Source organism: Perca fluviatilis, chromosome 1 (assembly GCF_010015445.1).
Source record: "Perca fluviatilis chromosome 1, GENO_Pfluv_1.0, whole genome shotgun sequence".
NCBI classification, from domain to species: domain Eukaryota; kingdom Metazoa; phylum Chordata; class Actinopteri; order Perciformes; family Percidae; genus Perca; species Perca fluviatilis.
In genome coordinates this window covers 45,331,758-45,391,076 of record NC_053112.1, presented here as the reverse complement: position 1 = coordinate 45,391,076, position 59,319 = coordinate 45,331,758, and the positions used below count along the sequence as shown (strand labels likewise).

At 41.8% G+C, this 59,319-nt stretch overlaps 1 protein-coding gene across 1 annotated transcript; it reads right to left on the bottom strand.

Moving 5' to 3' along the window:
• Nucleotides 1-446: 446 nt before the first annotated feature.
• Nucleotides 447-32,205, bottom strand: LOC120557260 (zinc finger protein 638-like). The gene is made up of 23 exons (XM_039797407.1): nt 30,856-32,205; nt 27,013-27,074; nt 26,596-26,625; nt 24,932-25,131; nt 18,322-18,521; nt 15,466-15,681; nt 14,812-14,910; nt 14,515-14,546; nt 14,350-14,396; nt 13,593-13,624; nt 13,236-13,355; nt 9,670-9,801; nt 9,456-9,497; nt 8,248-8,385; nt 7,886-8,047; nt 7,276-7,719; nt 6,685-7,158; nt 6,355-6,564; nt 5,730-6,255; nt 4,023-4,274; nt 1,983-2,105; nt 1,708-1,829; nt 447-734 (listed from the first exon to the last, which is right to left on the bottom strand). Exons 1-23 carry the CDS (start codon nt 32,203-32,205, stop codon nt 678-680), a joined length of 5,070 nt encoding a protein of 1,689 aa, XP_039653341.1. The 3' UTR covers nt 447-677.
• Between the last annotated feature and the right edge of the window lie 27,114 nt (nt 32,206-59,319).

Below are 59,319 nucleotides of genomic sequence, written 5' to 3'. Positions count from 1 at the left end.
TTGACAATGACTGCAGATAGTTGTGAACAAAAAATGGAGTTAGCCTAAGTTACTCTTAAATTGAGAAAGATACATGAGAAAAACAACACAAAACAAGCTGTGTCGAGGTAAACTCGAGTAAAATGTCAGCATGAAGAAAAAGAAAATCTAAAGCCACTGGTTACATTACAAGTTCACAACATTTAACTTTACTACAGGTAGTTTCCTAAATCTGTTCAGGTAAAGTAGGCGGTGAATGAAGTCGGTCAAAACAGCTGCTGATGCCCCAACTGACTAAAAATGCGGCATTGTGTGTAGTCAAAACTGCTATAAAAGTGGTGCAGTTCCTGAGCTGAGAAGAACAGACATGTTGAGCAGTGATGCTCAAAGCCTTTTCTTTATGTTCTTTTCCCATCAAAGCTCTAATCATGCACCAAACTAAATTGGGAATAAGTGATAATACACAATTTAGTACAACGTTTTATTGATTTTGCACACTTCTTACTACCAGCCATCTTCCACTGTACACAGTTTCTACACATATATCTTAATTGTACATGAAAAGTCTAGAGCAGATATCCAATTTAGACAGGACATGAGACTAATCTACATCAATGATAATCTGGACCCTTAGTGAGAAATGAAGAGACAAAAACAGGAGGGGAATGGTGAATACAGTCAATACTTGATATCTCTATTCAGATGGGTACAGGTTTGACAGTCACATTTACTGTCTTCGTGGTCTGCAGGTATTTCTAGAAGAAAATAAACAAGAAAACTGGATTAGACCTGAATACTGGCCTTTTTGTGGCCAAATGCATGTCAGGAGGTATTGACACCTGTATTACAATAAAGAAAATAAAAAAAATAAGTAAAAAATGGGGAATGCCCAATGAGGCATTTGACAGGAAAATATATGAATGAATTATCCTACTTTACAGGCCACCTGAGTTCTGGATAGGGTGGAAAAACTCCAAAAAGCCAGCTCAGGAGCAATGTGAATGGTATAATTAAAAAGCCCACCAGTAGGGATGGGTATCGTTAGAATTGTAATAAAAATAAAAAGTACAAGATACAAAAAATAAAGAAATAAAACAGTTCAACAGTTTTTGACTTTTTTGCAGAAATAAGTTGAATTCTTTCCTGAGTTTTCTGTATACAATAAGGGAGGAAATTGCTACTTAATACTTGGTCTGACAGCTATAAACAATACAACATTGGTTTTACGTGGATGTCAAAACGGCTCACACCAAGTTCAGCTGCGCAGCTCGTCACTAAAATGTTAATAGCTGGCCCACCTTAAGTTAGAGAGCCTGGACCGCTTTAGCTTGTTGCTAACGTCAGGGCTAACCCCCTTAAGTCAGCTGGGGGAATATCTCTCTCTCTCTCTCTCTCTCTCTCTCTCTCTTCCCCCCCCCCCCCCCTCAGGAGGTTATCAATACTTGGGTACTGACCAGTCTGGAACCGGTACCAGTTAAGTGCCGGTTCTCGATACCCATCCCTTAACTCCAGTAACTACACTTTAAAACCATAAAACCTAATTACTACTACTACAGATATTTGGGAAGAATTTTTAGTGAAATAGTTACTAAAAGTCTTCTAAAATATGTTTTGTTTTTTTCCCCCCCCGACACTATCAGAACCTGTTAAGAGGAAAGTGGTGGTGTGTGTGTGTGTGTGTGTGTGTGTGTGTGTGTGTGTGTGTGTGTGTGTGTGTGTGTGGCCTACCTGTAGGTTCTCGTAGTGTTTGAGCGTTTTGCAGTGAGTTATCTCTGCCTCTTTGGTTCCACTGAAGAACCTATTGCAGACCTTACAGAAGAAACCCGTCTTTGGGACCAAGAAATCCATACCTGTGGAGACACACAAGACCTCAAGTCAACTTTAGCAGCTGTTGACAACTATTTAATTAGTTAAACATTGTGAACATGCATGTAAAAAGGCAGACGAACACAATAGTGAAAATACAGTGGCAGACATGGTGAGTAAAAAGAGCCTTGTCTTACCAACTGGGCTGCTGGGATCAAAAGGAGGGAGGGAGTCTGTACTCATGGGAGTGGCCGTCTTTAATTTCGTCTTCACACTCTCCTCTTCAGCGTTTGTTTGATCTTCAGACCTCTTGCGCTTCACTGTGAAAAACAGAGACCTGTATAAACGTTGTGTACGGTGGCTTTCACGCACACAGCGTAACAAATTATTTTGCTGTGTGAATGTGCGGCCCGTCCACAAAGTCTCTGGCTCTGTAACATGGCGAATTAAAACTGAAAAGTTCAAAAACAATACTTTACACTCCCGTTACTGTCATACCTCTTAAAAAATAAAAAATAGTAAAATGATATCCACTGATACACCACGGGCCCTATTTTAACGATATAAGCGCACGGCGTGAAGTGCCTGGCGCGTTCAAGGACTGCCCAAATCCACTTTTGCTAGTTTGACGGCGGAACAAAGGGTCCGTGCGCCGGGTTCAAAAGGGTTGTACTTCGTGTCTTCATTAATTCATAGGTGTGTTTTGGGTATAACATGCAATAAACCAATCAGTGTCATCTCCCATTCCCTTTAAAAGCCAGGCACGTTTGGACCTTGGAGCATTGCTATTTTGATGGCGGATTTGCACCGTAATATTTTTATTTGTAATCTTTTGCATGTGTGTGTGCTGCTGTGTGCCCCTGTGTGTGTAACAAGCATAGTGTGCATGCGCATTTTACTAATTTGCTGTTAAAATAATGAAATGCTGCATTATTGACTTTAGACCAAGTTTTTGTTGGTCAATGGCGCAATCACTTGGCTGCTGCCTCAAGATAGCAATACGCCCAGAATGCACATGAACACACCTCCCTGTAAGACCATGGGCGCACAGATGGGCACAGGTGCATTTGCCATTTAAACGACGTGGACGCTGGACGGGAAATTGACAACTGCGTCGGTCTTAAACTAGCAAAGACACTTGCGTTGGTCTTTGTGCTGCCCTGCGCCGGCTGCAAGATAGGGGCCCCATAAAAGTTTCATTTGTCCCAACCGGCAGCATCAGATGCCGCCCACCAATAGTCAGGATCAGAGGTTTCTGCCTGCTAAAAGGAGCAACTACTACCACATAGACAAGACGCAATCGTCCCAAATACGATGAGGTAAACTAGGACATAGGGCATTTAATTAAACTAGTACAGTGGCCGTTGAAAATGTTTGAACGGGTTGTACCCCAAAATTACTTACAGAAGGACCCCAAACCACTTAGTATGCAACTCCACTGTACAGCCTACTACTGATTTACCTGACAGAGAACGTTGCAGATTCAGAATGTAATCACAAAATATCACAATGACAATGTGGAGTAATCAGACATTAGGGTCATGGACTCATGGCAGTGCACTACCCGTTATGAGAGCTAAACAGTATTTATCTGCGTTCATCAACCACCTGAACTGGACTGTGTGTGCAGGCACAACAGAGAGAGAGAGAGAGAGAGAGAGAGAGAGAGAGAGAGAGAGAGAGAGAGAGAGAGAGAGAGAGAGAGAGAGAGAGAGAGAGAGAGAGATCGCGTTGTATGATCGTAAACCAGCAGAGTTGTTCATTTCCATACAGGTTTAGTGGCTTGACGGTTAACGGTGAAGTAGGGGATTTGATTTGCGGGGGTAATTTGGCGACGGTAATGCTATTAGTGTCGTAAGTTAGCAGTAGACTTAATTAGCCCGACCCAGGGTGAGTCTGATGAAAACTGCTGTGTCTGGCCAGTTCAGCTCTGAGATTTTCTCGCATTGCACAGTGCTGTGAAGGAATGATCTCCGATTAGGTTATGTTCTGCCCGTCTCTTTAGAAGTGGTGAATGCAGGATACAGCTCACAGCAACGTAATACTAGATAGTGTTGGCAAATGGCTTTTTATTGAGTTTCCTCTTAGCGAAATAATAGACACTGAAAAGCGTAGGGCCTTTTTTCGCCAACCTTATTCCACACAACAGTCACCAACCACGCCCCCAAACACGGACACGTGCATATATACATACATACAGATAAGCTTTATTTCAAACTAAATCAAACAAACCATACCTGTCTCCCCAGCAGGAGCTCCGGTCTCTTTGTCCTCTTCAACCTGCATCTTCTCCTTTTCCTCCGTTTTGTCCAACACCATCTCCTCCTTCTTAACCTGACTGCAATTAAGAGCATCGTTCTCCCGCTCATTCTCTGAAGTCACTACTCCTGTTGCTGGGCTGTTTGAGGAGGAGTCAGCCGGCGCAGCTGAAGCTGCGGGGGCAGGTTCGAGAAGGGGTTCAACCTCAGTGGTGGAGTCCAGTGTGGCTTCTAAAACAGACAGATTTCAGGCCAAAATTATTTACACAGTCTTAAACTTAAAATTAAAGAATACATATCTAATCCCCTTTCCTGCCAAAATAGGAATACAACAAGGTAAGTAAACAGTAGAAAGGGGTAATGAGGCCAGTGACAATATTACAGTGGTTACTTATTTAATTTTTTTCCAACGCAGTGCTGACTAATTTAGAAAGATATTCAAGCGCTGCTTGATGGACAGAATTTGTGGCTGAGATAGCATTGCATTAGGCCAGAAAAGGGACAAAAATTAATAGGGAAGTACCCAACTCGAATTTGATATGGCTGTTCAATAACAATATTAGTACCCGTTTTTGTTTTCTTCATTTACAGTATCAAGCAATGCTTTAATTAAAAAAATGTTGTTCTGCAGTACTCAGAGTGACAAAGCTGTTTACCAAGTTAACCCTCCCAGCTAATGCGTGCTAACTACTGTAGCCAAATAAAAACCTGTGTCTGAACAAGTGTGAACCAAGACGGCCAACGCACTTTTAATAACTACCATATTGATTTTTATTATCGGTTATCTCAGAGCCTGACCGGGCATAGCCTCTTTTCCTCCATCTCACTCAGAATAATCTTCCGTCTGGTCCAAGCTGCCTTTACCCGTCGCTGACATCTTCCCTGAGCGGACGGGGTGACGTAGTGGAATAATTTTACCCAGCAGGTTAGCGTGAAAGTGAGGAGCGCTCAGTCTGCAGCTACTTCTGGAAAGTTAGCTGCACACAGACTGACAAAAACCAAACAAAACGACGTAAAGAATCTCAGTCGACTGAGGGGTCAACCACTGCTGATTTGAATATTCGACTTCCAGAGGGCAGCCCAAAAAATGTTGTTTCCATCACTGCCAATCGGGGCGAGAGCCGATAAATATCCGTGACTATTGCATCAGTCATTTGTCTCAGGAATGAATGCTGATTGTAACCTTTCCCGCTAAAGAAAAACGCCAGTATTTTTTGAATTTTTTTGTTGAGTGGAAAAATGGCTTAAGACTGAAAAAGGTGCAGTAGGTAAGCCTTATAAAACTAACTTTCTGTCATATTTGTTGAAATTGACCATATGTTCCAGTAGAACTAAATGATCAGGTCATAAAAAAATATATATAATCCGGCTCCTCTGGCACCACCTACAGCCTGTAGTGTGATTTGCAAAAATCCACAGCTCCCTGTTCAGATGCACCAATCAGGGCTGGGGAGGGGTGTCAAACTGCGTGTCAATCACTGCTCATGCACACACATTCATTCTCCCTTGTGGGGAGGGAAGGGCTTAGGAGAACCTTTTGGGCTTTAGCAGAAAGAGGGGAGGGACTGAGAAGTTGTTGATGTTCAAATTTTTGGGCTAAGTTCTGGATCTTCGCTAATTTCTACCTACAGCACCTTTAAATTTCCTTCATTTCTTCATAAAGATGAAATCAGTGTGAGGTCATACCTGTGTCCGTTTCGATGTCAGTCTGAGGTGGGATCTGAGTCTCAGTTTTGATTTGAGTCTCAGTTTTGATCTCAGTCTGAGGTGGAATCGGAGTTTCAGTTTTGATGGCAGTCTGAGGTGGGATCTCAGTCTGAGGTGGGATCTGAGTCTCAGTTTTGATGTCAGTCTGAGGTGGGATCTCAGTCTGAGGTGGGATCTGAGTCTCAGTTTTGATTTGAGTCTCAGTTTTGATGTCAGTCTGAGGTGGGCTCTCAGCCTGAGATGGGATTTCAGTCTCAGTTTTGATCTGAGGTGCTTCCGTTTGACAAATTGGCACATGCGTTTGGCTGGGTGATGAGTCAGCTTGTGACGCCGGAGAGGGGGATGCTGCAGCGATAAGAACCAGTCTGGGTTTTGAATCTAAACCATCTAAAGTCTCAGCGATAGGCACAGCCACAGGTTCAGACTCTGATACGTGCTCAGACTTCACCAGTGTTGCTGGGGCATCTGACATCGTTGATTCTGGGGTAACCTCCACGGGCGTGTCCTATAAACAAGAGAACAGGAAGAGGACCATGATGTCTCAGACACCCCAATAACCATGCGGAGAAGATGTTTTATGAGATATATAGATGCTAAATTGTACCCCTGGAGTATCCTGTTGGAATGATGTGGAAGCATCCTCCCCTCCATCTGTGGCTTCCATGGGAACAGGGGGAGAAGGAGAAGAGCAAGGAAGGTCGGCCACATCTCCAACTTCATCTACAGTCACAAAGTCACTCATGTTGAACGGGAAGTCACCAAACTCTTCTTCCTCCTCATCCTCCTCCTCTTCCTCCTTCTTCTTCTTCTCTACCTGGTTCCATGACAGGACAAAAAACAAACAAGAAATCAACTGAGGATAAGAAGAAGAAAAAAAGAGGAGAGATTGATCTCGCCAGTTTCAACACTTTCTGACCAGACAGCGCCTTCTCACCATTTCGGTCTCCGCTTCAGAGTTGTTATACAGTTCGTCCCTCCAGGAGCTTTGCTTATACCCTTCCGACCTGCAAGACGACCTCGACCCTGACACACTTTCCCTGTGTGTTCTCTTCCTCTCCCTCCTCTCCTCCTCCCTCTTCTCCCTCTCCCTCCTGGCCCTTTCATCCCGCTCCCTCTCCCGCCTGGTCCTCTCCTCCTTTTCCCAAACCCTCCTCTCCCTCTCCCTCTCCCTCGCCTCCCTCAACTTTCTTGCTTCCCTTTCTTTTCGCTCCCTCTCCTGCTTCTTCACCTCCTCCTCTGTGTGGTTCTTTGCTGGCTCTTTTGTCCCCTCTGCGGCTTTTTCGCCCTGCTCTGTCTCAATTTGTGTCCCCCCCTGTTCTCCATTGGTGGAAGGGGCTGTGTTGTTGGGATTGCTGGCGGTTCTAGTTCGGCATTCCACAAGCAGTGCTTTAACCATCTCTGGAGTAACCTGTTAAAACAGAGATGTCAAAACTCATAGATATGAATTAATATATGAGGTTTCTGACTTGGCGACAAAGTCTGGATCACATGAAAATCACAGAAGCAGATTTGGGGGATATTTTACCTTAGGGAGCTCTTGAATGGCCATCTCCTGTGAAGCTGCTTGGCCATCAGAGCTAGATGGCTTTGTCTCTTCACCAGCAGGAGTGTTGTCATTTCCTATTGTGGGATCATTGACACCTATGTCGTCTTCTGCCGTTTCCACGACAGTTTTAACCGCTGATTTGTCCCTCATGTCGGTCTCCAAGTCTGCTCCTGGTTCGGCTGGCGGTGCAGCCAATGAGTCCGAAAGATCAACAGCAAGCTTGTCTTTTTTTATCTCGTCGTCTTCGCTCCAGTTTTCTTCCAAAGATTTGCCTTCACCAACAGTCTCCTCAGTGTTCTTCGTCTTCTCATCCTTCCCATCAACGGCTTTTTCAATCACCTCCAATGGAGATTCAGAAGTCTCTTTGTCTGCAGATGCTGCTGCTGTTGCTGCTTGGCTGCCTTTGCCATTCGCAGGTGTATCCTACGATCAGAGACATGGAGGAATTGATTGGCGTCACCTTAAACTGATACATTCAGGTGTTTAATATGAGTTAAAGCTGCAGGAATATATGTCAATAGTAGATAAAACGTGTCTAAATGGATGTCCCATTGACAACTATTGCAGAGCAATTATTAAAGATACCCACCTCAGATGAATCAGGGTATGCAGTGACTTTGGTCTGTGTGTTGGCTTTGGGGTCAGGCTTGCGGGAGAAAAACAGAGGGTTGTTCTGGATGATGCACGGAAACGTCTGGAAACGTTTGTAAACAGACAAGGCCATAGCTGCAGTTGCCATCTCACAAATGACCTGAGCAGGATGAGACATATCATCATGTCAACAGCGTATGAGATTTATTTGCCTGATAAATAAAGGAGGTGAAAGATTTGGAGAAAATTCCTTCTCAATCCAGGCCATATGGCAACAGAGGGCACATATTCTCAGGACACAGCAGATTCAGGAGATAATGGATAAGCATGTTTGCAGCTGCACAGACGAACAGCCCTCACCATATTGTTGAGCACTACGGTCTTAATGACGGTACCAAAGCGTCGCACCAATTTCTGGACCTCAGAAGAGCCGGTTGGCGTGTTGGGAACATTACTGATGACCAACAGGCAGTTCCAGCCTACTGGACCAGGACTCTCCTGCAGGAGGCAAAGGAAAATTCTGTTACTTATTAGTCAACTGACAATTACTCACCAGTTCAGTGATGTCAATCAGTTCAAAGTATAGAATATTCAAGTTAGACACATTAACTATGTCAATAAATGGTTTCACAGCCCCTTGAAAGTCTGCAACATTATATGCTTACCATGCAAAATCTTGTTTTGTTTGTTAATTCACCATGTGTTATTAAATCAGAACCTCAAACTCACGTCAAAGACAGTAATGCAAGTTTTTTTTAAAAAGGTAGTGCAAATATTACTACACTTTGAAATTAAGACTGATTCAGCAACTGCATGGCCTATTTCTCACTTAAAATGTTTTCAGAAACATGTTTCGTGAACTATTTTCGTAAAATATGAGATTGTATTCTGACCGAGCTGCCATTATGTTCTGGCATTGAAATTCGGGAGAACCCAGACCCACGTGACGCATTTGTCTAAATCAGCTGCCGGTTTTAATTTTTTGGGCGACAATAGAGATTAGCGGTGCCTGCTGTTATGGAGACTTATTACATCTCGCGCATGCACAGAACATGCGCTCAAGTCAGCGTCGCTTCGGTGTGTTCCGAGGCACTTTTTTGACCAACTCGGGGAGACTGATCAGTCCGACTGCCTTTTCTGCCGACGGTCGGTCGTCGGGTTGGTGTGTCAGAGCCTTTAAGCCAAACAGTAAATAAAGCACACTGCATCCCAGGGACAAATGACCGCTGAATAATTTATCGTTAAGCAGCTGCAGGATGTGTTGTCGAGCAGTCATTGAGCAGTAGCTTTATTAAGGTTGGTTAGTGTGGTAAGAATTTCATGTAAATTTACCTTTGGATCTACAAGACATACACACAATTTTGTATGATTAATTAGCTGAACATTGTCAAGGGACTACAGATGAAAACTCCCTTTTGGCTTACTCTGGCGCATTTACAGCAAAGTTTATGAATGTGCACTGTCCCTGTTAAGTCAACAAACCAAAAATGAAAGGGGCTGTACTCTACAGTATATTCACCTCTTTTAAAATAAATTGGAAAAAGAACTGTACTGGTAGAAATACTCACTAATGGGTCCACTGATCCCATCAGAAGATTGTAGAGAGCCACCTGTGTAAAGAGTTTTTTAGTATTAATCTCAACGATCATTGTTCAACACAGTACAATGTCAAAGAACCAACTTCTGAAAGAGGAGATCATGGGCAAAGAACATTAGACAGCAACAGAGAACAAACGATCAATATACTGTAGAGGAAGATTGGGTAAGTTATGAGAGCCCTACCGGTGTGCCGAGACTGATACGCTGTTTGAGATGGATCATCTTCAGCTCGCAGTTGTTGATCTTCGCAGGCGTGAAGGTGTAGATTTTCACCATCTCTTGAGCAATCTCTGTGTCTGGCACTGACACCAGTACCTAACATACAAAAAGAATAGCATTGTTGTAGGAATATCAGCCTCCTGTCTTCGTGTTTTTCAACTAATACAGGTATATCCTTTCATAGGAAATGGTCATCCAAAGACATTAGCCACCCTGAAAGACATCCTAGGCATTTTTTTCACCGTTAATCATTAAGGCTTTCAAAATTAACGCACTAATAATGAGTCAACGCAAATTCCTTTTTACGCCAATAAACGCGCAATTAACGCATGCACGTTCTATGATTTTGCTCCGTAGTTAAGCAAATCAGGAAGCTGCAGCACTAATGTTTTGGACAGTGTTGCCAACTTGGCTATTTTCTCGCAAGATGTAGCAACTTTTCAGACCCTCTTGGTGACTTATAAATATATTATTTTCTATTGTAATTCATTTCCATGCATGCAGTCCACAGCTCCTTGGTTAAACACTAAACAGCGCTGCCCCGCCCCCATGTCCTCCTGCGCAGCACCATTGCACCGGCAGTCAGTAGGGTGGGGGGACGGGGTGTCCTGCAGCCTGCAGCGGAGACTAGCAACGGATTGGGAGCGTGTCTTACATCCATGAATGGGAGTGGAGGGCTAGCAGAAACAAAGCTCCTTAAGCAGAAATGGATAAAGAAAATGGTCTTTTGAATGGCAAGTTCAGTTTCAAAAACCTTCCAGATGGTTCCTCCACAAGACTGACATCCCTTTTAAAGTACATTTAGAACAGATACTAAAAGTGTGAATAATTTATAATTAATCGCTAGTTAACTATAACACTCATGCGATTAACAAATGTAATCGCTTGACAGCCCCATTTTATATATATATATATATATATATATATATATATAAAAAAAAAAATATATATATATATATATAATAAAAATAATAAAAATAATAAATAGCCAAACAGTGAAAATAACAACTTAACAATACATGGAAAATCTGCATGGACAGATTTATTCTGTACACAGTATTTTGTTTTGTGTTTTTGGTGTTAAGATCATTTATTGCAATCAGTCTTGTATAAAGTACTTAAAAGAACAAGTGTCTTACCAGAAAACAACGTCGGTAGAAGTTAAAGTCCCCTGTTAGAATATTACTTGAGTGAAAGTCATAAAGTATCTGATATTTACTGTACTTAAGTATTGAAAACTGATTCTCATGTTAAATGTACTTAATATAATTAAAAACTAAATTTCATTATGAACTTTATTGTGCCTCCTTATTGTAAAGCATAATAGTTTCCACACCTTAAACATCTGATTCAAAGTCTGACATCAAGAAAGAAAAGTTTTTTTTGTGAGCAAGAATCTTGCACTCCGATGTACAAACACATTTCTTCCAATTACGGCCAGAGTTGTGTAACGTTATCTTCATGACTACCCCATTCACCACGGTCATCTAGAGTGCGGATCGGGCCACATTTTTCTGTCCGAGCCCGGCCCGAGCCCGACAGAGCAGTAACCGAGCTTGGCCAGAGCCCGACAGGCATTAAGATATTTATGTCCGAACCCGAGCCAGACACAGTTAAAATCTCATTTTTTTCCTCATACAGACACATCTACGTCTGTAGGAAGGCATTTGGAAATGTCAACACATGAGCGCATCAGCGCACACAGGGCATGTTAAGGGGCAAGTGCATGTTAACACTGGCGCGCACCTACATAATAAGCAGTTTTAAATTTAAAATGTTCAATGCCTTATCACGCTGATGTGACCGAGCCAGACCCGAACCCAAACATCATTTCTAAATATCTGCCCGAACCCGGTCCGTCGGGTCCTGCCGGGTCCCGATGGGCTCGGTTCGGGTATCCATCCTCCGTCATCTGGGTGGCCATCGTCTATGCTTCCTTTTCTTCTTCTTTAGTTTTTGTCTATGTTTTGGCCTGTCGACCGGTGTGACAGTTGCTGAGGCGTCGCGTCGCTCACTGGTGGAGCCAACCCCCTTTGTGCCTTCCCTCAGCAAATGTTTATCAACAGGAATGCATTTCCCGTCCTCATTCGAGAAATCTGAATTTATGGTCTTCAGATGAGTGGAATTCTTGACGAAGTAATCCAGATTCTCTGTGGAAGGTTCTACCATCCATTTGTGTCGGAACTGTCCCAGTTTCACGTGTGTGAAATACTTCCACATAGCCGGGTCACCAGTTGCACGCGGGTGAACCTTAGTTTTTCTTGTGTCTGTCCCCCACTCGACCATACTGGTAGATCTTGAAGGCTGATTCCTCTGGTGTCTGAGGGTCTGGGGTCGGCACAGGGACAGGGGTATCTCTTGGTTCCACCGATATCTGGGAGTTTGGGACCGGTTAGATCGTTCATCGTTTTACCCACATACTGAACGAGGTCATCCACTTCTGCGTTCCCTACATGGACCTTGTCTGTGTGTCATATATGGCCCTATAGCCTATCCCCAGTGGTCAGACAATCAAGCGCCTGAAAGTTTCCTTTCTTACGCCGGTTTAGCCTGCATCTCTGTGAGGTACTCCCTCCCTATCCAGACTACTACCTCTTGTTCATAGTCCGGTAGAGGCTCTCTCCTCATATGTGATTTGAGGCATTCTGAGGCAAGCACGTATGTGCCGCTATTCTGAGGGCATCCCTCTGGCCCCCTCAGCATGTGCACTACGGTCCTGTGCCCAGCTTCCCCGTCTCCGGTTCCGCTGGATATCTCCCTTCCTTGGCTTCCTGAAGCCGAGGAACCCCCAGAGAGCCTTACGGCCCCTCTGAGGTCACTTGGGCTGTTCTGACTCAATCTGAACCACCCTGCTGTCTTCCTGGGGTCCCAGTCCGCTGGCTTGGGCTGTACCCGCCTGCGTCTCTGGAATTCCCTGGAAGGTACATGGTTACTGACCCTGCCGGACTGTACAACCGGGGCTCATGTCTGACGAAAGGGTCTGGGTAGATAGGGCCCAGGTCCACCAGGGCTCGCTTTATCATTCCCTTCTCGCTTTCAGAACAGCACACCACCCATTCGTACCTCCGGTACTCCTTCAGCATTCTGGCTAGAGCACTTACCCCAGCCTGTATCGGGTACTTGAATAACCCTGTGCCAAACAGAGTAATCACCCTGTAAGGGTGTCTAGTGAATGCTACACCATTAGAGTATTCTGTAAAGGTAGATCTCATCCTCTGGGTCATAGAATTCTGACGCTAGCCTAGTCTGACTTTGCGCTAAAGCAGCAGTGTACTACTTCCCCATATGTTCCTGTAGCGCTGTGCGCCTGACGTACCACGGTGTAAATAACTAAGTACAGAAAATTCTACTTAAGTGCAACACTAGTTGTTACTACCCTACTGGTTTGTAGCCTTAACTTAAGAGAAAGCCAACAATCTCGCAAAAAATGTCCAGGTACTCAGGACTTGCATTAGCTTACTGCTGTCCAGTTGTTGGTCTTCTCCGCAAAACAGTACAAGCTTCAGATGAAACAGTGTTTAAATACCAACCTTTCCAATTTGTGGTGCCTGGATGATGTCAGAGGGAGTTCCAAAGGGCTTGACTAGGTTGATGATATCATTTTCTGACCAGTTGCTCTCAGGACAACCTGTGATCAACACCAAGCCCTTCTGTAGGAGACATTATATTGGGATGTAAAATGGAGTTTAAAATGCCCGATTACTGATTTTATTACCAGTGACAAAGCTCAACATTTACACAAACTGCAAATTTGATACAATAAATTAGCAAATCGGATGTCCAATTAATCACACATAAGCCCCAGGATTTGGTTGACAACACTCACCAGCCCTTTATGCTGTACAATGTTATTTATATTTTACAGAGTGCATGTATGCATCATTTACCTCATTATATGTCTTCTGGTCAGCATCCCCTCCTGCAGAGTTGGGGGTAAAAGCGCAAAGAGAGCTACAATTAGTATGTTTTTAAAACCACAAGCACAAGCCATGACGACACAAACCTGTCTACATGTGCCTTAGCTACAGAAGTGGCACATGGAGCCACTAGCCTGTGGGCCCACCACTTGCAGGGATAGGCACTGGGATCTGGTGCATTGTGAGTTGGGCGGCATGCAAAGGTGGGGGCCTAGGTGTTTTCACTTTGGCATCACAGACGTGGTAAACCCAACTTGTCGTCGACAAGGGTGAACTGGCAACGTTTGGCTCAAGATCCTGTCCGCAAGGTCTTCAATTGCCAGCTCCGGAATAATTTATTGTGCATCCCGGGGAAGATTGGGTACATGGAATCTGAATGGGCTGTGCTCAAAACCTCCATTGTGGAGGCAGCTGCTTGAATTTGTAGTCAGAAGGTAGTCATAGCTGCAAGCTTTTTTTTGTTTTTACATGCATTTTGCAATCATAATTTAATTCTGTTTACCAGGTGACACCTCAGGGTTTGACTAATAGCTGCAACAATCATGCCCACCCCATAAGGTTCTCATGCAATGCAAACGTTCACTGCTAGGATGATAGATACAATCCAGCAAGAGGGAGGGGGTCTCTCCCTCTCTCTCCTTATGGAAACCCCACAGCCAATCAGAATCAAGTGTTCATTTCAGTGTGCATTTCATTGGTGGGTAATGCAGACTCCCAGGTTACTTACCAGGGTCTTCCCCAGTAGCACCTTTGTCCTGTCCTGAAGTACGGGTTCTGTGAAGACAAATATTAATAGTTGAGTGCAAAGCAGTTTTGAAATTGGCAGGGTGACAGCGCAGCATGTGGGGTTAAAAAAGGAAGGATGCTTGAGTGGATGAAAACTGCGACAAACCTGTTGTCAGAGGATGGTCCGGCTTCAGCTTTCTAAAACCGATAAATAAATAAGGTGTTAAAGTGTACATGAGACTACAGAAATGTGGTAAAAAATTTTTTAAAAAAAAAGGCATTTTGTAATTTTAAATTGTTTCTGAATTAGCATCTGCCCCTTCTTACACCTATCAACTGCTTTATATATACATATATAAAGATCTGCTTTTTAGAAGGAAGGTTCATGTTTATTTTTTTTATGTATCAAAGACTTTAAACAGTATATGCCATCCATGCCACATGCATATTTTTCACATGGTACCTTGGCTTTTAAAGCAGTGATTTGTTGGTCTCTGATGGAGAGATTTGGAGAGTTAGCCAGAGCCTGGGCATCTTCAGCCTTCACCAAGCATACAGATGCCTGCAACAGAGAATGACAAAGTTATAATGTGGGACCATGATGGCGTTCTGCAACACAGAACTAAGACATTTTCATAGCCAACATAGCCACAGCTAGTGTTTTTAGGAATCATGAGTGATGGACTGCTATTCTAATGATTTGAAGGTCTTTCTTGTAAATTTCTACTGAAAAATGTAGATTTGAATAATGCTCCTGCTTGCAAGTTATTTATTTTTGCTATAAAATATAAAATAAGCAAGCAAACTGCAACAGTGACATAAAATGCATTAAAACGGATTCTAAACTTTAATTATTGTTATTTGTACTATTGCCACATAACATCAGCATATTGGCTTTACGAATGAATGAGCAAAACAACTTTTGAATTGTGTCAATTCAAAAATATGTATACGTTTATGCGTTGTTAAACCCGTTCTTTCCTTATGTCCAGCTTACCTTTAATGCAATGCATTATTTTTCTTCCGCTTTAATTTTCTAATTTAAATTGAAATCTATCAAACCAAATAATTCCCTACAAAACTCATCCGTAATCAGTATATTACACTTAAATAGCACCTTTTGTCCTTCACTGTTCTCGCTCTCTTCCTCGGAGCATGGCATGAGGACCACGTTGTTGATCTTGCCAAAGGACCCCACCAAGTCAGTAACTTCCTGCTCAGACGCATCTTTTGGAATGCCTGTCAGATAAACCAGACGATCTGCAACAGACAAATCCTGGAAGGCTGGAGTCACCATTTTTTTCTTCTTCTTGGCTGGTGGAAGCTTGGCAGACTAGGAACCAACAGCATAGATTTTAGGTTAGTTTTAGGAGAAATCCAGTATGAGACCAAGCAAACCAAGATTTTACTACTTTCATCAAGTACTTAAACAATATGTACAATACAATTTGTAATGTTTCTGCTGGAAAACAATAACAAAAGAGACTTTTTGATGACGTCGTGAGGTAGCGTGGGATAATGGGAGTGGTTTTCTTCTTTGTTAAACCACCATTTCCAATGTAGATCTATCAGAAGTGACTCCGACAGAAATAATGTTTAAGGACTAGTTAATGTATTAAAGTTGTATTCACTTTACGCTTTGTAGCGTTTATTCATGTCATTCTAATGAAATAACTGCATATTCCCCCCACAGAATCAGATTCTATTTGGGGTGGTAGCTGACCAGTTAGCGAGCAAGCTAAGGTTACTAGGGAGCTGCAACTTAACTACGCTGCATGGATCTGGTGTTAGTTGCTTCGTAATATTAGATTATAAAGTCATTTACAAATGGAAGGCTAACCTATTTACCAGCCAGATCAGTCCCGGAGTCTGGATGTATTAGCTGACGTTATCCACATGAGACAGTATTTTGCTTCCTAACTAGCTAGCAATTTGTCTGTGTTGGGAAGCAAGCTAAGAGTCAGCTAAAACCACAATATTATGATATATTTCACCTGCCAGTGTCTCCTGTAGGGGTTTATGCAGGCTTAGTCTTGAATTGCCAGACCTTCCTCCACAGTGCTGCGGAGGAAGGTCTGGCTAGTCCCCACAGCATTCCGGAATGGTAGAAAAACGTGCTCTGGTTTATTGGCATTTCTTTAAAACAATCTGTTAAAATTTCTGGCGGCACCTAAATAATCCCGGAAATTAAACCTCATCGATATAGACTAATGCAGGCTGAATGCAAGTTTCTACAGTCGCTAACTGAAGGCTAATTGTAGCTCTGTTTACTTAGATGCTGTGTGGCAGAAAAAATGCTGTAGTACTGTTACGGAGTATAATTTACATTGTATGATTTACTATTGCTCTCTGAAGTATCATCTAGGGTTTCCCGTTTTTCCCCAAAAGTTAGAACAACTAGACTAAAAGGTCAAACGGTTATATGACACCATTGACAGGCGACCAAATGACACGTACCGTGTCCTTGATTATAATTACATATTACTCTGGGTTTGAACATTGTTGGAAACATTTGGGATGATGTAAGTACACAAATCAACAAAACTTCTAAGAAAAGTATAGTTGTTTTTGGACATTTCACAGAATTTTTATCCACAATGCTAGCCTGACGTGGTCATACTCCGATTGTAGTCAGAATATGAGTCTGATACTGCTCCATTTGGCTGTGATTATGGGGCATGTTTCAATCGAACCAGGAAAGAAAATGCCTCTGCACTCAATTGGATAGACCTACAACCAATCAGAGCAACGGAGTATGTGATTTATGTCTTCTTAGCGACCACCGGGGCCAGCTGAGGAATTAAACTTTTGCCGAATCCTGTAGGAAGGAAGCTTCTCTAACAAAGAAGTACTTCCGTTCATATTGGCAACAATTAAAATTGTGTAAAAGCTAATATCTACTGTACTCATTTCAGCAGGTTTGGAGAACCATTATGATAAATTTCAAATTATAACTGGCTATACCCCCACCAGAGCTGTTTTCCCAGCATGCCGTTCTCCATTGATTTCTATTGAATGAAGGTGCCTCCTCAGCAATTCCATCTGCCAGCAAACAGAAAAAATGCCTAAAAGCTGCTGTGTGGGGATATTCACTACCAACAATGTAAAGAACCCATAACTTAAGTTTTCATAAGCTGCCGACCCGAAAAACTGAGCTTTTATGAAGATTACAGTGGATAAAGACATGAGAAGTCAGCCAGATTAACCCAACGATATGCCAGACGTTACATGTATTAGCTTAACTTTGAGAAATAGTTAGCCTAAAACATTTGGATATTTAACTTGGTAACAAAATGCTTGCTGCAGATGTTACGTTGGGCATATCGTAGGTTTGTGTCAGGATCCCACAGTTTTTCCTCACGTCTGTACCTACCTTTGTCTAAATAGACGCGCTTTTCGGTTCAACAGTTTATAAAAACTTAAGTTATGGGTTCTTTACAATGCTGGTAGTGCATCCCACCACACAGCAGCTTTTAGGCACTTTTCTGTTTGACAGAATTGACGATGAGGCACCTACATGCGATACAGGAGAGCGGAGAGTTGTTTTCCCAACGGTGGGTGCGGCATTCCGAATAGGACACAATGCTCTCTGCCTCTACAGTCAGAGCAGAGAACTCAGCATGTTCATATTAGGAATGGTCCAATGATAGTTTAATAGGAGTCAATCAATATTTGACTTTCACCAACATATTTCAATTAGTTATTTAACTGCCACTAAATCAACATAGTGGATTAGAGACACTAGCAGGTGGTTTTGTGGTTGTGTAAATTTTTGCGATGCTCACTCAACACATTTAGGTGCAAAAGTGCTTATCTAGATAGAACATGAAACATTTACTATTGTTGCCACACACACCAAGGTTCTGAATTTTCACACTTCAAAAGATTATCAAAATCTGTACGATTTACCCTTCATTCTCTTTGTAACTGTAAAAAACAACTGTAAAATTGCATTTTGGTCCAAAACACCCACTCTGTCAGCAGCCTTGGCAATTCCAATCTTAGTCGTCTTTGTTCCAGGCTTCTTCCCGCTCTTGACCATTTTGGCAGAGGACTGTAATGGTCCATGTTTGAAAGTATGACCCGCCTTAGAGGAGGATGGATGTCTTCTGATGTCAGGGGAGAACTTGGTTGAATCATATGGACGCTTAACACCACTGCGAGAAGACCCCCCTGTAGACACGTCATGAATCAGAGGGAGGAGGACAGGGGAGCAAAATGAAATGGTGAAGACATTTTCAAAAATAGAATTTAAATTTAGTCAATTTACAAATATACAAAAAACAGAAAAATCAATTAAATCCTTGCTTTTTTGGTTATTTATAGCCCTTGTGTGTCATTAGGAAAAGTTTCACTAATTGAACCTGGGTTCTTCAAATTTGGGCTTATACAATATTTATGAAACCACGATAGGTTGTTTACTTCTGCAATCTCATAAAATGGGATTGTCCATGTCACACATACCTGCAACATCCATGGTTTAATTCCGACTGGGGACCTTTGTCGCATGTCAAGCCACTTTTTTTTTTTCCTACTTTTCCGTTCTTTCTACACTATAAGCTCTCAAACTAAAAATGCCAACAAATAATCTTGAAATAAAAATCAAACGCACTGACTAACCTGATGATTCCCTGTCCCTCCCTTCAGGCCAATGCTCTCTGAGGGCCACGGAGGTTAGATGTGAGCGAGGGGGACTGTGGTCCAGCCGATGGCTGTGTTCTTAGGAAAGCAAATGAAGAGGAGTTATACTAGAGTAGACATATTTTTCTGATCAAAGTCATCTAATACCAAGTGCAAGGCAATATTTCCTACATAATAAAGCACAGTAGTCACTTACCCTACTGTAAGCTTGTATCAAAATAAGTAATAGCATTCAAATTTAGCTATGGACAACAGGGAACTTAATGTAGTTGAAGAAAAAAAACATTTTACAGCATAATCTTGTTCAAAACAACCTGATTTAATGCAACTTCAGTTGAATGTCCTCCCTATATTTGCAGACCTGCCAACCTTGAAGAAATTTTATGAGTACAACATTCACCCCGCCGCACTCCCCCGCGCACCAATCACCCACAGCCCACCGCCAATATACGCTCCACTGTTGCACTCACCAATGAGAAACCTATGAGATACGTAACACCATACTACTAGGGGTGGTACGGTTCACAAAACCCACGGTTCGGTTCGTATCACGGTTTTAGGGTCACGGTTTTCGGTTCAGTACAGTTCTTATTTTTTCTTTATCACTCCAGAATATACTTCAGCATATAGCTAAAATTAGCATATTGAATGCATGTTGCACAAAACTTGCACACAGTGGCAGTTCTATATTGTTTTATTTCATCATAGGTAACGTGAAATCCAAAATGTTCCCACACACCAGACTATAAACGACGTAACGTGACCTGCAGCGGCACCCCACTCCACTTGAGGAGCGGTCGGCTCGGTGTCTCTCAAAATCTGATGAAAATCTTTTAAACTGACCTTTGTCGATCTGAAATGAAGACAGATTCAGCAACTGCATGGCCTATTTCTCGCTTAAAATGTTTTCAGAAAAACGTTTCGGTAAACTATTTTAGTACAATATGAGATCGTATTCTGATTCTGAACGAGCCGCCATGACAGTCTGGCTTTGAAATTTGGGACCAGCCAGACCCATGTGACGCAATCGTCCAATCAGCTGCCATGGGTTGCGTTTGTCACGCCCATCCTGCTCGTCATTTCCAGTAACTGTTTTAACATAGGTGTCGAAAGTGGGCACTACGGCAGTAAGAGGTTAGTGCACATTAACAGTGTACTGACGAACCGTGCGGTACACACATGCTCTGAACCGAGACTAGCGAACCGAGCGGTTTGGGTGTTTTTTCATGAACCGTACCACCCCTACATACTACATAATATAATTTCACCAATCAAGATTTTTTAGTTACTCCATAACCATATACAAGTAGACCATAAATGTTATACAATTACTGCTATCACTCCTAACATTGAATTGAAAACAAACTGTTGTACAGGAGGCATAGCCCATGGAAACTTCTTCCACCTGAAAATACATTGTTTGGCTCATCAATACCTTCTAGATTACAATGCATTATTATTACTGTGTAGAGGAGTGGATGAATGGCTGTACACGTAGTGAAACTACTATACAAATGTTTTCTTATATCCTGTCCAATATTTTGTGCCCGTATATTTGTTAGTCTAACCAACAGGAGGCAGAGAGAGCTAATAAATATGCCTAAGTTCTGTGTTAAAGATGAGAGTTAGACCAGGTTAACACGTAGCCTTCTTCTGATTACTGAAGGGAAATTAAGTAGTTTAAGTAATGATTTACTCATAAAGCAACTTCAAATAGGCCTAAAGCAACTACTTAAAAAAAAGCACAAGATTGAAGCCTGACAGAGACACAATTATAGGCTAATAAATAACATGGGTCAGATATTTTCAGATACGCTTTTAAAAATTTGGGTGACATTGCATTATGTCAGTTGCCATCACATCAAATAAATAGCCTGTTACCTTTATCTTACATTAATCAGCACCTGGCCTTTCTAAAACCTTTTAGTTTTCTAGCCATTCCACCACTTTTCTAACTGCCCCCAAATAATGGGAATGATGGCAGGTGTGATAGGCTAGCCTATTGACACCAGGTATGGGCAAGTTAATTCCAAAATGTAATACATTATTGATTACTAGTAATTAGTTATATTACAATATTACTGTCTCTGAATTATAATGCTTACACTACTTTTGCGTTACTTTCACCAAAATAGAAGCGGTATTGTTGGCAGGTAGCTTGTGAATTTCACCACGGGGTCAACAAAGTCTCATCTTTATCCACTTTAATACATCATAATTTATTCATATTATTTTGTATTATTAATCTGACGCTGCAAAGTAACTAAAGCTATATAATAAATAGTTAAGTAAAACGTTCAATTGCCTACTTGACTCTGAATTGTGGTGGACTATAAGTAGCCTAATAAGTAGGAGAAAATGAAAAATACCCAATTAAAATTGAATCAAAAGTAGCCGATGGAAGGCTATATTTACTTTCCACCACTGATTAAATGTAATATTACGTGTAGCAAGACTAAACATTAATTCTCGACATGTTATCTGTCAGTTGCTCGGTCACATTGCTGTCGCCGCTGACAGGACACCGATGTTGTCAGTTACCGTCTCTGGTTCTGGCCCTGACCATGGAACAGTGACAGGACAGCTCGCTTCAACGCAGCGTAAACAACTCAGGAAAATAATGTCCGTGTCGCAAATATATCCGTCTCTGCAGTCATTTCAACCACTGAATTGTAACACGTTACTCCCATCACTGGACACTATGAACGCTTTTTTCTTATCATCCATTTATTTTTAATATCATTATGTTTCGGGGGGTGTGGAGTATTTGTTGATGGGACTGTGTTCATTACCTGTTGCCCCTTGGTGACTGATGTCGATGTCTGTCTTGCACACAGTGCAGAACGCGCGAGGAGGTTCTATATATTGTCTATGTGAGTTAGCCTGGACGTGTGGAGGAAAGGCCATCTCTCTGGTTAAGAAATCATTCAGAATCTTTTTTTTGAGGCGGTTCAGCCATGACATGCAAGCCTACAGTCATCCCGGTGCAGCGCTCCGATTGGCCGAAAGCTTTTCAGTAGTAGGCCTTAAATGGCCAAAGCCAAAAGTATTGAAAAAGGTAAAATGTGAAAATGGAGCCAGAACAAACTGGACTGAACAGACACTGGCTTTTACAGTCTTCTGAACTGTAAGTACAGTAACTGCCAAGTACTTTAGGGTTAGGCCTAACCCTCAAAATTATAGAAATCGGTGCCTTCTAGGCTGAGATAAGCCAGAAAATGTGTTTTTGGCTCATATGGATGAAAGACACCAAATCCCAGAATGCACTTGCCGTCGCTGCTTAGACTCCACTCCCAAGCCATGCCTACCGTTTACAGACCGACAGTAAGGCAGCATTCAACTCAACCCAAATGTGTTTTGTCATTTCAACCACATACACGAAACAACATTTCAACGTGGCTCTAATGGTTACACATTTAAAATATATAAAAACGACATACGAAACAGGTGTTTACAGTCCACCAAGCGCGAATGCTAGTATGCGTTAGCTGAACTTTACGTGTGTGTGCAATAGCTAAATGTAGCCGATTATAAACACTGTTGTAAATTTGCGTGAAATGTATAATGGTCGGCATTTACTAGTCACAAACTCCCCCAGCAGTTAGCATTTCGCTGGATACAAGCAGCTAATTAAAGCCCGTGTTGACACAGCCCATCTCCACTCTTACCCGGCGACATGTTTCCACAACAAGAAAAACAGCAGTCTCTGAACTCGCGATGGGAGTTTCATTGAAGTTGGATGTAGTCCAGTTTGTCTAATGAGCAGACACTTGCAAGCAGCATTGATGGAACAGGTGGCTGGCTAGAGTTAGCTTTCCACCTAGCTAGGTTAGCTATACTCCAGCCCCCGTTTGCGTTTCACCGCTCAGAATGTTCCCCCATGATTGCTCCAATCCAGCCGCTGCCCTCTCCGGCCGCCGCTGCTGCCCGCCGGTCAAACTAACCTGTACGGCAGGCTGCAGCAACCTCTTATTTCCGAACATTCTTCTCTCCCCCGCACACCGAGGGCCGGTGGTCTACTAAATTTTCCAGTGTCCCACTTCGCCGGCAGATTCCGTCTGGCAAAAACCAACATCCCCGCCCCCAGACTCGTTGTTGCTGCTGCTTCTTCTTCTGATTTCGGCAGTAGGCCTATAGACGCTGTTAAGCGTATTACTGCCCACCACAGGTCAGATTTAGATCGAAATTCTCACACACACGTCAAATACACAGGAATGATTCACATCGGCCCTATTCATCGGCCCTATTTTGACATCGGAACGATACCGATGTGTAAAAAAAATGACCATATCGGCAGATATTATATCGGCGGCCGATATATCGTGCACCACTAACCTTTTAATACCATTTTTAATACCTTCTCAATATTTTTTAAAACCAGCACGCCATTGAGTTGCAGGTTTATACGGCAACACGTTTTCTAACCATTAAACAGAGTTTGAGATTTATAAAACTACACCCTCTAGGCCAATAGAACAACGCAGATAGGGAAAGTCAACAGAATAGATTAGACTCACTGACTTTGGAAACATCTTGCAACCCTTACCCATCTTGCATTTATTCCACCTTTAGAATAAAATTAATAGATAAAATAAAATGATAAATTAAAGCAGTTTAAAGAAACAAGCATTCACTGATGCCATTATAACCACTAAAAAATAAGTGAACCTTCTTCTGTATGTACAGACACCCAAATGAGAACACATAGAAAATATTCCATGAGGCAAGTGAAATACAAGAAAACAGACATACATACAGACAAGCAAACAAGCATTCACTGTTTGCACTCGTGATGCCATTCTAACCATTTGAAACTAAGTGAACCTGTGATCTCATGGTAAGTGCTTCAATTGAATTGCTTTTTCTTCCCCACTAGGGGTGCATACCGCTCAAAACCAACATGACAAACGTAGCTAGTAATGTTCACTCAGTGTTTTGTTTTGTTGTTAAACTGTGTAAAATGAGCGGTGACGTTAAATCACCGGTTTCAGGTAACGGCACCGTCTATTTGCTGGATGGTTTTAAGCTAACGGTCGGTAGCTAACATTAGCAGATAAACCCTTTGACAGCGATGTTATTGTTCATATTTTGGCACAATCAATGTTTCTGACTGTGATGAGAGATGCTAAAAAGAATCGACATTCATTCAGGTAACATTACTTTTTGACGTTCATCACCCCCACCCCCGCTGCTGAAAACTATTCTAGAGGAAACACTGTCAACCATCACAGCATCTACATCGAGAGCTAGGAGTACATAGTATATTTTTACAGAACTAGTTCAAATAAATTACTTACGTAAAAGCAATGACACTTCCACACTGTTAAGAGAATGCACAAAGTTTTGCCAACCGGATACGGCAAAAGTTTAATCTATTAACTAGCTCCGCTATCTTCTCCGTTGCTCTGCCTGGTTGTAGCCATTGGGTTGTAGCGTGCAGAGGGAATTTGAAAGAAAACCGTTTATCCCGCCCCTCGGATTGAGCCCTGTCAATGGTGAGTTCCCAGACCCAACATCTGGATCTAGATAATATCCCGATGTGGGAGAGGATATAATATCACACAAACTTTACAAGATCAACTTAAATAGACCTAATAAAACAAATGGACAACTCATAGTTTGCAAAAAAAAAAAACTCATTAAAAAAGATGAATATCTTGTAAAATGGCAATTAATACCTTTTAATGGCCTTAATTTTTACTAATTTGATTTACTACCTTTTAATACTTTTGAAAACCCCACGGACTCCCTGCTTTCAATAAATGATAGATTGGTAATTTAATGGCTTGTTGATTGATTAGAAATAATAAAGCCAAAATCAAAGTTGGCCAACAGGATCCTAAATAAGGCCTGTCTAAGACCGGCCCCCCCATGTCATGTTATTAAGCTTCACATTTTCATACTTTGTACATACTGTGCATACTCTCTAGCATGTGTCCTACCTGTGTAGTGTTGGTGGCGAGGTTGATGGTGAGAAGAGTAAGGCCCCGTGGAAAGCCTATGGGGGTGGGGGCGACCCACCCTGCGTTTGCCGTGAGGAGGACTTGGGGTAGGAGAACAAGAGAGGGATCGAGAAGCAGAATGGGATGGAGAGTGATCCTTGGGATCCCACAGAGCACGGCTGCCGTATCGTCCACTCCGACTAGATAAAAGATAAATCATTAACAAGTAGTAGTTCAAAGGCCCTGCATTTGCATAGATCAGTGGCCCTGTTCACACCTGTCATTAACGTGTCTTTGGGGATACGATCACAAATGGACAGCTCTAAAGACGTCAGTATACACAGAATGAGACTCCGCATGCATCTTGAGTGACCACTTGGGATCGGATAATAATTACGCGATCCATCTGCAAAAAAAATGCACATCATTTCCGTTTGCATAGATATCCTACATATTTTAATGAAAAATAGTTTGTTGTGCGTGTATACATTTTAGTTGTTACTGTCCCATATATCAGGTATTACAGAAACGTCTGCACTTCTGCAATTCAATTTTATTTATATTATCAAATCATAAAAAGTGTTATCTCAAGACACTTTACAGATAGAGTAGGTCTAGACGTACGCTCTATAATTTACAAAGACCCAACCATTCCAATAATTCCCCCCAAGAGCAAGCATTTAGTGCAACAGTGGCGAGGAAAAACTCCCTTTTAGGGAGAAAACTTGAGTGGTGTGGAAAAACCTGTCGGGCATCTGCCGGTGCCGGTTGGGTGTATGATGAACAGTGGCGATTATAGTACACGTGGTAACCTCTGTCACTGCCACCTTTGCGGCACAAAGAACTTCAGGGATGACAGATCTGTGCAGCGCAACGGAAGAAAAACACCGACCCATCACAGACAGCGATTTCTGTGACATGAGAAATACTTTTTAAAATAAATAAAAAACACGGCTAAAATACAGAGCTGCAAATGGCTCAGACGTCACGGACAAACCAATGAGTACATGGTTACGCTTACGCAGGAGAACGTCAGTTAAGTAGGCGGTCCATCAATGTGGTCGTGTGCGGCCCAAACCGCCCCTAATTGAATGCGAGTGGTCAGATCTCAATGCGTCCTTAATGCATCTTGGGTGCATTCACACATTTACTTAGAGCTGTCCACTTGTGATCGGATCACCGCTTGTTGATACCAGTGTTTTGTTTTTCGTTTTGTGCTGCCTGAGCAACATGGCTGGTTAAGATTTCAGGATTCTAAAATTCACAAACAACTGTTTAAAACTGTTGTAAATACAACATGTTATGTATTTACTTGCCCATATTCAGAACTAAGAAGCAGACCTTGAAACAAAGCTGTCATTGACTATTAGGTACAGACTATTAGGTAGCAAGCAAATTGTGTTGGAACAGGAGAAATAAAAAAGAATTATTCACATCAGTTTGTTATTGATATTGCAGGTTCTAAAACATTGACATTAACTATACTTTCACACTCTATGAAGCCTAATGTTTTACACATTTTATTCAAATGGATAACCAACAAAACAATAAGATCGGTGTGACATTGGCTGTATATGCACAGTCAAGTTATTTGAAATTTGTGAGACCTGCCAACTGACAGAACTGACTCCCACTGGCTGCTAGTCACTGCGAGTCCAACTGACCTTGGTAGGTTTGGTTTCCAGTCAGGGTACCTTCAGAGACGTGCATAAAAACATTGGTTAGAATGTCAATTAACATTTAATACTCCTAAATTTAAAAAAATAATTATTAAATGCAATTGTATGCATCAATACAAAGCTGTACTGTTTAAAATCTGCAATTTGTAGTGCCACTGTTGAGATGTCCAGCTGTGATCAGATCACTCAGGACAGATTTTAAAACCAGGTCTCAAAGGGCATACGTTTTATCGTTAAAAACAAATTGCTTAATGCACATTATTTTTCCTCCTATTTGACACTTGTTGACTATTAATAACTAAATGCAGAATGGTTACCTAAGTAACTATGACAAAATACTAAAGATATACTGGAGATGCAAGGCTTTAGCAGGACAAACAAAAACAAAAAAAAAGTCCTCACTTGTTGCGCAGGTCTCTACAGGCAGCAGTGTGGTTGACGGTGTTAATATGGTCAACCCAGTCCTGTAGAAAAACGACAAATGGGAGAGGAAGATATCACAATCAGACATGAATGGAATCAATCCTCAGGAGGTAGATTCACATGTAGGATGATAAACAAAACTAGCAAAATCTAAACTACAGAACTTTTATCTACAGTGAAAGGCTTAAGTACCGAGACAAAAACTCAAGTGGATCTTTGTTTCCTGGTGTCATTTTTTTAACACTGTGTGAAAACCCTGAACTAAAAGTTGAGGCCCAGTTATGCCATATTCATGTCCACATTATGTTAAAACTGCTAGAAAAAAAAAAAATACAATGCTTAGACTTGCTTTGAATATCAGATTAATCAGGTCCTGGCTAAAAATAGAAAACCATTAACAGACTATATATCAAGGGCAGAAACAAAATAAAAACTATATTTTCTAGTCTTCTTGTTGCTAGTGCTGTTCAATCAACTTACTAAGTTATGTTCCAAGACCTAAAGAGGACAAACCATTTATTAAACCACTATCTGCTCATCGACCAATCTGTTGCCTGTGCTTCATGGAATTCCTGTCAAAGCCTGTGGCGTACTTCCCTATGTTCAACAAGTCTACAAACTAGGGCTGGGCGATAAATCGAATTTATCGATTAACTCGAATGTGTATTTAACATTGAGTTGTTTTAAATGAAAATCGGTTTTCTCCGCCTACTCTCACCTCTGGGCTCCCGTAGTTCTGAATGGGCAGCCCTCCCCCATTTGGTGTTTGCCATAGAGATACACAAACAACATGGCAACGGCAGGGTCTAAGGTTTGTTCTTTTCTTAACTAGTCGTTTCATTACTTACTTAACCTTAAAGGTCCCATGACATGGTGCTCTTTGGATGCTTTTATATAGACCTTAGTGGTCCCCTAATACTGTATCTGAAGTCTCTTTCCCAAAATTCAGCCTTGGTGCAGAACTACAGCCACTAGAGCCAGTCCTACAATGAGCTTTCCTTAGTATGTGCCATTTCTGTGTCTGAAGCTATTGAGGAGGAGAATGGGAGGGGCAAGGTGGATGGTGGGGGTGTGGCCTTGACCAACTGCCACTTTTCTCGTTTGAAAGCCATGATGTCTCTCTCTCATGGGTTGGCCAAATTCTCTGGGCGGGCAAAGCAGAGAAAGGGGAGGTAACCTTCCAAAACGGCTCATCTGAGCTTTCATTTTCTCAAAGGCAGAGCAGGATACCCAGGGCTCGGTTTACACCTATCACCATTTCTAGCCACTGGGGGACCATAGACAGGCTGGGGGAACTCATATTAATGTTAAAAAACCTCACAAAGTGAAATTTTCATGCCATGGGACCTTTAATCTCCGCCGAAATGACCGGCAGCTCGCGGTGAGCTGTACCCGGCTCACAGTCACCTATACTCAGATAACTGAACTACCGCTGACCTGACGGAGCGCCATGCAGAGCACCATGCAGAGCACCGGAGCGGTTGTTGAGGAGCTCTGTTGTGGCTCAACACATCTACTAAATGCTGCTGATACTGAGCTGTGGCAGAGGTCTGTAGAGGGCCACCCCCCCCCAAAAAACAATGGTAGGGGAAACACTCAAACCAATACATATATTTCTACAAAATTGGCATCAATAATCATAATGGTATACATGCCCCGTGTGTGTGTGTGTGTGTGTGTGTGTGTCAAAACAAAATAAAGTTAAAACTTGTTTTGAACAATTACTTTGTCAACCTGCAGATTGATTTTAAGTAGGCGGGAAATAAATGACGATTTTAAAATCGTAAATCTAATTTTTTGTGAAACAAAATCATGGATCTTTTTTTTTTTTTCGCCCAGCCCTACTACAAACATCAAAATAAACCAATAGGTTTAGAGTTGGACACCTAACAACCATATAGAACCTTACAGTCATTGTTGAAAAAGACCACTTCACTTTCTGCTAGATCATACATGCAGTTGATTGATGATTAAGGGACTATTTATTCATCAGGCTACAGGCCGCTTTTGTCCAAATATACCCTTGGCATATTTGAGAAATTTAGACCGTCAAACTTCAACTACAAAAAATACTGTTAGAACACTGAAGCATAGTACAAGTCATTTTAAAACATAGTTATTCCTCCTTATAGTCAAATACAACACCATTTGAGAACATGAGAAACTCCATTCCAAAGCACTAGATTCTCATAGAACAAAGAAATAGGAAGAAATATTCTATTATGATTTGATCAGCTCATACCAACCTCTTAGTATTAACCATTTTTTTTAAAAACAAAATGAAAAATTATGTATATATACACACATAACCGTATCTTGTAGACATTTTCCCTGACCATTTATAGAATTGAAAACATGTAGCTAAATAAAAGTTCATATTTACAGTAACTTTTGAATTGAACTTTCCCTTATACCATAACCTGAATTCCTAAACGGTACACCCCTAAAATGCCATGTGAAACATGTCTCAATGACAATTTGATTTATTTAATGATTTTCCAGGAATAAAAATGGATGGTATGTTTCTTTATTGTACATTTCCTGTGCACTGTAAAGAGGCCTGGTACTTCACAAATGTCATAATGCTGGATTTAATTATTTATTTAATAAGCAAAACAGCCAAAGTACTTTTCTTCTCTGCATATACCCCTCTCATGGTTATGTGAAAAAGTTCAATAGACTTGCAAATGAAACTTCTAGTTGAGAAACTGTAGCATTTGAAAAAGTAGTTCCAAAGTTGTAGCTTTTAATACTTGGGGCTATACCTGTCAAAGTAGTGTAGTGCTTCGAAACAGGTTTTGTGGCTCAAAAAAAAGGAGGGGCACTTCCGACCTTTTTGGGACACCTAAAGTCTTATTTTACTTCACCAGACAGTTGTCCTTTGACAAATATCTTCTATGGGGAATTAAGAAGCCTGGTTTATCTGCTCACTGCCATTTCAGTCAATAACTGAAGTCAAAACATCCTAATTTGGGCAAAGAGAAGAAAGCCTGGGTGGAGATGTGGTAGGATGAGCACATAACTCTCACCTCTGGTGTCAGTCACTGTCAATCAAATAAACCACACACCACATCTCACTTGTTTTTAATGAACAAGATGCATATGTGAATGGAAATTAATTGCTACTAAAATGGAAGCTATAAAAACACTTAATTCAACTTGTGTTTTTATAGCTGCCATCAGCTGAGCACCTTCCAGTCTTTTTTTTTTTTTTTTTTTTTTAAATGCAGATATTGTATAGTCTTTTTTATTATGCAAAAACTGTTTAAGTGATAGTATTAGTCAGTCTTATTGTCAGTTAACAATTAGCATACCTAATAACTAACAACAGATAGCAGCTGCTATGACAAAACAAAAAACTATAATTTGACATGATTGGCTCATTGACGATGGCTGGAAGAAAAAAAGCAAAATAAAATAAAAAAGTGATCGCGGCATCTCTAGCTTTTAGCCATGATGTTTTTTTGTTTTTTTTGGTGTCTAGTACCGAAAAGCATTTTTCTGTTCTGGGCCACATGAGTTATTACAATGTGTCATACAAATATCTGGCTTGAAGCTTTCAAAAGGAAACTACACTATGCTCGTATAGTTAGTATTCATTTTTTTTTTTTTTTTATAAAATTGGTTTTGCTGGCTAGAAGCTAGCCGGATCATATAGGTCTACTCATTTCACAGGAAATTGCAAACCATTCAAAACACTACTTGAAGGACATCAGAATCACTCATCTCAACAACTGCCTGGTGAAGAAAGGCTGCAGATTAAAACTAAACATGTGAATGTACTCCTTTCAGACATTGGTACGAGGGCATGTTGGCACTCACCTTTTCCTGATCACACTGTGTGTGGCACAGGGAGCAGGTATGGGGATACACCTTTGGAGACACAGCTGAGAAATCACTTATCATGGTGGGGGTAGGTAACTTCTTGCTGCTGCGTGGTTTTGAGCCAGACGAAGAGGAGAGAGACCGCCGCAAGGAAGCTTCGTTCTTGGTTTCAGATGAGGGCCTAGGTATGGGTCCTTCACGCCTGTAGTCTCTGTCTAGATTACGAGATTTGGATGATGGAAATTCTCTCCCAGGTGACCGACTGCTCTTGCGATGGTCGCTACTGGTCCTGCGATAGTCCCGGTCTCCGTGCTTGCTTGATTCACTATGTTCCAAACGAATCTGCCGCCTTTCAACTTTATCCAATTTTGGAGCTGATGAGGAGGACGAGGATGGGTACATTTTAACTGTCCTTTCACTGGACAGCGGCTCTCTTTTGAAAGTCTCTCTGGTACCACTCTCGTCCTTTGCCCTACTGGCATGACCATAGTCAATGACTTTACCTGCCGTCTGTGTAACAGTGAGAAGGCTGGGCACTTCTGGTGAGCGTGAACGGGCCAATGGTGAAGAGCGGGAAGGAGGCAGTGACATATCATGGCTACGTGAAAACGAGGAGGAGGGAGCAACAGTTTTCTGGTTGCCTGACTTGTTGATCTGGATGTCACGGAGTATGAATGGTAAAGTATCTGGTGTTAGCTGATCATCAGGGTAGTGACTCAGCACTTCTAAGTCCTCATTTGAAAGTCCAAAGCTAGCCAAGATGCTCCCTGCACTCTCTGGTGTGTACAAAGCCTGACCATCCCCCCCACCACCATGGGGGTGCCGGGATTGGGATGTTGCTGAGTCACTTCCGGGGGAAGTCCAGTTTTGGATGCTTGTTCCAGCATGGCTGCTCTGTGGCTGCTGTTGAGGCCCCTGGTGTCGTTGGGACTGGTGGCTAGCACTGGGTAGAGGATTGGCAAACAGTTTAGCTGGAGGTTGGTAGTTTGACCAGTCTACTCCTTGCTGGTGGCCAGGCTGATTATCAGAGGTGGGTGTTATTGAGTTAGAGCCGTAGCTTCCATGTTGACTGATCCCAGAACCTGAGCCTTGGTTCTGGTGTTGGTTCGGTCGGTTCGTATGGTCGATGAGACGGTGATCCATGTCCCTAGCACCCCGGATAGCCAGGGCGGACTCTAGCTCATCAGGGAGCTGGGTGGGACGAGGAAACTGGAAACCCATCGCCTGCGACAGCACATTAGAGGGAGATGGATTCTGATGTTGATTTGGAGGTGGCTGATGATGAGGAGGCCTGGGCCCATTAGAGAAGGGCTGTGGCCCTTGTTGCTGGGAGTGGTGGTGGTACATGGTCACGTTTGTTGTGTGTTCTGTAGTTTTCCTTTGTATCCATCTTTAAACCCGGCTCCATGCTGTCTATCCATCATACTTAGGCCACCAATGGTCGTTTCTCCCACTTTCAAATTGTTGTTCTTGTTGTACATTGTTCCCCTTATGTCCTAGTTCCTAAGCTCCGCATCAGTTTCATTCTGTGACTTTCACCCCTCTATTGGTCCCTCTGTGCTGTTGGGCGGCGGTTGCCTCTCATGTGCTTACTTACTGTCGTTTTGTGGGCTGTGGGTGGTTACTGGCTAGATAGCCTTCATTTCTCATTTCATTCTTTCATCCTTTTTTCTCCATCCCTTTATTTTTATCTTTTTACAATAAGTTCATCCTCATTTGTTTGTTCCTTTCCTTTCTCCTTCTAAATCTGTCCTTTCCACTGGCCATCTCTCTTCCTTCCTTTATTCCCTCTCCTTCTTTCGGTGCCTCCTGTGCTTTTTCTGTGCCTGTACTCATTTTTCTATTCCATTTTTCCCCTTTCTTCCCCTTATTTTTTCTCTTGTCTTCTGTTTTTCCCCTTGTTGTTCCCCTTCCCTCGTTGTCCCCCCTCTCTCTTTTTTTTTTTTTTCCTCTCTCTCTTCCTCCTCTCTCTCTTCCTCTTCTCCTCCCCTTCCCTCCCTTTTTCCTCCTTCTTTTTTTCCTCTCCTTTCCCCCTTCCCCTTCCTCCCTTCCCCTTCCCCTTTTTCCCCCTTTGTCCCTTTCCCCCTTTTCCTCCTTTTCCCCTTTTGTCCTCCTTTTCCTTTTTCCTCCATTCACTATTCCATCCATTCATGTCCATTTCTTTATCTCCTTCCTTTTTTCTCCTTCCTCTTTTCTCCCTCTTTTTCTCCTTCCTTTTTTTCCTCCTCCTTTTTTCTCTCCTCTCTTTTTTTTTTCCTCTTTTTTTTCTGTTCTCCTTCCTTTTTTTCCTCTTTTTTTTGTTCCTGTTTTTTTCCCTTTTTTCTCTTTTTGTTTCTCTTTTTTTTTCTCTTCCTGCACTCCTTCCTTCCTCCTCTCTACTCTCTCCTCCTCTCTCCTCCTCCATACTACATATTCCCCATACTCTTTCCCATATATACTTTTTCTCTACCCTACTCTCTATACATATCCTATACTCTTCTCTTTCTCTCTTTCTTATCTCCTATATATCTGTCCTACTCTCTCTATACATCTCTCTCTACTCTCTCTCTTCTTATATCTCTCTTGTATCTTATCTCTACTATCTCTATATCTGTGTCTCTGTCTCTCTCTATCTTATGTCTCTCTCTCTCGTTTGTGTCTCTATTTTTACTGTGTCTTGTCTGTCTCTCATGTCTCTCTCTCTGTCCTCTCTTGTCTGTCTGTCTCTCTCTTTCTCTGTCTCTCTGTCTCTGTCTTCTTTCTCTTCTTCTTTCTTCTCTCTTTTCTCTGTCTGTCTCTCTCTTCTTCTTGTCTGTGTCTTCTGTCTGTTTGTCTTGTTTTCTGTCTGTTGTTTCTCTGTCTGTCTCTGTGTGTTTTCTGTGTGTGTGTCTGTTTGTTGTGTGTTTGGTGGTGTTGTGTGTTTTCATCGTTTCTGTCTTTGTATCCCCCCCTCTGGGTTTTGCCAATCACTCTTGTTGGTCAGATATTTCGTTAGTTGCTGTGGTGTTGCCAGTGGGATTAACTGTGTACTAATAAGACAGGTTAGAACACAGGCCCGCACGGGTGTAGCTCCCAAAACCAGATCATTTTATCAGTCTGATTGTTACCCCTCTCAGTGGCAGCTCCTCCACCCATATCTTTATATCTTTATAACGGGCGAGGCTAACCCCCGAGATTAACCGGCTAATCAGAGCTAGCTTCTGCCAACCGAGCCTTCAGTTCTACGTGCCTGTATCCATTAACTGCATGTATGGACTCGAGCCCAAACAAAACCCTTCATTTTATTAAAATGGCTGTAAAAGTTTTAAACTTCAACTCAGAATTGTTTGAATGACAGAGATCAGCTCAAGGTACAGTGTAGCGTTAGCGTGCTAAGTTGATGCTTTCTCTGCGTAGTGCAGACTGATTTGCTCTTGCGAGTCATCAAATCGAGACCAAATCGCAGCCTTTGCGATTAGGAAATCGCGTTTTAACATATCGCGATATTATCGCAAATGCAATTAATCGTTCAGCCCTACTACAAAGAACCCTAAAGCTCTTGGCCTCAAAGAAAAGAAAAAAAAATATAATCCTGCTTCCGAAAAAACACTTGCTAGCCTGCAATGCATGTTCAGCATTACAATACAGTATACTTTGTCCACACATGGCAGCCTCTTTGCCAAAATGTTCACAGCAGAACAAAACATTTCTACAAAACGTAGTGCAGTTTTTCCCTGAATATTTCCTGTAGGTAACATTACAGCATTGCAATGCTACCAATTCTAAAATCACACTCACCATGTCCTGGAAAATGTAAACCATTCTTTGCATAACGCTAGTAAGAGTGGTGAGCACTTACAAAAACATCTTTAACAACATGTAGGCCTGTTTGACATTTTATATATGTCTTGCAAGACCAAATGAAGAAAGCAAGCCCACTGAAGCTAGGGTCACAATGTACACTATTTGCACGAATCTTTGGTCACAGACTATCATTAGACATGACGATCCATCTGATCTAAACATTTAGCTTGTTTTTGGTATAATTATCCATAAATATACCAAAACATAATTCGGTGTGCACTGTGCACAATCAATTTGGTTCAGTCCTTGAGGACAGGTTTCCTTTTAACAGACCAAGCCGAGCAACCTTTGACCAAATATTAGCTTTTCAGAAGAAAAAACGAGTTTGCATGCTGAGCAAACTATACCAGTGACAAATAGATCATTTTATTTCTAATCAGCTTACCAGATGCGGTTTAAGGTTAAGCTAAACGGTCAAAGTAAAGCAAAGCAAAGCAGCATTTAAGTGAAGAAGATATCATATTCATTTTATTTCTAATCAGCTCACCAGATGTTGTTTAAGGTTAAGCTAAAAGGTCAAAAGCAAAGCAGCATTTAGCCTAAGTGAAGAGGATATCACATGCAGGTTGTCATAATTCCCAATACAAAAAAAAGGAGGGCAAAAGTGTACAAGTTGATAACATGATGCAAAAATATCTTCTGTGTTTTGACAGTATTTATAAAAAAAGCCTGGATACATAAAACATATGTCCGGAATATCGTTATGTCTGACAATTCCTCCAAAAGGGTCATAGCAGTTTGGTTAGAATACCTTTACAGCTACTTCACATACATTTCACTAATGTTCAGTAACATTAGCTGCACGGAAAATTCCCCAAATAGAAAGGTCCCACATAATTGTGTATTTCAACAGAAAAAAAAAGCAGTTGAAGCAACAACATCCAAGCCTCAGCATCTCTTCTTGTTATTAAAAACTGAAATGCTGACTTCTCACACTGCTTAAATTCATCTGTTGAATAAATGCAACTATTTCATCCATCTGCACGTTTTCAACAGACAGATATGTACATTAGTGGTCTGGATAAGCAGACAGGTATATATTCAGAGCATTGTAAACATTCTCATACAACTCAGACCGTTATACTGACGAACCTTGCTAATATTTAGATACACTCCGTTAAAAATCAATCAGACAGCTGAAGCTGCTGCGGAGTCCTCACTAAGACCAAGAAAAGCACTCACTCCAGTTCTGAGGTCTTTACACTGGCTCCCTGTCCCTCAAATAATTGATTTCAAAATACTTCTGTTGGTTTATAAAGCACTAACGTTTTGGGGCAAAAATACTCTTGGACAGGTCTGCTTGCTGTCCCCAGAGTCAGAACTAAACAGGGAGAAGCAGCGTTCAGTTTTTATGCTCCACATATCTGGAACAAATTCCCAGAAAACTGCAGGTCCGCCGCAACTCTCAGTTCTTTTAAATCAAGGCTGAAGACCTTTCTTTATAATGTTGCCTTTCTTTAAATAATTGTTTATTACTTGTACTGCAATGTACATTTTATTCTCGTATTTTATCTGTTTTTATATTTTTAATTGTTTCGAACTGCTCTTTAATGTTTTATGAAAAGCACTTTGAAGTGCCCTGTTGCTGAAATGTGCTACACAAATAAAGCTGCCTCGCCTTGCTTTTAGTACTGCGTGCATGCCGCGTAGAATTGCCTGCACAGCTGAGACACCAGTGTTTCTGAACTACAAACACCCGTGTAACATTTGGATTAAAACTCACGCAGGCCGGGTAAATGCACACTTCATACATATATATATATACGCAACTGTTAATAGTATGACAAAATAAACGCAATATTTCTTCGGACAAGTCATAATGAGAACCGGAGAATAATCGACCACCCTACGTAGAACCACATAGCAGCCATTTTGGGTGTTTTTACTAACGTTAGCTAGTAGCTAGCTAGCTAGCTAGCTAGTTAACGTTAGCTACCAAGAGGAAAGCATATCAACACTTCCGTTACATTTAATGACCACTTGTGCCATTTTCGAGTGCATAACACATTCATAAATACCTTTCACAATGAATGGAAGTGTGCCTTTGCTGTTAGCGGGAAGTCTTGATTCCTTTTCAGGCCGTAGTCATTACTGTCTATGGTTCCGCCATCAGGAAACAACATATTCTTCTTCTTTCGGTTTTATGTCGGTTGGCAACTAACTTTAATGGCGCATTAGCGCCACTAGCTGGACTGGGGTGTGGTACTGGAGACTATCTTTTCCAAGTATGATTCAAAAATTAAATAAAACAAAATAAAACAAACAAACAAAACCAAAAAAAAACTAACTTCTTTTAATTAGTCTGTATTCTGTATTCCTCAGGAAGCTTAATACATATTTAAAACATATTTCACCTGAGCTTCTTTTTAGAATGTCCTCTAAGTTTAACCTTAACTGTTTTCCTTGCAATTGTGAGAATAATCTTTGTCTTTCTTCCTGATATTTAGGAGGATTTTAGTGTAGAATAACATGCTCTATAGACTATGGACTACCACAGAATACACAGTTGCCATCTGCATGCTTCTTCATTATTAACAAAGTATTATTTAATATTGTGTGTCCATACCTCATTCTTGAAAATACATCCTCCTCCTCCTCCTTGCTTCTGTTCATATTTCTGCTCTTTCCCACTTTATTCTGGATATTTTAGAACTGTCTTCCAGTCTGCCCATTGTCCCATAATGTTTGCCATTTACCCTTAACTATGTTTTTAACATAGACAGGACCAACAGATCCCATTGCTCTGGACGGAGACCAGTGAAGGATTAGAAGCACATTTCCGGTGATGGCTGAGCGTTACTGCGCAGCTGCAAACTGAGTTTGAAGACGTAAATGTGATGTGAGCAACCTGTCTGAAAGTTGTAAGTCTTCTGTTAACTGTGCCAAGAGAAATTTCAGTCATTCCCAATCTTACAGAGACGGAGAGCGTAGGTATAAGGAGATAACATGGGCACAGGCTAATTATTGCTAACTAAAATGCTAGTTAACATTAGTAATTAAACTTAAACAGCTAATGTAAGTCGAAACTGCCTGCGAGCTTCTCCTGTACTATACGGTAATTCCTCTACTATGCGACAGTAAGTCGCGTGGTTATGACACAATCGTTAGCCTATTTTTACAAAAACGTCTGCTACAGAGCCATAACGTGAGATACAAGGTAATGGAGCCTTTTAAACATTGTTGTGTTGCTTTAGAAATAAACAATGGACAAATAAAGTCTTTAAACGCTTCAGATGTAAAGTTATTTGCTGTCAAAGTGACGTCAAAATGAATGGCAGTCAATGGAATGCTAACGGCGGGTGAGTGCTTGTTAGCATCAAAATGGCACCATAGGAGCTACGCTTGCCAGACGCTCGCTTACCCCCTTGGTTTTTAACCATCAACATTATTCTTAACATTCTTCTTTTGGTTTTATGACGGGTTGCAACCGGTTGCAACAGTTACTTGTAAGGTGCATACCGCCACCTATTGTACCGGAATATAGTAAGAGATATTGACCCTGAATTGTCCCTTTACATGATTAGATAAAATAATAATGATCATAATTAAATGTGTTTATTTATGTATTGTTTATTTAGCAGGGACATTGCACAGTGCATGTGTTGTAGACTACTATATAGGCCTAGCTAAAAGTTAATTTGTATCTGTATTATAGCTGTGGTAGGCCTTTTTTTTTGTTTGTTTAGGAAAATTCCATAATGATCTTGCAGCATATTGTCATTAAATTGAGAAAACTAGACTTCTGCACAGACAGGCTTAGGTAATCTAGCCGTGACACTCTAAAAAAACGATAATATTCGGGTCAAGGCAATACCCCGATTTCGCTAACGCCATGGAAACTCTTTACCCCGGTTAAAATCGGAGTATCCTCATAATCTTTAATACCTTTTTAACCTTTTAATACCCCTTTCACACCGATGGCTCAACCAGGGTTATACCCAGGTCAACTATGTGTTTGAATGGGTTAACCCTCCTCGATCTACTCGGCTTCACAAACCAGGTAGCGAGGTGGGTTTGATCAGGGTAGACTAGGGTCGATTTCAATGTGAATTGCGCACAACCTGGGTGGCTAACAGCTGGGGCGGGACACATTATGTGATTGGTTGCAAATGACAGTGGGGCAGTCATCACAGGTCCCTGCACACTTTAAAAACAACAACATAAATATGTCTTACTGTGCTTTGCGCTGGGTTTTCACCATAGACTGTATAAAACTAAGATTTTATCTGGCAGCTTCAACATCAGCATAGCGGGGCGGTTCAATTCATTTCCGAACAGTCCGTTGGCAGTGGAGTGGTAACAGAGTTTTACAGGCAAAACTGCATGTAAAAACCCAGTGTTATAACATAAATGTCTGAAAATAAGTTAAAATAAGTCTCGGCACTGCTGCTCTTACTCCCTCTCTCTGACACCCATCTCCAGCCTGCAGTTCAGTGCGGCTGCTGGGTAGCGCAAAACTCTCTCTTTTTTTCTCTCTGTCTTTTTAAAAAATGAACCGTGGAGCCAACAGCAAAGCCCAACCTTACTTTTACAGAAATCAAACAAAGAGAAATGTTCTACCCTTGTCTTAAAATGGTCAAAAATCGATACTAGAGTAATATACTTCCTTTTCCAGCCTCTGCAATAAATATGCAGAGGAGAATCACTCCGCACAAAATCATCTGAGAAGTGTTTGATGGTTATTTATTTGTGCTTTAGAAAGTAATCACTTTGAAACAATCATAAAATAAAACATCAACAAAATATTAGTTCTGCTGGTATACAGATGGACTGGAGTATGTGAATATGACGGTAACACAGTCTCGTACCGCTGCTGATGTGTTAACGGTGATTCATGCATTTCAGATTTGACAACCAAAAACGAAAAATGTAGGATTTTCACACAAAGATGACCTAAATCACAACATTAGCCACTTTCCGACCGGAGGTATTTTTGTAGTTCCTAGCACATAACATTCCTAGAACCCTTTTTTTTCTCGTGTTCCGACTGGACCAATTTGGGGATTTTTAAGTTCTTCTGAGCGCAGTTCCTGTAACTCTTTCAGCTCCTACTTCAGAGCAGGGTCTTTTCGCTGTTCCCTTTTCAGCATAGAGATCTAGGTCAACGAGGGTCAGGTTTCCGGTACAGACAACAACAACGGGACAATTTTAACAATTTTTGCCATCTTATTCATCACTAAATTCACTTCTGACAACGTTTTAGGCGAGAAATGAACTGTTTAGATTTCAAATATAGGCAGTCTTGCGAAAATCTATGCCAAATTGACAATTTGCTTCAAAGTTTTCAGAGTTGAGAAGCTCCATGAAGTGAGGTGACAGCCAGCAGGCGACAGCCAGCAGGCGCCTGCCCCGGGCGCGAGCTCATAACTCAGAGACCCGCTGTAAGCTGGAGGTCTCTCAGACCGCTCTCGTTAATAAGAGGCTTTTATTTCGCCGTTGACAGATCGTTTGTTTAAATATTACAACACATGTCCATCATAAGATCAACGGGAACCTGTGGTTAACCTGTGGTCTTTTCGCTGGTCGGCCGTCACACACACACACACACACACACACACACACACACACACACACACACACACACACACACACACACACACGGCCACAGCGCAGCAGGCAGAGGCGGGGGAGACTTGTTTAAATTATGACAAATAGGCTATATACATTAGATTTAGTATTTAGTTCATACTTGTTTTGGTATATTTGTTTTCTGATTTTAACGCTATAAAGACCGTTGCCGTGCTTGCATCACTCCCTTACCCCTCCTATAGTCCCTATGGCCACTTGGCCAGTGTGAATGCAAATGGAAAAACGGTTTTGGGGGAGAGTAGTTAGTAGATCTGCTTAGAAGTGGACTTTTCCTATAACTACGTTCCTGTAACTACTTGGTCAGAAAGCGGCTATTGAATTCAAGGCAGAGGGGGTGAAGGGATTTCTGTTTTGGAAACTCAAGTGTCCACCCTACAGATAAAAGTTGACGACCATAAAGAGTGGTCAAGAGAACAGGACCGGTATAAACGGCGATGGAATTTAAGGATTAAAGGTATGAAGGAGAAGTTGAATGAGAACATCAGGCAGGATGTGATACGACTCAGGAAAGTGTTTTTCCCACTATGGCCACGCCAAGACCCGCCCTTCAATAGCTACTATTGGCTAGGCGTCCATGCTTACGCAAGGTAACGTAACCTGATTTGTACCAATCGACCACTATGGCGACGCCAAGTGGGTCTTAGCCTATTATAAGTCTCTCTGACTGGCTTTGGTTTCGGACGTTAATAATTATAACTGCCCACAGTGAGAGATGCGCTCACGTTGGATACATGGATATATTGGACTAAGCGCTGCATGTGGGGGCCTGGTTGGATATACACTATAGCCTACAGTCCATCAACAAATACGGTCTTAGCAGTGCTACAAAGAAAGAACGTTAGTTCCGGGACGGAGACGTGAAACTATAGCCTGCACTTGTGGTTACAATCAGTGACAGTCTATGGCTACAACCCTTTCAGTCACCTATGTTCATTTTCTACCTGTAATAGCCTATATTCCTGTACTGTGTGAAACAAATCAGTTCACATCCGATTTACATCAAAAATGTATTTATTGCATGGAATTATGGAATCAATTATCAATTATGCATCATGAATATAGAGCATTTATGCAACAGAACTTACACATAGCCGGATACAGGATTACAATTCAATTCAATTTCAATTCAATTTATTTATAGTATCAAATCATAACAACAGTTATCTCGAGACACTTTACAGATAGAGTAGGTCTAGACCACACTCTATAATTTCCAAAGCCCCAACAATTACAGTAATTCCCTCAAGAGCAAGCATTAGCAGTGGCTGTTGCGACAGTGGCGAGGAAAAACTCCCTTTTAGGAAGAAACCTTGGCAGACCCAGACTCTTGGTAGGCGGTGTCTGACGGGGCTGGTTGGGGGTGTGATGAACAGTGGCGATAATAGTCACATTAAAGATAATGGAACAGTGACTTTGAAGGTAGTCGTTGTAGTTCATGTCATAGCAGGGCACATCGTGTCATATTGAGTAGTGCAGTCTCCTATACCGGATCCTGACTACTCTGTGTGTATGAACATCGCAGCAGGGCGTTGCGGGATGTAACGTGGCGCTGCAGAGCACGGGTGGATGCAGCGGACGCAGAAGGACGCGGCTGGGCATTGCAGGGAATCGCAGAACATAGCTCTGGGAAGAAGACACATAAGGACTCCGGGGAGTAAACTCTCCAGAGCTAGGTTAGTAACAAGCAGTTCTGGGACAGGATGCATACAAAAGGAAACAAGTGAAAACAGAGATGAGAGAGCAGCTCAGTGTGTCATAGGAAGGAAGGAACTTCCCCGGTAGTCTAGAATTATAATAGCATAACTAAGAGAGGCAGGTTAGCTTAGAGAGAGGTGCCAGTTCGGGCTTGAACTCTCCCCTGTCAGATTGGGCTGTACTGGCCTGCCTCCCTCTACTCTCACTATATTATTGATTATATGATAAATAAATCTGATGACTACGAAGAGAAGCAGGTGGGCCGGGTTAGGAGGACGCTGCAACTCCTCACTCCCTAACTATAAGCTTTATCAAAGAGGAGCGTTTTCAGTTTACTCTTAAATGTGGTGACGGTGTCTGCCCCCCGAACCCAGACTGGGAGCTGGTTCCATAGGAAAGGAGCCTGGTAGCTGAAGGCTCTGGCCCCCAGTCTACTTTTAGAGACTCTAGGAACCACAAGTAACTCTGCATTCTGGGAGCGCAGTGCTCTAGTGGGACAATAAGGTACTAGGAGCTGTTCTAGATAGGATGGTGCTTGACCATTTAGGGCTTTGTAGGTCAGGTGAAGGACTTTAAAGTAAATCCTGAATTTTACAGGAAGCCAATGCAGAGAAGCTAATACGGGAGAAATATGATCTCTTTTCTTAGTTCTTGTCAGAACACGCGCTGCAGCATTCTGGATCAGCTGAAGAGTCTTAAGGGACTTATTTGAGCAACCTGACAGTAGGGAATTACAATAGTCCAGCCTGGAAGTAACGAATGCATGGACTAGTTTTTCAGCATCGTTTTGAGACAAGATATTCCTAATTTTGGCAAAGTTAGGAAGATGAAAAAAGGATGTTCTTGAGCTTTGTTTTAGATGGGCGTTAAACGATATATCCTGATCAAAAATAACTCCTAGATTTCTGACAGTAGTGCTGGAGGCCAGGACAATACAATCCAGAGTAGCTTTATCTTTAGATTAAGAGAAATAGTACTTAAACCAGCTTAGTGCGATTCCTTTAATGCCGACTAAATGTTCCAATCTCTGTAACAGGATTGTATGGTCAATAGTGTCAAATGCAGCACTAAGATCTAGTAAAACGAGTATGGAGACAAGTCCTCTGTCTGCAGCAGTTAGAACGTCGTTAATAATTTTCAACAGTGCCATCTCTGTGCTATGATGCTTTCTAAATCCTGATTGAAAGTCTTCAAATAAACTGTTGCTGTGGAGAAAATCACTAAACTGATTAGCAACTACCTTCTCAAGGATCTTGGAGAGAAAGGGAAGGTTAGATATAGGTCTATATTTTGCTAAGACCTCAGGATCGAGGGTGGGTTTTTTCAGAAGAGGTTTTATCACAGCTACTTTAAATGACTGCTGTACATAACCTGATAATAGAGACATATTGATCATATCTAGTAGTGAAGTGTTAACCACAGGTAATGCTTCTTTGAGTAGCCTCGTTGGGATGGGGTCTAAGAGACAGGTAGATGGCTTAGCTGAAGATACCTTTACCATTAATTGTTGAAGGTCTATAGGATAAAAGCAGTCTAAGTATATGTCAGGTCTAGTCGTTCTTTCTAGGAGTCCTGCGTTGATAGGTGAACCGTTAGAAGTTGAGGGCAAAAGGTGATGGATTTTATCTCTAATTGTTATAATTTTATCATTAAAGAAGCTCATGAAGTCATCACTACTCAGAGCTAGAGGAATAGAAGTCTCAGTAGAGCTGTGACTCTCTGTCAGCCTGGCTACAGTGCTGAAAAGAAACCTTGGGTTGTTCTTGTTTTCTTCTATTAATGATGAGTAATAGTCTGATCTGGCATGTCTGAGGGCCTTCCTATAGATTTTCAGACTGTCTTGCCAATCCAAACGAGATTCTTCCAGTTTGGTGGAACGCCATTTACTTTCAAGTTTTCGCGAGATTTGCTTTAATTTACGAGTTTGGGAGTTATACCACGGTGCAAGTTTCCTTTGCGTCATCGTCCTCTTTTTGAGGGGAGCAACAGAGTCTAAAGTAGTCCGTAGGCAGGCCGTAGCACCATCTACACAATTGTCAATTTGAGAGGGACTAAAGTTTACATAAAGGTCCTCTGTTGTATTAAAGCACGGTAATGAGTTTAGTGCTGTTGGAGTATCTTCCATAAATTTAGCTACAGCACTGTCAGATAGGCATCTAGTGTAGAAGCTTTTATCTAATTTCGTATTAATCGGGTATTAAAAATTCGAAAGCCAAACCAATTGAATCTAGTAGTGAGTTGAAAGTAGTACTAAGGCTATCATTGTCAACGTCCACATGGATATTAAAATCACCTACAATTAGTAGAAAAGTACTTTGTCTGATTTTAGGACTACATATGATAAAAACTCTGACAATTCCGATAAAAATTCAGAATATGGACCTGGTGCTCGGTAGACAACAACAAATATAATTGGCTATACTGATTTCCATGTTGGATGTTGAAGATTAAGAACAAGGCTTTCAAAAGAGTTATAATTTATTTTAGGTTTAGGATTAATTAACAGGCTTGAATCAAATATGGCTGCAACTCCCCCTCCTCGGCCTGAGCTTCTATAGATTAGATTAGATTACAGGATAGCCTAATGTCGGATAGTTACATTAAATGGTCTGGTATCTTTATGGGAGTAGAGCATCTGGGCTGTAAGGGTCGTGTGAGATAGTGACCAGATGTTACCTGATGTGATTTTAATTTAGTTTACGGTAGGTTTTTTATAATGAGCCACAAATGACACATAAGAAAGTGAATCTTAAATTAAGGCCAAATAAATGTATTGTCTTCTGAGCTCTCAGGGTTTTGTCTGACTAAAGCCTATGCCTGATATGGCATTACATTGTTATAATTACAGCATGCTGTCTAATTAAGCTATGCCCAGGTTTGTAAAAGTGGTGTCTACAATTTGGTAACATTGCGTCTAATGTAACATATTTGGGATGTGATAGCATTGTATTTGATTTTAAATTAGACATTATAAAATGCGTTTTAATAATAATGTATTAGGATCTCCTATGTGGTTTCAATTTGAATGAGTTTTTGACCAAACTGACCGTGCCTGACCTGACGTTTCAGTGCAGCTAACGTTCGAGCGAGGTTGGAGGACACAAAAACACCATAAACAGCAGATACCTACAAGATTAATTAAGTATTGATCATATATATTGTCTATAATGTATGTTGCTAGCATGGTTAATAGACGTTTGTTGTTTCATTGTGTTAAGTTACTAGTAAAGCTGTGTAAGTTAGCATTTAACGTTATTTATCTGCTATCTATAACGATCGTTAGACAAGTGACATTAGTCTACTGTGCATTACTGTACCGTACTCTGTGCGTGTGTGTGTGTCTGTGTTTGGGCTGATTGGCCTGTTTGGCCTGTTTTCATTTAGATAACACTAAAAGTGCATGCCAGGATAGATTTTGTTTAAAAAAAACAGCTAATTTGCCGTGGGAATCATGTACGCTGAGTGAGGCGTTACTCTGTAGAACAATGTAACATTCGTGTGGGACCTGCAGGACCCAAGCAGACCTACGATGCCGTCACAGGTAACCTTAGGTCAGTATATTGTCTATTATGATAAACTGTGATCTAGCTAACTACAAATTGTTGTGGTTGCTATTGATCTGATAGTACACAATTCTAGGGTATTGGATAATTTTACAATGTAAAAGCTGTGACTTTAGTATCTATATAGAGGTTGACACATACAGTAAATATGCAATGTTAGCACTGCTAAACTGCTTCATCTTTATAGTTATGTGGTTTATTATAGCATAGCAGCAAACTAACTCAGTAATGATAGCTAAAATTACAGCCAAGAGGATGACATTAGATAATAATGTAAATCTGTACACACTGTTTATTCATTTATTGTATTGCTGCAAGATGGCAGATAACTATGCCACATTTTTTGTATTTAACGCTGTAATTGTCAACAATAATATTTATAGAATGAATGCATATTGTTACTACAGTCCTAGCTCTGTTCTGTAACAATCATTTTTGTTGTTATAGTGATGTGCATGGCTGAGGAAGCTTGGGTCCTGCTGGCTGTACTACAACAACCACCTTGACAGATTACCCAAGCAAAAAGCAAATGGATCATTTGAGTAAGTTCAACATGAAGCCATATTGTGATTTACACATGCAATAGTTTACACATATGATCAATAATCTTCCAAAAATAAGTGTTAGAGTAGTGATTATCAAAGCTACAAAAATGTTCCTAGAGTGCAAAAGCTTTATTAAAACATTTTATTTGAGCTAAATGCAAACACTTTTACCATCTAAGGTACCTCAAGCTTTACAATAAGAAGTCAAGGAAGTGAAGGACTACAGCCACATCCAAGCACTTGTCACACCCAGGTTTCTAGCATTCGAGCTGTCCTGCAGAAAAGGCTGTCGTCCAGACAACAGCGTTATGTCATCAGTGAGTTTAGGAGGCTTGATGATCACTGATGTCTAGGAGTTGTGTGTGATATTCCTGCACCACCCACAGAAGTGTTGCAGACACAAGCCAGCAGAGGTATACAACTTGCCTCATGTGAAACTTAATATGTGAAATATATACATACCCCAATTACTCAGTATGTTTATTTATTGTTGGTGATGAAAAACTGATCCTGACCTATGATGCACTTCTGTTTTATTCTAAAAGGACAATCCATGCCACAGCAGCAACACTGAGTTCCAGCTTTTTCTACCAGACCCCGGACCCCAGTGGAATATAATCAAATATCCTTCATGTAGATATTGTGATTTTAATAGCATTATACTTATAATAGTCTCAACCTTATTAGTTCCTGTATCATATAAAGAGAAAACAAACAGACAAAAGTGTGAATGTTAAAAATACATTGTAAAATATTAAAATATAACTACATTAAAATAAAAAATAAATCTAAATGAAAACACAATTTAATTACAGGACAGTATACTGTAGTGGGATATTTTGAAAGACAATGACTTAGAAACTATAAGTACACAAATGAAAATAAAGTGTTCATTGAGTATCTCAGCAAAATATATTCAGTACACGACATACTTAGGTCACAACACTGGCTGTTTGAAGTCTTTGCACACGTAGTGTTTCCTCCACAGAGAGACCGGAGATTGGTCTGCCTGCTGCCTGATGTGAGCTGGGAATAGAAAAGTATAACAAACTTCCTTACAAAAATCTAATGGTTTTTATTGACAACTGCAGGTTCTTAGCTTTGGTAATTTACAATTCAAATAACTTTCTTTCAAGTTGCCATTAACACATTTTTAAGCTTTAAAAACACTTTGAACTCTTCCCTTCTGCTGACGTTGTCACTGAGCACAGTGGACCCAAAAGCACAACTCAGAGCAGAGGGTAAAAGGTAATGGAGCTTTATTGTACGGAGTACAATTACAGGCTAAGGTAACAAAATCGGCAGGCAAAAGACGTGGTCAAAATACTGGCTAGAGATCTACAAAAACACTGGGAAGGTAACACGAGGGATAATGCTGGAGAGTTAGACACACAAGGTACTACAACAATATGGCAAATGACAAAGGACACAAGGTGAGTATACAGTATATGCACTGTGACAGGGGAAGACGATTACACGCAGGTGACACACATTAGGGAAGGGAGGGTAAACACACAGGCAGGAAGGCAGACAAAGACAGGAAGACAAATGACCTGACAGACAGTGAGTTAACAAAATAAAACAGGAAGTCAGGGAAACAAAACATGAACTAAGAGCGGGAACTGGATTTGACAGTACCCATCCCTGCTGATGGTAGTCCCTAATCAGGCTTGGATCCAGAATGTCATTCGCGGACACCCATGACCTCTCATCTGGTCCGTACCCCTATGGGCCACCAGAAACTGAATTTGAATAATTTATATTTGAATTTGAATTGCTAAACTTGATATAAAGATAGAGTTCAGTGGCGGTGGTCACGCAGCTCATGCCAGTCTCTGGGTCAAGGCAAGGCAAGCACTTCTTCCTCATTTCATGGCGGGTAATGTGCTCCAAAACGTAGGTTGAGGTGCTGATTGAGGAAGAGGAGTCCTCTGTATCTGCGCCACTGATGGAGGTAGTCCAGTGATGAAGTCCAGGGAAATGTCTGACCATGGGCGCTTGGGGACAGGCAAGGGTTGCAGGAGACCAATAGACGCTTGACGGGAGGTTTTATTCTGGACACATACCAGACAACCAGGTACATACTCCCCAATCTCATATTCCAAACAAACAACTGATTTGCGGGACACCTGACCAGTACAGTTAGACCAACTTACGCATGTTTTACCCTTACCACCCACGTCACTGCCCCCCATCACACAGATGGAGCAACGCTAGTTGATAGATTAAACTTTTGCCGTATCCAGTCGGCAAAACTCCGAACACATCTTCCTTTTTTAAGATTTACTTCAGTGCTTAAAGGTGCAATATGTAATATTGTATGTAATACTGGCAGCTAGCGGTTAAAATAGTTACTGCACTACCAATTCAAAATACTGGACAGTCGTTTCCCCCGCCCCCTCCTGCCCAGACTCGAAGTTCACGGAGGTTGCCAGGCTGAGACCGCAGCATTCACAACAATGTTGCTAGACGCTTTTCTCACATAGCCAGACATTACTCCACAGCACAGCGGAGTACTTAACGTTATGCTGGCTATATCGACAGTCATAAAACCCGTGCTCACGCGGAGCCATAGATATATACACGACGCGGAGCTCTGTAACCAACTGACAGACACACTTTTTCGGCTTAAAATTACAGTATGAACCGCTAAAAACACAACAACCTCACCGTCCTCTCCACACGCCAGGCAGGCACACTTCCTCGGCTTAGAATTACAATACGAAACGCTAAAAATACCACCACCATGCTGACTGAACACACTTCATTGGCTTAGAATTACGGCAACAATCGCTAAACATACTGCAAACTCATAGTCCTCTCTTTCCGATTTACAGCCCCCCTCTCGTGGCTTAAAATAACTCACCGTTGTCGGCTCCAGCTGCTGAACTACCCGTTGTAAACAGCCATGGCCCGCTTGCCTGGTCCCCCCGGTAACGTTAGCAGTTAAAAGGGTTAGCATGGCGGCGTTAGCCAGGACCAGTCGGGATCACTTTACTGGCTATGTCTCAATTGTTTTTGCGAGTAACCAACTCGGGTACTCTAGCTATATAATTCAATGCGAGTACACAAATGTTGAAATGACATAAAATGCCCGTCCCTAGTGGCTGTGATAAATTAGCCTGAAGCTAATGCTTACCTGTTGAGGAGGAAATTCTGCGTCCTTTTGGGATCTAAGCTGTCTCCATCTTTCAAATACATCTCCAATATTTACCAGGGGGTTGTTACGTCTCTGGTCACGCAACTGTTAGAAACATGCTGTTTTCTTTTTTTTAGGTCGGGTAGAATCTATCTCCGTTGATCCTGTTCGTTTGTGTGCTGCTTTCATGGATGTACTACCGTTACAGCTGTAGCGCGCTGGGTTTACGTTTTTCCAGGTATATCTGGCAACCCGGCCTGGCTGTCAAACTGGGCAGTTGGTAACAACCACAGAACAAAACATAAACATAAATTCCGTCACGGAATGTAAATTTCAAAAAGAAAAAATACTGACATTAGCATTGTTGTCAGAAAAGATAGTATTTCAGTTTAACATGTTTCCTTAATATCTGATGAGGCATTGGTGTCATTTTTGGATTTATTACAGTACAAATATTACATATTGGACCTTTAACTCCAAGTCTTCCAGAGTCGCAGCTAAAGCCGATTCAAAAGACTGCTGTTCGCCAGCAGCAGCAGCCATCTTCTTTGTTTTCAAGTAGCAGGGAATTCACGTGGAACCGTCGCAACTCTGCCGTCCTTATGTCAAAGCCCAGGAACATTATATATCCAATATCAGGGTTTGTCAAAAGGGAGGAAGGGAGAGTTAGAAGATAATATATCTTTATATATATATATATATATATATATATATATATATATATATATGGATGTTTGTTAGGTTTAAGTGATGCTTTTGACGTAAGCTGCAGATCACCTTGCCTTTCCTGTCTCACAGAACGGTCTAATGACGTGAGAATGAAAGGTTTTTCTTCAGAATGAGAATTTCATCCTTTAACACCTGTAAGAGCCAATTAGTGCCCTTGGTATAAATAGGAACCAATCTTTGGTTCGTGGCCCTGTATGCAAGTACTAGTGTCTTGAAGCGGATACGGGCAGCAATTGGTAGCCAGTGAAGAGAGCAAAGGAGCGGTGTAGTGTAGAGGACTTGTTGAGGTTAAAGATAAGTCAGAGTTGTCAATTGTTATAGTAATGTCCTGGGTAGAAGAACCCTTCCCTGGAAGGAAAAGGAGCTCAGTTTTGTCAAGGTTGAGTTTGAGTGACATCCAAGAAGAACAAGCTGAGATACGCGCTGCTACTCTCCGGAAAGGAGAGAATTAGTCAGTGAGTCAGACAACCAAGGAGCTGAGGAGAACTTGCGAGCCTGCCGTGAAGTAAGAGGACAGAGAGAGTCAAGAGAGGAGGCTGGAGTAGAGAGGAGAGTGTCTGTGGCGGTGTTGGGAGGCATGAGTGAGAAAGAGTCAGATGGAGGAAGGGTAAAAAAAAAAAAAAACCACAAAAAAAGGAGAGAGTGAACAAATGTTATGGAGGACAGGTACAGTATCTCTTGAGATATGGTTGTGTGCTTGTGAGAGTGGGAGAGAGTAAGAGATGAAGGAATGGTCTGAGGTATAGAGTGGGGTAACAGTGAGGTTGGATGTAGAGCAGTTTCTGGTGAATATGAGATCTACTGTAGCTGCAACCACTGCCAGCTTTGTGAGTGTATGGGGAAGGCGAGAGTAAGAGCGCAAAAGAAGAAAGAAGATGTAAGAAGTCAGTTGACTTCTAGTCAGTAGCAGGCTACACAGTGGAGTTGCACATTAAGTGGTTTGGGGTCCTTCTGTAAGTAATTTTGGAGTACAATTTGGTTTTGAGGAATTCTACAAGCAGCAATACCACAGGCCAAGCAGTCAGCCCATTCCAAACAGGCACATTTTCAACAGGCACTGTACAAGTGTTACATAAGAAAGAAAGAGGAGATGGAAAGAAGAGAATGTAATCAAATGGCTGTAATGTGGTCATCTGTTTCTGCAATGATTTTGCAATGCTGGCCCCTCTTTACCTAAATGTCAGGGGTCGAACTTTATTAGCAACTAGCCACTGCTCTCTCTCTCTCTCTTTCTGTGTGTGTGTGTGTGTGTGTGTGTAACAGAGAGATAGAGAGGGAATATAAGTTGTATTTTGATCCTTTAGCAACATTGTTATTGAAACTTTATATGAGCAGATGTGCTATGGTAATAATTTCATGTCAGCTTGAGTTTCCCTCTGACCACCTCACACATGGACACACACTTACACATACACACACACACACACACACAAGCAAGCTTGACCATTGCAATGTTTTACTGTACCGTATGTGTTTGATTAAAATATATAATGTGTAACATTTCAAAAAACGATTAGAGCTATGTTCATGGGCATAGTGTCACTGCAAAACTTGATATCATTATTACGTGTCTGGGGCTTCCACAGTTTGGTTTATATGTGCATTTGAATCTACAGCTACAACTAGACACTCGGTTTTGCCATGCTGCCAGGTCTCTCCGTGGTTCGGCATTATTTATCGTTGACATTCAGTTGGTAGTTCTATTGTAGACATTTAAGACGCGGACCAAACATTAACACAACTTGATAGGGGAAAAAAGAATCTTTACGGCATTCCGAAATACATGGCTTTCTTCCTGAGTGTCTCTCAGTCTTTCCTTACCTTCCACTTTTGTAAACTCTGAAGCAGGTAAAGGCCCTGACACACCAAGCCGATGGCCAGAAACTAGTAGCGAACAAAGGCCGACTGTAACGTGGCCTCACGTCGGGCCTCGTCGCCTTTGTCTTGGCCAAAAATTAGCACTGGACACCGTAAAGACTACAGCTGAAGGCCAAATACCACGTACGTCCTGCGCCTGCGTGAGAGGAAATAACTCTCCATGCCAGCAGGCAGCGGTAATCTATTTGTCATTCAAAAAGAGAAACAGGATACAAACGTGGGAGCGTAGGAACTGAGCTGCTGGCTCGTTAGGTAATGTTAGCTTGCTAATTCCACCCACCTACCATGCCTTCATCCTACACTGGTTACAGAAAATCAGCCAAACAAAGTTGTCACTCATAAAAGCAAAACCAGGTCCCAACTGATCACGCAGTCCTTGGACCAGCACCAACACATAGTCACCTGGATCAAACATATGCCTAACTGCCTTTTTGTCATACTTGGTCTTCATTCAAGCCTTGGCTGCAACCAGGTTTTTCCCTGTAACTTCACAGTCCGACCGCAGCCTGGCTCTAAAAGAAGAGACATACTGTAGGACATTTCCTGGTGATGTCGGTTCAATGACCAGATCCTTAAACAGGTCCAATGGGCCCCTCACCTAATGACCAAAATGAGTTCAAAAGGACTGAAACCCAGAGACTCAGTGGGAGCATCACAAACAGCAAATAATGGGATGGCCTCAACCCATTTCTTTGGCTGCGCCTTAACAAATGTTCTTATCATGCTCTTTAACGTGCTATGAAATCGTTCTATAGCTCCCTGTGACTGCAGATGGTTTGCAAATGAATACTTAGGCTCTATTTTAATATTATTATATTATTATTATTCTATCACTTGCTTATACAGTTTGGATGTGAAATTAGAACCTCTGACTGGATGGTATGTGGCAAACCTGCCCAGGAGAAGAACTTCACAAGATTGTTATTAAAATTGTCTCATGAGTGGAAAGACCAATCCACTGATTTTCATCATGGTAAAAGTGTGTGTGTGTGTGGGAATAGCTAAATTAACAATTTTTTTAATTTTATTATTTTTTAAATATTAAATATTTGGTTAAGTTGTGTACTTACAATATCCCAAATGTGTCCAACAATGTTCAAACCAGGAGAAATCTGTCATTTTATCCAAGGTAATGGTCCGTTACATGGCCTGTTGATGGCGTCATATCCCGTTTGTGCATGCATCAGTTGTGGTTGTCTACCAGAAGCTGTCATATTTTTATTGATTTTTTTATCCAGTTTTAAGCCACATTATTACATACACTTTTTTGATCTTGGTGGTTTTTAACTATATATTTTAACCAGATAAAGGATTTTCATCGGATGTCTGGAGAAACAAGCTGAGCAAACGTTATTGGCTGCTCGGTATAGGATGGACCACATGCTGTGGATTAGCCCTTGTGTTCCCACTTGATACTTGTTCCTACACCCCGGCAACATTCCTGTGTTGAGTCATATGAATGACTTCATTAGATTGTCTAGATCAAGTGTTGCCTTGGATAGGTAGATAGTGGATCAACATACTGCCAGAAAAGACCTACTAAATATCAGTTGGTTATTTCTCTGACATGACTACATGCAAATGGAGGCCTACCATGGGAGAAGAAGAGAAATGGAAAGGGAGTGGTAAAGTAGAGAGTCGGTGGGCTAAACTGAAAAGGGTAGTGGCCATGAGTCATGATCATACGATCAAGGGTGTGATGTGTGGGAAGTGACTTTATATGACACAGTGTAAATTAATGAATAAAATATCAGATTCATGCTATATATTGATCATCTTCATTAAAGCTTCTTGTAAGAAATGATGGTAAGTCTTGTTAGTCATGGAAATATGGTTTTCACACCACAAAAAGCAGTTTGGAGCTCAATACGACATGATTCTGACAAAGAACATTTCAATAAGAGTTTCTGGTAAGCAATGACTGCAAATCTGTTTTAGTCAGGTAAACAAGATTTTTACTTATCAAGAGGCTGTTGAAGGTCAATTCACATGATTCTGACATAGAAACATCTTCATTAAAGGTCCCATGACATGGTGCTCTTTGGATGCTTTTATATAGACCTTAGTGGTCCCCTAATACTGTATCTGAAGCACCCGTCAGCGATATTGCACTTTACCCTTTAATAATAATAATAATAATAATAATATTTAAAATGAAAGAAGACAAACAAACCCAACTAAGAAAGAAAACAAATTGTACAAATAAATGCCTGTTACTCTAAATTAATGTGGGAAAAACAATGACAGGCAATATTGAACCACTTTCCAGCATATTTTAGGACACAAAGTATTTCATAAGATGGTTGGACAATATGCCATACATTTAAGTCATTTAGGTTTCATTCAGACCAGCAGCATGTTTTAATGTCGTGATGACTGATACTAAAAAGGAAAAACAAAGACAATACACTGAACATCTCATTGTTACGTTCTACTATATTTTATAAATTTTGCGGTTCATAGCTTACAATTGTTATCTCCACTCCCAGTTTGAGCTTATCTAAACAGCTGACTGTAATTGTTTTACAGCAACCTTTTTTTTTACGGCAACCTGTCTTCCGTCATTGTGGTCTTCTGCACTCTATGAAAACAAATGCACTTCCTAATTGAACAACTTTTCTTACACACTCTCACGTTACATGCTTGTAGATTGTAGTTTAAATGAAAACGGCACCTCAAGGCAAAATGTTTGGCCTTCACACATGTATGCAGCAATTCCTGATTCTGTGGACCGATAGAGAGAGAGAGAGAGCGAGAGAGAGGGGGAGTGCAAATTACCGGTGTCCCTAAATAACTTCCGCCCTTCACAAGGCCATGACGTCACACCCATTACAATAGCCCCAATTTTGAAAGGTGACCGTCCCGGTGACAACTACAGCCATGATCTAAACACTTCTTGCATGTTGTTACCAACATGGGGCACTTGTGATTTTCTGTCTAAGGTGGCAAGGGTTTGATTTACTGTCCTTGGAAGGTGGAAGGGATTAGAATGCTGCCCTGCTCTACTTCTCTGAGGCCGTTTTTGCACAATGCTAGACTCTGCTGTTGCAACTACATTTAGATTATTGCTTAGGCCATCTCCCTGTCCATGATAATAAACTGATGGTGGGGTGCCTGGTCTATCTGATTCTATGGTTTCAAGGACAGTAGGGGAGGGGGCCTTGACTCGCCATTGCTCTGGCTCAATGGCGATTCAGAATCGTTATCATCAACTGTGTTGGAGTTTGACTGTTGATGTGGGTCAGCATGTAGCCCAGGGTCCGGAACAGGTTCGGTTTGTATCAAAGGCACGTGAGTAACACTCTAAACTCCGACCTGTTAAGATTCTTTTCTGGACCAGCACAAACTCTGGGGCATATTTTGTAGACCCTTCCGTCCTCATCCATGTGTTTTAAAACGACATAGACAGCTGGTTCCCAGGCGTCTTGAATTTTATGACGACCTGTAGGGTGACTTTTCCTATAGACAAGGGTTCCTGGGGCGAGCAGGGATTTTTCTGTTGGCTGGTAGTATCTGTTTCTTTGTTCCGCTGCCCTCTGGAGCTGCTCCTTCACACGAAGATAGACTGAACTCAGACAATTTGCATGTTCATCCATATAATCCTGTGCAGAACTGGGCCTAGGTTCTTCCTCTGATGCACCCAACAAGAAATCTACTGGCAGTTGAGCCTTCTGGCTAAACATGAGTTCATATGGTGAATAATCTGTAGATCGGTGTTTCCGTGTGTTGTAGCCCTGCGGGCTACCTGCCACGGAGCCCCACGGAGCTCAGTCACGGCAGCGGCATTTGGTTGTCCAGCAACCCAGAAACAGTGACTTTGCGCTGGCCACAGGAAATCGTCTAGTCTTAATCTGCATTGCTATTTTTACTCGTGAATACGCAGGCCACAAGAAGTAATTAGGGCCTATTGAAACTGAAGGAATTATTGTTTCTTTCTTTCTTTCTTTCTTTTTCCCGTCAAATGAATTGCCTTTTTGAGGGGCTTAACATATTCAAAAACTCACCAACTTTGGCAGTCACATCAAGTCTGGTGAAAATTTACGTATTTTAAGGGTTTCGCGAATAGCCGCACAAAAATGGCTCTCTAGCGCCACCTAGAAAGTTAAAGAAAATGAGCCCCTGCATTGCGTTTAACATAGACTCACGAAACTTGGTACACATATGTAACATGTCAAGATGTACAAAAAACTTCACTGGAGCCATACCCTAAACCCAACAGGAAGTCCGCCATTTTGATTTCAAAGTTCGAAATTAGTGCGATTTTGGCCATTTCCACATGTCATACTTTAACGAACTCCTCCTAGAGATTTAATCCGATCAACTTCAAACTCGGTCTGTGCCATCGTAAGAAGTTAAAGATGAAAAGTTGTTAAAAGAAAAACTTTTCGTCATAGGGCGTGGCCGTGGCGGGGCGGCCATTTTGTGCGTTTCGCCGCCGAAACAGGAAGTGGGTGTAACTCGAGTGTACGTTGTCCAACTGGCTCGAAACTTTTCAGGATTCATAAGAGTCCAACCCTGAGGACAAATAAAGGCCGATATTTACTCACTTAATAATAATAATAAATTGAATTTATATAGCGCTTTTCATGGACTCAAAGTCGCTTTACAGGGCAGGGTAGATTATAAAAACATAACAAAACAAGTAGAACAAAACAAGATACAGATGAAAAAGGGAGGGGGGCAGGTGGAGTATGGGTAGGCTGAGGTGAAGAGATGGGTCTTGAGGCGGGACTGGAAGATGGTGAGGGACTCAGAGGTGCGGATCTCTTGGGGGAGGGAGTTCCAGAGCCTGGGAGCTGCTCTGGAGAAGGCTCTGTCCCCAAAACAGCGCAGGTTGGACTTTTGGATGGAGAGGAGACCGGCTGAGGTGGATCTGAGGGACGTGAGGGTTGGTAAGGGGAGAGAGGAGGTCAGTGAGGTATGAGGGGCCAGATGGTGGAGGGCTTTGTAGGTGAGGACCAGGATTTTGTAGGTGATCCGGTGGGAAATGGGAAGCCAGTGGGTTTTTTTAGGACTGGAGTGATGTGGTGCCGGGATTTGGAGCAGGTAATGAGGCGGCGGCTGAGTTCTGGACCAGTTGGAGTCGGTTGATGTTGGTAGAGCTGATGCCGGGGAGAAGTGAGTTGCAGTAGTCCAGTCGGGAGGAGATGAAGGCGTGAATGAGTCTTTCAGCAGCGGGGGGTGTGAGAGAGGGTCTGATTTTGGCGATGTTGCGGAGGTGAAAGAAGGAGGTTTTAATGACTTGACGGATGTGAGGCTCAAGGGAGAGGGTGGAATCAAAGATAACGCCAAGGTTGCGGGCCTGGGGAGATGGATGACTTACTTAGTCATAGCGCCCCCTAGTGGCAACAGGAAGTAGGCCTAAAAGTCAAGGTGCTATACTTTAACGAACTCCTCCTAGAGATTTCATCCGATTGACTTCAAACTTGGTCTGTACCATCCCAACACCTTAACGATGAAAAGTTATTAAAAGAAAAACTTTTCGTCAGACGGTGTGGGCGTGGCGTGGCGGACATTTTGAGTGTTTAGCGATGAACAAAGAAGTTGTCGTAACTTGAGTGTACGTTGTCGTATCTGCCCAAAATTTCTCATGATTGACAAGGGTCCAGGCCTGAGGACACCTACAGGCCAAAATTGAATTTTTGTCATAGCGCCCCCTGCTGGCAACATGAAATGCACCTTATATGACAAACATCCGATTTGCATGAAACTCAGAATGTGTGGTCTACATGTGATACTGAGCCGCCGCCTATAATATGGCCACGCCCACTTACTCAGGCCACGCCCCCTTTCATAAAATTTGAACCGTTTAAGGTATACCCTTGTGTGAGGTGTCATTGAACTCAGCACAGACTTCCTTCTTCATCGGTGATGGTTTGACCCGCCCCCTAAGCTTAAGCCACGCCCCCTTTCATAACATTTGAACCATTTAAGGTTGACCTTTGTGTGAGGTATCAATGAACTCAGCAGAGAGTTCCTTCTTCATTGGTGATGGTTTGGCCCGCCCCCTATGCTTTAGCCACGCCCCCTTTCACAGCTGATGAACCGTATGATGTAGAATCTTGTGTGAGGTATCATGGTATCATTGAACTTGGCAAGGAGTTCCCTTTTTATTGGTGACGATTTGTGGTGTCTGAGTGCCGAGCGAATGAACGGTCGCAAGGAGCGGCGTCTGCCAGTAACCCCGACGCGCGCAGAGGTGCGAGGGTCCGTCCATCGCTGCTCGCAGCTTTAATTGTTTCTTTCTTTCTTTCTTTCTTTCTTTCTTTCTTTCTTTCTTTCTTTCTATTCTTTTTCCCGTCAAATGAATTGGCTTTTTGAGGGGCTTAACATATTCAAAAACTCACCAAATTTGGCGGTCACATCAAGTCTGGTGAAAATTTACGTATTTTAAGGGTTTCGGGAATAGGCGCACAAAAATGGCTCGCTAGCGCCCCCTACAAATTTAAGAAAATTGAGCCCCTGCAGTGCGTTTAACGTAGACTCACGAAACTTGCAATGTGGCAGTGGCAATAATAGTCACATTAATAATGGAACATTGACTTCAAATGGTAGTCGTAGTAGTTCATGTCATATCAGTGCGCTGCAGGGCGTTACAGGATGTAGCGTGGCCCAGCAGAGCATGGATGGACGTAGCAGGAAGCAGCAGGGTTCAGCAGGACGCAGCATGACATTGCAGGGCAAGGACTCCGGGGAGTAAACTCTCCAGAAGCTAGGATTAGTAACAAGCATTTCTGGGACGGGATGCACACAAATGGGAATAGAAAGGGAGAGGAGAGAGCAGCTCAGTGTGTCAAAGGAAGGAAGTCCCCCGGCAGTCTAGAACTATAACAGCGTAACTAAGAGAGACAGGTCAAAAGGAGAGGTTGCCTGTTCGGGCTTGGAACTCTCCCCTGCCGGATCGGGCTGTGCTGGCCTGCCTCCCTCTACTTTTGTTATATTATTAATCTAACGACTATGAAGAGAAGCATGTGGGCCTGGTTAGGCGGACGCTGCAACTCCTCACTCCCTAACTATAAGCTTTATCAAATAGGAGAGTTTTAAGTTCATTCTTAAATGCGGTGACAGTTTCTGCCCCCCGAACCCAGATTGGGAGCTGGTTCCATAGGAGAGGAGCCTGATAACTGAAGGCTCTGGCTCCCATTCTACTTTTAGAGACTCTACGTACCACAAGTAACTGCATTCTGGGAGCGCAGTGCTGTAGTGGAACAATAAGGTATTAGGAGCTCTTCTAGATATGATGGTGCTTGACCATTTAGAGCTTTGTAGGTCAGGAGAAGGATTTTAAATTCAATCGTGGATTTTACAGGAAGCCAATGCAGAGAAGCTAATACAGGAGAAATATGATCTCTTTTCTTAGTTCTTGTGAGAACACGCACTGCAGCATTCTGGATCAGCTGGAGAGTCTTAAGGGACTTATTTGAGCAACATGAGGGAATTACAATAGTCCAGCCTGGAAGTAACGAATGCATGGACTAGTTTTTCAGCATCGTTTTGAGAC

Coding starts and splice junctions, on each gene's coding strand:
- LOC120557260 (XM_039797407.1), bottom strand. CDS start 32,205: ATGTACCACCACCACTCCCAGCAACAAGGGCCACAGCCCTTCTCTAAT. Junction 6,256..6,354: donor TCCAACAGGATACTCCAGGG/GTACAATTTAGC, acceptor TCTTGTTTATAG/GACACGCCCGTGGAGGTTAC. Junction 4,275..5,729: donor TGACATCGAAACGGACACAG/GTATGACCTCAC, acceptor TGTCTGTTTTAG/AAGCCACACTGGACTCCACC.